Source organism: Brassica napus, chromosome C3, assembly GCF_020379485.1.
Source record: "Brassica napus cultivar Da-Ae chromosome C3, Da-Ae, whole genome shotgun sequence".
Classification (NCBI taxonomy): domain Eukaryota; kingdom Viridiplantae; phylum Streptophyta; class Magnoliopsida; order Brassicales; family Brassicaceae; genus Brassica; species Brassica napus.
The window spans coordinates 35402354-35468246 of NC_063446.1; the positions used below are offsets into that span (position 1 = coordinate 35402354).

The 65893-nt window shown below is 34.7% G+C and overlaps 5 protein-coding genes and 1 pseudogene across 6 annotated transcripts; 4 read left to right on the forward strand and 2 right to left on the reverse strand.

Annotated features, from left to right (window-relative positions):
- The first annotated feature begins 13234 nt into the window (after window positions 1-13234).
- LOC106404395 lies at window positions 13235-19637 on the forward strand (annotated as a pseudogene).
- A 5580-nt stretch (window positions 19638-25217) lies between these two features.
- On the reverse strand, window positions 25218-29710 carry LOC106404400 (protein Ycf2-like). 2 transcript variants are annotated; one of them, XM_048751162.1, is made up of 3 exons: window positions 28105-29710; window positions 27317-28015; window positions 25218-27242 (listed from the first exon to the last, which is right to left on the reverse strand). In XM_048751162.1, the coding sequence occupies exon 3, from the start codon at window positions 26951-26953 to the stop codon at window positions 25316-25318; it is 1638 nt and encodes a 545-aa protein (XP_048607119.1). In that variant the 5' UTR covers window positions 26954-27242; window positions 27317-28015; window positions 28105-29710; the 3' UTR covers window positions 25218-25315. The 2 variants fall into 2 exon arrangements, with proteins under 2 accessions (XP_048607119.1, XP_048607120.1); XM_048751163.1 differs by having other exon boundaries at window positions 25218-28015.
- Window positions 29711-29885: 175 nt separating this feature from the next.
- LOC106404402 (glutathione S-transferase T3-like) lies at window positions 29886-35312 on the forward strand. Its single transcript, XM_013845125.3, has 2 exons — window positions 29886-33704; window positions 33920-35312. Exon 1 carries the CDS (start codon window positions 32841-32843, stop codon window positions 33702-33704), a length of 864 nt encoding a protein of 287 aa, XP_013700579.1. The 5' UTR covers window positions 29886-32840; the 3' UTR covers window positions 33920-35312.
- A 7196-nt stretch (window positions 35313-42508) lies between these two features.
- On the forward strand, window positions 42509-47338 carry LOC106429628 (phosphatidylinositol/phosphatidylcholine transfer protein SFH7-like). Its single transcript, XM_013870379.3, has 13 exons — window positions 42509-42734; window positions 42955-42997; window positions 43090-43336; window positions 44073-44172; window positions 44273-44539; window positions 44644-44721; window positions 44789-44940; window positions 45035-45134; window positions 45218-45304; window positions 45400-45520; window positions 45612-45976; window positions 46852-46929; window positions 47035-47338. The coding sequence occupies exons 2-13, from the start codon at window positions 42979-42981 to the stop codon at window positions 47047-47049; spliced, it is 1629 nt and encodes a 542-aa protein (XP_013725833.2). The 5' UTR covers window positions 42509-42734; window positions 42955-42978; the 3' UTR covers window positions 47050-47338.
- A 7187-nt stretch (window positions 47339-54525) lies between these two features.
- Window positions 54526-58241, forward strand: LOC106429587 (protein CHROMATIN REMODELING 35). Its single transcript, XM_048751164.1, has 6 exons — window positions 54526-54707; window positions 54892-55445; window positions 55522-55761; window positions 55893-56045; window positions 56156-57909; window positions 58006-58241. Exons 1-6 carry the CDS (start codon window positions 54680-54682, stop codon window positions 58007-58009), a joined length of 2733 nt encoding a protein of 910 aa, XP_048607121.1. The 5' UTR covers window positions 54526-54679; the 3' UTR covers window positions 58010-58241.
- On the reverse strand, window positions 58186-60151 carry LOC106429607 (BEL1-like homeodomain protein 7). Its single transcript, XM_013870362.3, has 4 exons — window positions 59334-60151; window positions 58890-59269; window positions 58745-58805; window positions 58186-58670 (listed from the first exon to the last, which is right to left on the reverse strand). The coding sequence occupies exons 1-4, from the start codon at window positions 59877-59879 to the stop codon at window positions 58290-58292; spliced, it is 1368 nt and encodes a 455-aa protein (XP_013725816.1). The 5' UTR covers window positions 59880-60151; the 3' UTR covers window positions 58186-58289.
- Window positions 60152-65893: the final 5742 nt, after the last annotated feature.

The following is a 65893-nucleotide window of genomic DNA, read 5'->3' on the forward strand; positions in this document are numbered from 1 at the left end:
TTTTTCGCTGACGTGGACAGCTTAAGAGAGCTTCAAATTCTTCTTTTAATAGTGTAAGATATTTCCTTATTAATTAAATTTTAAAACATAAATTATACCAATCATAAATTGACACATTTGCAAAAATATCTTAACTAGGTTCTCAAATAAACAAACTTTTCTCTTCATTTGTCTGCATTTTCTTCCTTCTCTTCCTTTTTATCTTTTTCTAAAAAATTTATTGATTGTTCTCATGTTTTCATTGTTCTGAGTAGTTTTGGTATTTTGATTTCAAATTTTAAGTTTTTTATATTTTCTTTAAATTTTGGTTTACAAGAAAATTAATTAACGATTTAGTTTAGTTTTGAATTTATATAAATATATTTTACACTGACGTATAGTTACACATATCCATATTTGTCACAATAAACAAATCATAAAATTAAACTGATTTCGTCTAATTAAGAATCAAATTCACACAATTGATTATTTATGGATTAGTTCGATTTGAATAACAAATTCAATTAAATTGATTTGTGTTTTTTTGTTTGCATGTTTACTATTTATACAAGCTCAAAATAATCATTCTTTCATTTGTTTTCTCTAATAAATAGATAAAATTTGATTTCAATCCAACATTTTTATCGAACCAAACCATTTATTGTAACAAATATCTATATTTTATTAAATCACAATTGTAAAAATTACTAACCGAATATTTGCTCTTTTCAATTTTGGAATATGAAAATTTATATTAACTTTACATAATATTTCTAATATGTATGATAATCCCATTTAGTTAAAAAGAGCAACTTTAAATCTAACATTTGATCATGTGTTATATTTCATTTTTTACTTAATTCATCATAATTATGCAGATACCATATCAATATCGGACGTTAATTCTAGCTACATTTTAAGCTACTCAAAATCAAATAATTAATAGATATATTACTTATATCTATTATTGTTTTACTACTACCTAATTTACAAGCCATAATCCATTAAAATAATATTTGAACCAAAAATTAAATTACTTTATGTTATATATTTTCTATGCTATTATATATTAGATCATATATTAATTCATACAATCATGAATCAAACGTTTTATACATATACATATTCAAATTCTTTAAATATTAAACATTATATTTAAGATGTATATAACAAGATTTAGTTATCAATTTTATTAATATACATAAACATACTAATTGGTGTATTAATTACTAAATAAAAAATATATAGTTAATGTAGTTATAGATATTATTTGACGAATAAGTTATAACATATCAGTTTATTAGTTTAATATTCCACCATAATATGAGAAACTAACAAATTACTCACAATTAAAAACTATCAATTTATCATAAACTATCAATTTATCATAAGTGTTATATATTACAAATCGAACAACCGTCCATATGAACGACATTTGTGCAAACATTATGTTTTTATGTCGTAAGAAATTTCATATATCGATTTTATTAAAACAAATACCCGTGCGGATGAACGGATCAAGCTCTAGATTCATTTATCAACAAAGAAAAAAGGGTATGATGCCACGTTGCTCGTCTATATATATACGCTTTTGAAACAGTCTTGCTCTCTATCCCTCGCTCTTTCTCTCTCGCAGTCTATCTCATTGTTCGTCACTCTCTTCTCGAGATCACAAAGATGCCAGCATGTCAACCTTCGACCCATGGCAGCATCCTTCAACCCAGGTAAACTATGTTTTTCATAATCCAACTACAACTATGTTCGCGCAAGTCTCTAATATGGAATAACACAATCAAACTTCCACGCCAAGAAATAAAAAACTCTATTTGTTCTTGGTTTGGATATCATACATCTTCTTAATATCCACTTTTGTTCTTTTTTTCATCATCTGGATTATGTAGATTTTATACTGTACATATTATCTATACATAGAGTAGAGCCACACGTTGAGAAGAAATATAGACGTGTGATTATATTCGAAGTCGATAGTTAATGAGATGTAGATGGTTAAACAGCAAGGTCCATAGCTCGGTGGTAGAGCAATTGACTACAGATCAATAGATCATTAGGGAAATAAGTAGTAAAAGAAGTAAGGGAAACTGAATAAAAAGTAGAATTGTATAATAAAAATGCTTATGCTAGAAACTGAATAAAAGTATTACAGTTGTGGTATTCACTTAACAGCTAACCCTTTTTAAAAATTGTATTCCCAATTTTTTATGCTATCCTTAAAAGCATAGTTCACAGTAAAACTATTTTATATTAAAATATATTTTAGTTTTATAAACTTTTTGGAAATTTATTTCAAATTGACATAATAGATATAATATTTTTATTCTTAAATCATGTTGTCAATTTTATTAAATTTTTTTGGTTTGAGTTGAAAGGACCACTAATATTTTTTTGGTTAAAGAATACAAATTATGAAATTAAAAAGGTAAGATAAATGTAATGATTTATAGCCCTTCTTTTTCTATTTCTATTTCACTTTGATATAATTGAAGAAAATCTGAAATAAGAATAACTGAGATTTTTAATTTCTAAGAGTGCAGTTTTAATGCTATTACAATATTTAATTTTTCTCATGATAATAAATTAATCCACCTCCAAGCTAAATCAATTGAAATTATAATATAATGTGATAAAATTATATAATTTATATTTCAAAGTAATATATAAATAGTTTCAATAATTTCACAAATAATAATTTAATATATATTATTTAACAACAAATTATGTTTTATAATATATGTTTGTTTCAGTTTATATTATATTTTCAATCTATAATGAATTTTTATTTAATTTTTAGTGTTTTACTAATTATGTTTTGTAAATTATTTTAGCATTTGTTGAACTTTGCTTTATAACAAAATTACTAAATTATTTTTCTTTGGATTATAAACAAAATTTGTGAATCAGTATTTTAGAATTGGCTTACATTATTCTGTTACAAAGTCATTATATCGAAGAAGTGAACTCATTTAAAATTATATAATTTGTGAATTTGTTTATATAAGATTTTGTATGTACACTCTTATATAACTTTTTATAGTCTTAGATATTTTGCTGGATCCGAAAAACCAATCCAAAATCAACCAAGAAATATAGTTGTGGTTTGGGTTTGGATCTAGGGCAAAGTACATATTTGATTTTTTCGTCGACTTGCGGTCTCTGTTCGATTACGGGTCCTATCCGAGACCCAGTTGGGTATTCAAAGTATATTAAATGTTTTATGTATATTAGGTATATTTGAGTTTTTCAGATATGTATTTGCTATTTTGAATGTGTTTTCAGTATTATGAATATTATTTAAGTTTCGGATCCAGATTTCCGATTATAGTTTCGGGTAAAATTCAAATTTTAAAAAATATTTTGGGTATGAATAAATTTTTTTAGGTATTTTAGGTTCCTCATGTCATATTTATCATAAACTTTGGGTTTTTTTGGGAATTTAAATATTTTTCAGGTATTTATTTGTGTTTTCAGATATTTTTTGGGTTTCAGTATTTTTTAATTTTTGGGTACTTCGAATATTTTTTGAGTCCTAAAAACCCCAAACCAATTTGGACCATTACGTACCCAAAAGTTATAGGTATTTTGTAGGTATTTGAATTATGGACCTTGATCCCAAAGATATCGACCCGAATCCTAACCAGAAAATTTTAAATACCTAAATGTTTAGGATCCGGAAAACTTAGACCGAAAGGAACCGATCCGTACCAAACCAGGGTATGCCCATATCTACTCTCTCACATTATATTTTGTGTGTATTTTATAAGAGTTACATTTGTTGAACTTGCGAGACTTAAGATTTACTTGGTTGATTTTAGCTAATTTAGTAGTATAGATTTGTAATTTTTTTAAATAATTTTTAATCTGATATTAAATAACAAATTTTATTTTAAACTATAAAAAATAATTTAACGTAAAATATATAGTTTTTTTTTTACATATGGTTTGTTAAAGTGTTTGTATTAAATTTAATTTTGTATATATTTGGAACTATATAGATGTTTAGAAAAGAGTGTAATAAAGTATATAAACTATATTGTTTGTTTAGAAAAGAGTATAGTAAAGTATAAAAACTATATTGTGTATATCATTGTCGTGTGATATGGTCTAATAAATAAAATTTTATTTGTTGTAACTTTGTCATGTTCAAAAAGATGTGGTGTAATAAATTATTGTTAAAGAAATTTTAACTTACATCTTGTTAGTCAAATATTATGGTAAGACCAAATATATTACTAGTTAATGAAAGGGTCCAACAACCTTTCATAAGTAGATTTTTTAAAACTTCTTCCTTCTCTTTTAATAGTATAGATTTGTTGGAAATTTTGCTCATGCTATTTGAAAATACTTTACAGATTTATAGTGTTATAAATTAATAAAATATTACATTGGTTCATGTATCTTTTCAGCGAACAATTTATATAATTCCTATCTAATCAAATACCGCATTCTCAGTTTCCACATAGTAAAGTAACAACCATAACATCGTAGCGCATATACAATTACATAATTATATGGAACAAAACAATAAAAAAACATGCTAGCTTTATATTCCAGTTTAACAATTATGCGCCTTCCCCTCTTCACGCTTCGAGCATGTTGCAGATTTGAGATCCTGGCAGTGGAATCCATGAGTAATATGCACCAGACGAATATTATCCTTGAGTCTTCTTCCATCGAAGATAGAGAAACTTTGTTTCATCAAGAGTGTTTCACAGAACTGTATGATCTATTTCTAATATCACCATTCTCCTGCCAAAGCTGGGTTCTTGGTTCATTAATTATGTCACAGCTCCCTAGAAAAATTTAGCTTCTTCGGTGGAAGAAAGTGTCATCCTCTATCACCACACTTAATCCTACATCTCTTTTGGTGATCCGGTCTGGTTGCAGAGTCTCATCTCCGGTGAAGCCAGAAGCGAAGGTTGACATGTTTGCACCATATGTTTATATTTGCTTTTAAGTTTTAGTTATGTCATTTTTATTATTTTCTTAAAGCCATCAACATTTCCGTCGATATAGACTATGATAATTCTTACAGGAAACGGTTGTGTAATGTTAGATCTTATGTGTGTTGTTGATAATATTATTAATTTTTTCGTGCCTCCGTGCTTACATAAGGCCCTGTTTTGCTTTGCTTTGGTTAGTAATAGGTTGAGGAATTGTTTAACTATTTTTGAACACCATGTCTGTTTGCCTTTAAAATGAATCATGCATTTATTCCACAACTTGTTGATATAGCAAACATAAGTCGTAATTTATGTTCTTACGAAATCATTCAACAAAACTTTGATTAGAGTCACTAAGGGGCTGTTTGTTTCACCATTTGTCATCTCCATCTAGATGATTCATTTGTATGATCTATTCAGATGATCCATTCAGATTTTTGTGACTGTTTGTTTGTCCATCCAAATAACTCAACTAGATGAATCATCTAAATGAATCTTATGTTTTTTTTTTTTTCATTTCCATCTAAATGAGTTTAGTAAACAAATTACCAAAACACCATTGTGTTGATTTAATCATATATTTGATATTAATTTTAACTATATTATATTTAATTATTTAATCTAATATATTTACATTAGGATTATTTCAAAATTAACGAGTTTTTTGCGGTTTTTGGGGGGGAAAACAAGAATTTTTGTTTTTAGCGGAAAAACGCACTTTTCGATTTTGGCCAGAAAACGAGATTTACGATTTAGGCGGGAAAAAGCGTTTTGGCGGGAAAATGAGATTTTCGGTTTTGGCGGAAAAACGGGTTTTTTCGATTTTGGCCGAAAAACAAGATTTTGTGATTTTGGCTGTAAAACGCGTTTTTGCGGTTTTGGCGGGAAAACGAGATTTTTGGTTTTGGCGGAAAAAACGGGTTTTTTCGATTTTTGCCAGAAAACAAGATTTTGCAATTTTGGCGGTAAAACGCGTTTTTGCGGTTTTGGCGGGAAAACGAGATTTTTGGTTTTGGCGGGAAAACGAGATTTTCGGTTTTGGCAGAAAAACGAGTTTTTTTGATTTTGGCCGGAAAACGAGATTTTGCGATTTTGAGGGGAAAACACGTTTTTGCAGTTTTGGCGGGAAAATGAAATTTTTCGATTTTGGCCGGAAAACGAAATTTTGCGATTTTGTTGGGAAAACACATTTTGCAGTTTTTGCGGGAAAATGAGATTTTCGGTTTTGGTGGGAAAACACGTTTTTTTTTGCAGGTAAACGAAAAATTTCGGTTTTGGCGAGAAAAGAAGATTTTTCATTTTGACAGAAAAACGATATTTTGCAATTTTGACAGGAAAGCGCTTTTTGCGATTTTTGCGGAAAAACACGTTTTTGGGGTTTTGGCGTGAAAACACATTTTTGCAATTTTTGCGGGAAAATACGTTATGGCGGGAAAACAGGTTATGGCGGGAAAACAGGTTATCGCGGGAGAACACGTTTTTGCGATTTTGGCGGGAAAACGTGTTTTTGTTGTGGCGGGAAAACGTGTTTTTGTTTTAGCGGAAAATGCGTTTTGGGGTTTTGGCGTGAAAACATGTTTTTGTGATTTTCGCATGAAAACACGTTTTTGCAAATTTAGCGTAAAAACACATTTTTCCAATTTTGGCGGGAAAATGCGTTTTGGGATTTTGACATGAAAAATTAGTTTTTAGGTTTTCGCGGGAAAAAGCGTTTTGTGGTTTTGTTAGTTTTCGTGTGTGACAAAATGATATTATGTTTATGTTTGTAATTTGTGAATTACATTAAGGGCATAATAGGCATTATACCATTTTGAATAAACCATCTCCATTCAAATGATCCAAATTGGTTCAGGTGGATGGACTTTAAAATTAAGCCTAAATTTCTGAAAGTCATTCGGATGATCCATCTGGATGAGTTGCACTTTTAGTACCTAAACAAACAAAACTCTCATCTTCATCCAAATGGCTCATCCGGATGGAGAAACAAACATGGCCTAAATGTAAGTAGCATTCCAGTTGGTCAAGGTTTGAATAATTTATGAAAAGTAACGGTGATGGGATCAGAAGGCTCATTCTTCACTTCTTTATCGAGTCAAGAATTGTTATACATCTGCTTACAGCCAAGTGAACACCCGAGATTTATTATTGGTGATAGGCAAATATCTTGTAGACTAAGAACAGAAATGTGTTACAAAACGAAGCGCAAATACCACAGAGGACACCATACATTAAAGAAACTACGGGAGAGAGGTTCGAGGTTGTTCAAAAAAACAAAAAAAACGGGACAGAGGTTAGAGGAATTTCAGCTATTAACATTGTCACGGTGACCTTTAATATGAAATTTCAGCTATTAACATTGTCACGGTGACCTTTAATATGAGGGAGGCTTAATTGAGTAAAAGGTAAAAACAAAAGTCTTCATATAATGACGACAACGAAATAACAACAGCAACCATATCAGTTGTTTTTTGGAAAAAGTCATAGTGCCAGTAAATCTATACTAATAAGCTGTTGGTTGCTACCGAACCTGAACAACACCATTAGTATTGGGTTAACGGTGGCTTTGTTTGAACTAACTTTGTATGGTCGCTGAAGCAGATAGCAATGGTGGCCTAAAATGGTGCTTGATAGTATTGATTGAGAGTATGTCATTGTAGAGATGACCAAAACCAGTGTGAAGGGTTTGATTGTCTTCACCACAACAAAACTCACTTAATCAAACACCAGTTGTTTTTCATCAAACCAGTATGTTTCCAAGGAATAAGATTCCTCGTGTTCGTCATCCAAAGTTCCAAGAACTATGAGCTTCCATTGGATTTATGACTTCTCTCCATACATCACCTCACCTAAGACATAAATTCAAGGAAGACCATTCGATGTTAAAGACAGTTAACCGTAGACAAAATGAATCATTATAACACTTAACTCTGTTATTAGACTCTGTGTGGAGCATGCACAATGTACATTGACTTTTGTTAGGGATCTTTCAATTAAAATATTTTGTTACTTAAATCACAATCCTTGTCCTCAGCAATCCTCTCGTAAACCTCAGTGATCATAATCCTAGCTCTAATTCATCTTCATACATCGCACCTTCAATCAGTAGGTTGAGACGTTACGGAGAGGCGATCGTCGTCTTTAATCTCTGCAAATTTTCGTCGACTGAGGCTAAGAAGGACAAACGCAAGAAGACGCTAAATCTATTCTCATGGGCCTAAATATATACTTTCAAAGTCTGACAAAATTTTATAAAAAGAAAACTCAAGTCCAAACCGAAAATAAAGCCCAAATCAAAAATATCTTCAGCAAATGATAACATGATAAGTGTCAGTTTTTGACCCAAAGAAAAATCAATACGATTAAAACAGCAGCTCTTTTTTGACATCCCCTTGGACTTTATAAGTATTTACAGTAGACTGCCACGGCATATTTATTATTAATGATAATAAAGATATTAATTTATGTTACACGATTCATGGGATTCATGGGCCACAATAACAACCAAGTTTATATTCTGAAAGTATATTCTCCGAACAAAATTTCAACATATTGGCGGAATCAAATGATAATATATTTCGTATTATAACAAACCCTAATTCCCAAGGCGTGGATGTTTCCACTCCTTTCCTATATAAACTAATACTGGCCATAACCAACCTTACACTGTGCTAAACAACAAACCTTATGAAAATGAACGCTACACCAAAGCTCTCTTACTTGTACGATATCAGGCCGTACAAGCTTGAATGGTGGGTCCAAGTCAAGGTCCTTCATACCTGGAAACAACACAGTGAATACGGTGAAACCATGGAAATCATTTTTGCTGACAAGAAGGTAAATGATTTTGATCTGCTTTTGATAGAAGAATATATAATATTCCAGTTTGTTAACAAATTATGATAAAACAGTTTTACGTAATAAAACTCTGTTTTTCATTATTTTAGGGAAACAAAATTCAAGCGTCTTGCAAATTTCAGGAACCACCAAATTCATGCTTCTTGATTCCATTGCAAATGGAATTATAGCAGAAAGTGCTGAAAAAATCCTAAAAGGATCATTGAACGAGGTAAATTCGAACTCATAATTATGTTGTATATTTATGCTTTTCTCATATTTGACAGCACTAATTTCGTGATTGTTTCTCTAGATTGAAGATCCAGAGCTGTTGCCCCAGTCACTTAGAGATGTTATCGGAAAGACATATAAGTTTGGTGTTATCATTGAAAAGAACAATGTTGCTTATGGATTTAAGAGTTACAGAGTTGCAAAGGTTTGGTCTATCAGCAATATGCTAATGGTTGATTCACAGCCAGAGACTAAGTCTGCGCTTGATACCACCCTCCCTGTGGATGAGGTATTTTATTTTCTTTATTAAATTAGTAACCTATATGATTGATTGCTTATCAATTCTTAAATAACTATACTTATGATTTTTCTTAGATATCTCTCCTGACTGACGGTGAGGAAAGTTATGTGACTTTAAAAACACCAACTTCTAAGCGATCCCAAGCTATGAAAGATGATGTTCCTGAACTCACCTCGACATCGAAAAGGCAACGCACAAAAAATATCAAGATCGAGAAATAATCAATTGAGGAGATGAAGATCAAGAATTAAGTTCAATTTCCTTTGTGGTTTTTCTAGTTTAGAAAAATAAGTGTGATCTTTTGAATCAACACCTTATAAATGTTGCTTTGTTTATTTTTTTCATCATTTTAGAAATAATTGTGATCTTTTGAATCATAAACTTTTAATTTGTTCTCTTTTTTATAAAAATAAATTTTATATTATATGATCATGGCTTTACCATTAGTTGGTTTAATTTTTTTTTTAAAATATGCTTAGAAATATGTTTTTAACTTTCATGTGACCATGGTAGTAGAAACAAATCCTAAATAATTTCCCACATTCAATTTTTAAATAATAATATTTTAATATTAAACAGCTAAATTATAAATGATGCAAGCATATATCTATTAAAGTAAAACAGCAGCCGTTTTTCTCAAAGTAATAATAATATGGATTATATATTTATGAGATTGTTAACATATCTTCACACATACACACCAAATCGTCAATGCAACTATTTTTTTGATCTATTCTTTTTTTTTAAAACATATATATTTCACTTAGTCACAAATGTTAAAATAGATAACAATCTCTATATTGTTATATGTTTAAAACGTTTCGTATTGTACACCATATCTAAGGAACATTGGTATAAAATCCAAACTAAATTAAAATATATTATCTAAACTTAACAACTTTACAACGATAAACTAAGATAATATGTGGAGGTGGAGTGGTATCTAATCCAAACTAATTGAAATATCATATCTAAAGACGGTTAAACAACTTTATAAACGATTTTCTAGAATAATATATTTTAGTTGTAACTTAAATAGAACTCAGAATGTTTAATATCCCTAGAATATTCCAAACTGTTAACTAATTTAATATGGTTACGATTCTATTAATTTAGCTTCTTATTCAGCTAAATAAATATCACCTCAAAACACAACAAAATGTAACCATTCAAAATATCTGAGATTTCTAACGTGAAATACTCTTATGGATACCATTTTCAACATCAGCAGTTTAAGTGATGTTTCTCCCATCAAATTTGCATGGAGTATTTTGGTGAAAGTGCTTCATACGTAGATTTCAAGTTTTCACCAATTTGGTTCTTCTCTTGAGATGGTGTTAACAGACATAAATGTGAGAAAATATAGTCTCTCTATTATCTATATTGTTGTTTTTGCTATATTAATTATTAAATTTTATTTTTTGGTTACATGTTTTAGGGTGTCAAAATCCATGCCAGTTGCAAACAAGAACTACTTCAACGAGTCGAGAGACAATGTGGTGTTGGAGAATGGAAAGTTATTACTAACTTTACATTACGTCCAGCATGTGGTCTTAACCGACCCACCAACCATGTTTACAAAATGGAGTTCATGGAGCAAACTTCAATAACCGATGGTAATCTCACATGCAACAATATGTTCATCCATCTACATGATTTTGAAAACATTAAAAATGGTTCCTGTGATGAGCGTTTTCTTATTGGTAAGTTATATTTTGTTGTCGCACTTGATTTTTTGAATTTTGTTCATTTATATGAACTGCAAAATAACAAACCTTTTTACATAACAGATGTGATTGGCGAAGTCTTAGACTTCCGTGGTCAAAATATTGTTAAATTTGAAAAGAAAGAAGTGACCAAAGTGGAGTTTAATCTAAGAGATATCAATTAAGTTTAGTTACTTTAGTTTAAACAGTATGTTAACTATTATTGTTAAATCTAATTTATTTTATTAAACTAAAATTTTAGAAACCAACGCATCCAATGTTGCATTACCGGTAAATCAGCTGAGATATTTTCCCAAAAAGTCAAACAATCCAACAGTGGAGATATATGTTTAATCAGATTTGCTAGAGCCTTTAACTACCAAGGTATAATGATATTATTGATTTTTTTTTTACGTTCCTATATTTGACGTGTGGTTAGCTCTTTGTTAAAACGTTTTTATATCTGTTTTATATGACTTTCAGGAGAGTGGAAAGTAACCAATGCATTTGATTCTTCATTGGTGTTGATCAATCCTGATATCAAAGAAGCTAAAGCAGTAAACAAAAGTGAGTTAATCATATTATAAAATTCAGTATTTACTGCATTACACAATTTGATTGTTGCTGTATTTTCTTTTAGGTTTCATGGTGATGCTAACATCCTTGAAATGTCTCAACATATCAATGAGAAGATTGTGATCCATGAGAAGCGCCAGAAATGGTCGCAATATCCTTTCAGAACCATTCAAGAGATGAAATACTGTGATAAGGTTTGTTTAATTATAAAAATATCATTTATTATTTATTATCAATTTTATAACCTTATTTTGTGTTGTTTGTAGGGTGGAAATTATAGAGTTATTTGTTCGGTTTATGCTGTTGATACCATTAATGGATGGTATTATTATGCTTGTGTTGTCTGCCAAAATAAGGTTATCAAACCAACTATTTTATTTGCTGAACCAGAGGTGCCAAGCTGGTGGTGTGAATTTTGTCAGCGTAATGTTACAATGGTTACACCCAGGTTATATTTTTATTTTAAACCTTACATAACATATAATTAATTATAACGTATTGTCATTATATTAATATTCTGCTGATCCTTTATATCCAGGTGCAAGTTAGATTTGCTTGTGCAGGATCAGACTGGTGAGTCAAAATTCACTCTTCTAGACTCTGTTGCAGCATCTATTGTGAAAATTTCGGCACCAAAAGTCATGAAAGGCTTATTGGAGAAGGTGATATATTACTTTTTCAAGAAGCTACCTAATATGAATATTTATTTTTTACTATCTGGTAATAAAATTAGTGTAACTATATTTAAGAGGTTGAAATTCAAGCAATGTTACCACCTGAGATTGTGGGAATCGTTGGTAAATCTTATGGATTTGGCATTTCATTTGATGAAAACAACAATTCTTCTGGACTGGAAAAAATCGAAGCCATGAAAGTTTGGGGTCTCAAAGATATTTTGTGGAAAAGAACCAAGTCCCTGCACCAGAATTCAACTACTTCAAGGAAGAAACAATGCACAAATGTGTTTAAGATTAATGAAAGTGGCTGATTTGATTCTGAATTTTCATGTGTTTTCTAGGTTTTGGTTTTTGCGTTTTATTTCAGCTTATGTTTTTGCTTCTTTTATTTGTTTTTTTTTATTTCTTTTTTGTACCCTGATGTTTTATCTGGAATCTATGAAATGAATAAAAATTTTGATTTTTAAATATGTTAATTATAAAACAATTATTTAGATTTTGAGTGTGCCGAAGCCGTTTTTAGCAATCTTCAATCAGCATTCATTCCCCAATCTCTTAACTATCCATAATCAGTTCCATTCCTAATCAATTTCTAATAGTATAGTTTGATTTTGTTTCATACCTTTTTGTGTTCGTATCATGTATAGCTGATCCTCTTTTATATTGAAGTTGAGCCATACATCCTAACTGTAAAATCCAAATATGTGATTTCCAGATTATATTATATTCAATATTGTTATATGTAGATTACAGAAGAACGTAACATATAATCCTACATCTATGAATTGCCGAGCATATTATTGAATATTGATAATATTGTAATTTCCCATTGAATGGTAAATCTAAACAGCATCTACACAGAATCTAAACAAACAAAAAAACGCCATAGCTAACCTAATACTGTCGTGTTATTTTGTATTGTTCATTTTTCCATTTAACATGGAAGAAGAAATCACTCGAACACATATAACAATGGAAGGCAACAGTATTGATGATTCTGAAAATGCTAACGCAGTGATGCACACACCTACTGCTATGTCTAAACTTCAATCATCTTCAGGCAGGGTCTTAAGGGATTTGACTAACTTACCTATGAAAAAGGATTTGGACGGGTCTCTGAAACGCTCTACATCTATCCCTCCTCCAATAGATGTTCCCTGCAAAAGTAAGAACGATAGTCAGTATTCATATTGAAACATCATTTGAGCTCTGTTATATTTTTCTTATAGAGAAAACAAATACATCTAATTCGATTGGTACAAAGAGAATCAATCATTGCAACAAAGTGTTTAGTAAGAATAGTTATATCAGATCTACTAAATCCAACTTGTGATACACATTATATTTATATTAACAACATATGATTATTTATGATGTTTAGCAACCATCACACAAGCTGGAATCGAAGTGGTGTCTACTTCGGAGCGTGTCTCTAATAAAAGAAACAGAAATCTGAATGCTTATTCTGGAACTGTGAAAGTTAACACAAAGATGGACACATCTAGAACCACTATACCATTGACCTCAATATTTGGAAGGATCTTAGGAGATCTTCAAAACTTTTCTGGGAGTAAGGTTCAAAATGGATATCAGTCAGCAGCTGGTCATATGTCGGATCGAACATATATACACTGCGAAAGTAAGGTTTATGAAAAATTTATACTTTTGGTTCTGTATATATAATGACATTAAATTTTCTGGTATGTAAACGAATTGTCACTTTTTGGTATGCAGATCAGCTAAATACAACAAAATATCCACCTTCAAAGAGGAACAAATTTTACACAGATTTGAGAGGTATATGTTGCTACTTTCAGTTAATTTTTAGTTGGTTAACTTTTAGCAAATGATTGAATAATAAATATGTCTTGTGGAAACCAGTGAATGATCAAATAGCACAGAGAAAAAAAGTGTTAAAATCTGGTATTAAGCAGCGCAACAGTGTTTTAAGAAAAGATGATGCCAGGTCTACTCCTAAACTAATGCAGACGGTTGTAACTGGAACTAATAACACCAAAGTAACATATCCATCACAGGTTGGGTATGCTTCAAATGATAACAGCTTCCCTGAAGGTATATATCTCCACTCAATCATGTATTATATGAACAAACAATTATTATACTTTTTTTTTGATTGAAATTCTATGTTGCAGTTCCATCTGAAGGACGAGATGATCAATTTTACGACTTAAGCAGTCAAGAAAGTGATAAACTATCAAATAATTCTGATCATGTTAAATGTTTATATAGAGATGCTGTATCAGAGAAAGCAAACATTGAATCTATGATGTCAAGGATTAGAAAGATCTGTGAAAGCAAGGGGAAAACCAAAAAAACACCGAATCCACAGCCTATCACAAAAACAATTGGTGAGAGTTATAATATTATGATTAATAAGAATTTAGTATTACTGATATTGAACATCCATGTCTATATAATGTGTAGAATATGTTGACGAGGGTAATCCTACTTTCAAGTTTGACTATTGTAATGCCAAAATGTGGTACGATGAGCGCCTTGAAAGGAAGAAAAGAACAAAGAAGAAGCCAGTTTTCTCTCTTTGTTGTGGCCAGGGACAAGTTAAGTTGCCTCTTTTAAAAGAAAGCCCCTTGCTTATACAAAGACTATTGTTCGGGGATGATGACATGAGTAAGTATTACCAAGAAAATATAAGATCAATTAATATGCTTTTTGCTTTTACTTCTCTTGGTGGAAAAGTTGATCGCTCGATGCCAAAAGGACATGGACCTCAACCGTTTCAGCTACATGGGGAAAACATGCACTTGATGGGTAGTATGAAACCAGATGAAGGTGATTCTGCAAAGTTTTCACAATTGTACATTGTTGACAATGAAAGAGAGGTTGATGATAGAGATTCTGTTATGAGGTATAACCCCTATACCTTTATTGAAACATAATTCTTTTAATAAAAAGGTTTTATTTGGTGAATTAAATTGGAAATTTATGTTTACAGTAAGTACAAGAAAGCTGCAGACAATGCAAAAAAGCATAATTTGAGGAAGAAAATTATCGAGCTTATTATAAATATGCTGGACGATGTTAATCCCTATGTGAAGCAATTTCGGTCTGCAAGGGAACGTTTTGGAAGTTCAGGAGCTGAAAAGTTCCATATGAGGATTGTGAGCAATCGTGAAAAATATGGAAGGACATATGATATTCCAACTGCGTCAGAGGTAGCTGGTTTGATCCCTGGTGACTTTAATATAGAGATGGACAACCGTGATATTGTTTTGCAAGAGAAACAAACTGGTTGGCTAAAGAGAATAAGTGAGATACATCCGTCTTATCTCGCACTTCAGTATCCGCTCATTTTTACTTATGGCGAAGATGGTTTCAGACTGGGAATAAAAAAGAGAGCCACACCAGCTACAGAGAAGCTAAAGAGGGATCACATTAGTATGAGACAGTGGTTTTCATATCGACTGTTTGAAAGAGATGGAGAGTGTCAAACGCTGCTGCATTCAAAAAGATTGTTCCAGCAATTTTTGGTTGATGCATTCACTACCATTGAGACTAACAGATTAAGTTATTTGAGGCAAAATCAAGTATGTTTGAGGTCTGAAGGTTATGACTCAATCAAGCAGGGTGAGAACCAAGGCAGTACATATATGAGTCAGCAAGGACAGCGATTTATTATGCCAGCTTCCTTTACAGGAGGACCAAGGTACATGAAAAATAACTATCTGGATGCAATGGCCATTTGCAGACATTTTGGTTTTCCAGATCTTTTCATCACATTTATATGCAATCCAAAATGGCCGGAGGTTACTAGATATTTGTCTGAACGGAAATTGCAGACAGAGGATAGGCCAGAAATTGCTTGCCGAATATTCAAAATGAAGTTAGATTCTCTAATGGAGGATTTAACCGATAATGAGATCATGGGAAAAACTGTTGCATGTAAGTTTTTTTACATCAGGCATGTTTCATTTTAACACTTTTAAGTAATATATACATCCTAATTTTATTTATCTTATTATGCAGCTATGTATACTGTTGAGTTCCAAAAGCGTGGTCTACCACATTCTCATATATTGTTATTCATGCATCCAAGTTCTAAATTCCTTACGACTGACCACATTGACAAGATAATTTCAGCAGAGATTCCAGACAAATCCAAAGAGCCAGCGCTTTATGAAGTGGTGAAAGACACGATGATTCATGGCCCTTGTGGAATTGTTAATCCAAATTCACCGTGTATGGAGAATGGCAAGTCTTCTAAGCTGTTTCCGAAATCGCATGTAGACAGAACGACAATAAACAAAGAAGGGTTCCCAGTTTATATGAGACGGGATAATGATCGTTTTGTTGATAAAAATGGTTTCAAGTGCGACAACAGATATGTGATACCCTATAACAAGGAGCTATCTCTTCGGTACAGAGCTCATATTAATGTGGAGTGGTGCAATCAATCAGGGTCTATCAAATACTTATTCAAGTATATCAATAAGGGTCAGGACAAGATGACTATCACTGTTGAGCCGCCAACAAAAGGAGCATTGGAGAACAACGTGAACAACCAGAAAGCAAAGGAAGAGAATAAAAATGAAATTAAAGACTTTTTCAAGGGCAGGTATATTGATATCTCGCATTTGATACATTTATATACTTAGTTTTTTAATTTTGTTTTCTGTTTATGGATCATTCTTTTTTTTTTCAGATATGTATCTGCGTGTGAAGGTTCATGGAGAATTTTGAAGTTTCCAATTCATTACAGATCAATACCAGTGGAGAAGATTTCATTCCATTTGCCAGGGAAGCAAATAATTGTATTCAAGGATGATGACACTTTTGAGAAAGTAACAAGTCGTGTGTTGATTCAAAACACAATGTTCTTGGGCTGGTTTGAGCTGAACAAGGTTAGTGCTATCGCTAGGAAGCTTACTTTAGCAGAAATTCCTACGAGATTTATTTGGGACAAAAAGAAGAGGAAGTGGAAAGACAGAAAAAGAGGTTTCAGTATTGGGAGAATTAATTATGCACCGATTAGTATAGAAGAAGCTTATTATCTGCGTGTCCTGCTTAATATTGTTCGAGGACCAACCTGCTTCGATGACATCAAAACATATAAAAATGTCCTTTACCCTTCTTACAAAGAGGCATGTTTTGCACGGGGTTTATTAGCAGATGATCAAGAATATATAGATGATCTAATCAGGTCAAGCTTCTCAAGTTCTGCTTACTCTATGCGACATGCTTTTACTGTCATGCTTATGTCCAATAGTTTATCAAAACCAGAAAGAGTTTGGGAGGAGACATGGGAGATTCTTTCCGAAGATGTTCAGTATAATCAAAGAAACCAGTTTAACAGACCAGGTAACCTAAAACAATACGATTATACTTAATTTTTAACACTATATATATATATATATATATATATATATATATATATATATATTGTTCTTATTTGTTTTGCTATTTTCAAAAACAGGATTGTGTCTGACTGATGCTGAAAAAAAAGAAGGTGCCCTTATTGAGATTGAGAAGATTCTGAGAAGTAATGGAACTTCGTTATGTAACTGGAAGTCAATGCCAAAACCCTCCCGCGATGTTAATGCTTCTCAAAACGTTTTGATAATGGATGAGCTGAGATATGACCGACAAGTGTTAAGAAATGCACACGATACAGACTTTTTAAAGTTAACGGACGAGCAAAAGAAGATATATGAAGAGATCATGGATGCTGTTTTACAAAAAAAAGGAGGAGTTTTCTTTGTCTATGGATTTGGTGGAACAGGAAAAACGTTTCTATGGAGGTTATTATCTGCTGCTATTAGATCCAGAGGAGAGATTGTTTTGAATGTTGCTTCAAGTGGTATTGCTTCACTTCTGTTACAAGGAGGAAGAACTGCACATTCAAGATTCGGTATACCCATCAATCCTGATGAGTTTTCTCTGTGCAATCTTACACCAGGGACAGATGCTGCTGATTTGGTAAAAGAAGCATCTCTAATCATTTGGGACGAAGCACCAATGATGAGTAGACACTGTTTTGAGTCATTGGATAGGAGTTTAGCAGACATTATGAGAAGTGCAGAGAAGAAGCCATTTGCAGGAAAAGTTGTTGTTTTTGGTGGGGATTTTAGATATATTGCCTGTTATTCACAGTGCATCGAGGGCTGAAATAGTTTTAGAGTCTCTAAATTCATCATACCTCTGGAAACACTGCAAGGTGCTCAAACTAACAAAGAATATAAGGCTGCTATCCACTGATATGACTCCCGAAGAGTTAAGAGAATTGGAACTGTTTTCTCAATGGATATTGGATGTGGGAGATGGATTAGCTGGTGAACCTAACGATGGTGATGCACTAATCACTATTCCAGATGAATTTCTTATGAAAGATTCAGATGATCCAATAGCATCAATAAGCAAAGAAATATATGGAGATGCAACAACTCTACAACAGAACAAAGACCCTAAATTTTTTCAAGAAAGAGCGATTCTATGCCCTACAAATGAGGATGTGAACCAGATTAACCAGCATATGTTAGATGAACTTGAAGGTACCTAAATTATTCTATTTGTTAAATTGAGAGATTTTGTAGGTTGTTTGTTATGATTAACTAAATTTTTCTCTGTATTGCAGGAGATGAAAGAATTTATTTAAGCTCGGACAGCATTGATCCATCTGATACAGGATCTGTTAATGATCAGGCTCTCACTCCAGAATTTCTCAACACTATCAAAGCATCAGGTTTACCAAATCATAATCTCCGATTGAAGATTGGATGCCCTGTGATGTTGTTGAGAAATATTGATCATGATGGAGGACTGATGGATGGGACAAGGTTGCAGATTATAGATATGTATGAATTTTGTGTGAAGGCCAGAGTTATTACAGGAACTCAAGTTGGGAAAATTATACTGCTTCCTAGATTGTCCATTACACCTTCAGACAAGAAGTTGCCATTCAAGATGAGAAGAAGGCAACTGCCAATTGCTGTGGCTTTTGCTATTACCATTAATAAAAGTCAAGGACAGTCTCTCTCAGAAGTTGGAATATTTCTACCTAGACCAGTTTTTTCTCACGGGCAACTCTATGTTGCTATATCTAGAGTCACATCCAAAAAAGGTTTGAAAATCTTGATTGTTGACGAGGATGGAAAGCCTCAGAAACAAACCAAAAATATTGTTTTTAAAGAGATTTTCCAAAATCTCTAATTTTAGAAGTTTAAAGACTATTATATACTGATGTTTTAATGAAGAGACTTGCTTTTATTTCACAACTTTACGTGTTTGATTGTGCTACAAAATAAATGCTCTGGACCTTTAGGAAAAGTTTTGAGCATAGAATAACAATTTACGTTTTACAGAGTGACCATCTATAGTTGTTTATTCTTCTATCAAAAGCAGCATAGAAACAATATAATTATATTATAATGTCTATATCAATATCTAGCAATAGCAGCATAGAGTACTAATACGTATCATATATAACATCTAAGCGTCAGAGGTGTTACTTACTTTGTGTTTTATCCTCTGTGAACGATCTGATTCCAATGTCCATCACTACATACTTTGTGTCATATCATCCCAACAAAGAAGTTGTATTTGTAGCATAGTGTGTGATAATTCCTGTATATAGCAAAGAGGAACATCTAAGTTGAAAGTACTTATCTATAAGTATTTATCTATAAGTCTTTTACATACGGTTTATGAACATCGAGTGTTTAAGATACTTGAACAAAACAATAACTTATCTTCATCATTAAAAAAAGGTGAACTCTGGAAACGCTTTCCACCATACTGGATTACTGAATGCAGAGTATTATGTGTAAAAAATACACTGATCTTCATCCTTTAGCACACCATGCCAACTCCTGATCATTCAACCAACAAATAACCTCATTTCAGTATCACTTTTACATCTTTATCGATTTGAAAAGCAACAGAGATGCTTCTTTACCTGACATAGAAAGGGAATAGCAGTGTCGTATTTTGTCACTGAACCATAGGTTAATCTATGGACGGTAGCTAGAATTCTCTCAAATTAGACTCTTTGTAATAGTATAGATTTATCTCCTTTGTAATTGTAGTGTCGATCTATAACCAACGAGTGAAATAGTATTGTTAAAAGTATCAAAAACAAATTATAAGAAAATACTTTGAAATCTTGATCATCCTTTTACCTGTGATAAAGTAGTCAGATGCTTTATGAGACCATAAACGAACCCAACTATCTTTTACCCGGAAAGCTGATTCAAAGAACCCTAATAACTTTGATCCGCAAAACTGATTCAAGAGAAAATATATTTGGTAGTATTAGTCTTTATCTTAACAACTTTTTTCCTACCAAAAAATATAGTTAGTCGTCGTATGGGCAAAAAGATATTTGCTTGAAAGCCCACTTTATAAAATATTTATGTGACAGAGATTTAAACTCCAAACTGTTAACAAAAAAAAAAACTCCAAACTAAAATAATATGAATTAGAATCGTAGTAATTTTAAAATAAACAAAAAAAAAAGACAGTGATTACCGATGTTCCTGGATCTCCAATCTACAATTGTTGTCCTACAATCCAAAATTGCCAGCTTCAATCACAAAGGAGAGACATAAAAAAAAAACTGATCATATTAGAACTCTATAATCTGACAAAAAAACTTACCGATTGTCAAGAGGAGGTATGTTTGGGACTAACTCCAAATGCTCTTATGGAAAAAAATTCATTCTTCTTGTCCCTTTTCTTTTCCCATTACCCCTTTGTCTTTGAATTCCCTATACTAACCTTTCTTTCTTTAATATATTTCTTCTCCACCTCATTAATTCATTTAATTTTTCAATTAAATACACTCAACCAAACACAACAACCAAATGGGATCCACAAACAACCTTAACCAATCAGATTTACCTTGGCCCACATGTCTTCATGTTTCCTCTCCTCTCTCCTCTCTCCTCTGTCAGCGTGAAGAGCTCTTCTTCCTCATCCTTCATTGACGATTTTGAAGCTTTAACATCGGGTAATTCTTGTCCGTTTTTCATGAAATTTTGTGTGAAATATCTTTTAAATGTTTGTGTAAACCATGGGTAACCTAAAAAAGTAAGAATTGATGAAAATTTGGAAGAGAAAAAATGAATTTAAAAACTGTGTATATGAATTTCGGGTTTAATTTATGTCCGTTTTTGATTAAATTTTTGCTGGAATACTTATAAAAATAAGTGTATATATCGGCTAGTGTAACAAAAGAAAGGTTGAATGCAAATTTTAAGAGATTTAAAAGGATTTTGTAAACTGTATTTATTGGTTTTAGGGTATATTTTATGTACGTTTTGAGCCCGTTTTGATGATTTCTTCGGTGTAATTTCATTAACATGAATTATATAACATGGGTAATGCAAAATACGAATAAAATCGGACTAAAAACTTGATTAATTAGTGCAAGGATAATTTCTGGGTATTACTAAGATAACCCGTTTTACTAAGGCAACGTGGTATTACTGATACTACTGGTATTACTATGTTTACAAATATTACTAGTATTACTGGTGTTACTATATATATATAGTATTGAAAAAAATTAGTATTAGTAAGAATGCTAACAGTAAAATATTACGTGAAAATTAAATTTAAACTTCTTAATAATGCTAATTCTAATTATAATTTATTTTATTTCAGGAAAATGAAAAATCCGCATTGTACAATCATTTGTTTTGATTATGGAGGATATTATATTAAAAATGGGGTTGAAATGAAATGGGTTTCGGGAGATGGTGACGGGAAAGATGAAATTCACACTATTGTGTTGAAGAAATCAGTGGATGAGATCACACGCTCTGTTTTGGTTGAGCGTATTTGCAGAAAGATAAAGGTAGATGACTATAAGATGGAAGCGAAGATTAGTTACTTTCCAATGGTAATGTATTCGAACAAGCCATCATATATCTGGGAAGATGAAGACGTTTTTTGTTATCTAATGCAAGTAAATCAAGAGAATTGTAGAAGTGTTCTACATGTGGAGTTCAACAAAAGGGATGATGACACTGATTTCTATGGCAGTCTATCGGATAGAGAGGCTACTGAAAGAGGGGCTACTGATAGAGAGGCCACTGATAGAGAGGCTACTGAAAGAGGGGCTACTGATAGAGAGGCTACTGATACAGAAGCTATTGATACAAGGCTATTGAGACAGAGGGTGGTGATGAAGAAGGTACTGAGAAGGATGCAACTGATAATGAAGGTACTGGTGGTGTGCTTACACTTTACGAAGACATTGAGATGCATGAGAATGCCACCGAAAGAGAAGCAGGACCCTCAGTTGAAGTCACACCAGTTGTCTATAAAGTGGGATGATGGTATGGATTTGGTTTTAGATCAAGAATTTAGAACCAAGGAGGAAGCGCAAACTCATATTCAGGCGGCGTCACATGTGAAGTGTTTTGAGTATGAGGTAATTAAGTCGGATACTAAGAGATATGTGATAAAATGCCGAGGAGCCAAAGAAGGCTGCAAGTGGTTTGTGCGTGTTGCAAAGTTAACGAATTCAGATCTTTGGTCAGTTAGAAGTTACATCAAGCAGCATAGATGTTCTGTTGTTACCACAAGAACACTGCCTAATAGAAGGAGAGGCACACAACAAATCGTTGCATCTATCCTGGCCCAAGATTATCCTGGAAGTTTTGACACACCACGTCCCAATGCTCTGATCGATTTGGTTCATCAGAGAGTTGCTGTGGAAGTATCATACACAACGGCATATAGAGGAAGAAGACTAGCTGCTAATAAAGTGCGCGAAACTCCTGAAGAGAGTTATTCTTTATTATATTGTTATATGCACATGCTGGAGCAGGTGAATCCTGACACAATAACTCGTGTGGTTGTGGATGAGGGCAAAAAATTTAAGTATCTGTTTTGGGCTTTGGGAGCTAGCATAGAAGGATTCCGCGCGATGAGAAAAGTCCTTGTTGTGGATGCAACACACCTGAAGACTGTTTATGGTGGAGTGTTATTTGTTGCGACTGCTCAGGATCCCAATCATCACCACTACCCAATTGCGTTTGGTGTTGCTGATGGTGAGAAATATGAGAGTTGGCTATGGTTTATGGAACAGTTGAAATCAGTGATATCGGATCTCCCTGGATTGGTGTTTCTTTCGGACAGAAACAAAGGCTTGATCAAGGCAGTACATCAAGTGTTCCCTCAGGCCGCTCATGGTTATTGTATATGGCATCTGTCTCAAAATGTTAAAGGCTACGTCCGTAACAACAGAGAAACATGTGCATTTAAGTTTATGGAGTGCGCACACGCTTATACAGAGGCGGAGTTCTTGGTCCTTTATGACGCTTTTGGCAGGAAATATCCTAGTGCAGCGGAGTATCTTGACAGAAGTTGTGAACAAAAGAAATGGGCTAGATGTTACTTTGAAGGAGTTAGGTACAATGTTGACACCACCAATTCAGCAGAATCTTTTAACGGTGTTATTAAGGACGCAAGAAAGTTCACCTTACTTCCAATGTTTGATTTTATCATTGGAAAAATTGCTGAATGGTTTAACAAGCACAGGAAAGAGGCAGCTGAAATGCCACCCGCACTGAAGCTTGTGCCTATAGTGGAGGAGGAAATGACTAAAAGATGTGTTGATGCAGGGTTTCTTCGGGTTGATGAGTTAAACAGCTTCCATCTCGAGTACAGTGTGCATGGTAGTGACGGGAAGCGTTATACCGTGGACATGGCTATGAACACGTGCACCTGTGGGCAATTTGATAAAGACAAATATCCATGTGTTCATGCAGTAGCTGCTGCCACATTCATGACTGAGAAAGCGGGAAAGGAACTCCATCTATCTGAGTATTGTTCTAAGTACTATTTGGTAGAGCAATGGGCTTTGGCTTATCACCGGACAATATATCATGTTCCTCATATGTCTGATTGGGTTATACCAGAAGAAATTAGAGCAAAGAAAGTACTTCCTCCAGAATTTGAAGTCAAGAAAGGAAAACCACAACAAACAAGGAAACCATCAGCAGGAGAAGCGCGTGGAAGAGGAAAAAGAGGCAGAGGGAGTGGAAGAGGGAGAGCCACAAGCACAGACACAGGGAGAGCCAGAGGAAGAGGTATGGCAACGTATTTTGAATGTGGAAGTGGTTCAGGTTCAGGTGTTTGATTGTTGAAATTTGTTTCATTGTGCTATTCCGACTACTAGGACTACTGGAATTACTATATGTTATTTGGACTACTAGAACTACTGGAATTACTATGTGTTATTTGAACTACTAGGAATACTGGGTTTACTATGTGTTATTTGGACCACATATATATTAGTATGAGTATTTATGTTTAGTATGTAGAATCGATATATATTTTATGATTATTATCAATTTGTAGACTAGTTACTTACTAAATATATATTAAGACTATTTTTTATGATTATTTCAGCAGTTTAAGAAAAATCTTTTCATTTTTTCAAAAAACTCTCTTAACTTTCATTGTTATTGTATGAATGGTTAGACCATAGTAAGGAAAATCTAAAAAAATACGTATTCCTGACAAATGCTTCTTGAAAATGTCTTCTTTAATAATTATTATAGTGTAAAAGCATCAGTTTTACTACAAAAAAGCTCATTTTTTCAGGGTTTTACTAGATAAACCTAAAAATTGCCAAAAGATTACTATGTATAAGGTAGTATTACTAAGTCCTTGAAACTTACCAAGAATTACTAAGTGTAATCAAAATATAATATCAAAATATATGACGGCTGCACGTTTTACATGTGCATTTTTTTTCCATGCACGTTTTACATGTGGTTTGCATTTTACATGTAAACTGTTTTTAATTATTTTATAAAATGGAGTATTTTTCAAAAATTTAAAAAGTAATTTTTTTCAAAATTATGAAGTATTTTTCCAAAATTTTGACCAGAGTTTCCCATGTAATTTTGAGTTACCACACCTGTTTAAAAAGCATAAAACATCCAGAAACTTAACATAACATCCAGAAGCAGAAACATAACATCCTAACAAGTTCAAGAGAAGCATTTTAGGCAGAAACATAACATCCTAACTTGAATAATACATATACATAACATAAGCATTTTAGGTTTTTGTTTTAAGCTTCTTCTTTGGCACTTCTAGCTCATCAGTCTTTCCCTCAATGAAAGGAGACTGCACCCACCGTGATGGTTCACTTTTTCTCTTCTCCGGCAGCGGCGTACATGGCTTCAATGTAGCCTCAGTCTTCTTCGGCCTGTCTTTCTTCTTAGGTGCACCATCAGCTTTAGCTTTCTTTTTTTCAGCTCTAGCTTTCTTTTTTTCAGCTTCAGCTCTCATTTTTGCTAGTCTCTCAGCTCTGGGAATGCCATACGGCACTGCTATGACCTTGACCTTAGGCTTGCGCTTAGTCTTTAACTCTACCTCAACTGACTTCTCAGCTAGCTCAGTCTGTTTCTTAGCGGGACTCTCCACAGAATTATCTTCACTTTCCTCTGCTTTTTCCTCCTCTTCATCCACATCTTGATCCTCTTTCTCAGCTAACTCAGCATCTTTCTCAGTAACCTCAGCCTCTTTCTCAACAATCTCAGTCTGAATAGCTTCTTGCTCTGTCTGAGTAGCTTCTACCTCAACCTCTTTCTCAGCTAGCTCAGCAATCCCTGTTACCACAACAATCTCTGGTGATATAGAGATTGCTTTCCTCGCAGCTGCTGCCTTAGTTCTACCACGTGGTGTAATGACTATTACTCCGGTAGAGGTAGGAGTTCCCTTGGATTCTACTTTCTCAGCCTCTTTCTCTTCTTGAACCTCTTTCTCAGCCTCTTTCTCAGCCTCTTTCTCACCCTCTTCCTCACCCTCTTTCTCTTCTTGAACCTCTTTCTCAGCCTCTTTCTCACCCTCTTTCTCTTCTTGAACCTCTTTCTCTTCTTGAACCTCTTTCTCAGCCTCTTCCTCACCCTCTTTCTCAACCTCTTCCTCAGCCTCAGACTCATCATCAATTGTCCTCCAAAATTCTTCTGCTTGCACTCTCACTCTTTCCTGAAGCCTTAACAGAGAACTTTCTCCATCTGATTCCTCCACGTATTCTTCGCCTTTCTCAACAGAGTCACTGTTTTCTTTGTCTTTTTCAGGTTCTTGGTCTTTCTCTTCTTCACCCTTCTCATTGTTTTCTTTCTCACCATCCTTACTGTTTTCCCCACCCGAGACCACATCCTTTTCCTCGCCAGACTCACTGTTTTCCTTGTCTTCCTTAGCCTTCTCACTATTTTCCTTCCCTTCAGCTCTACCATAATCTCTATCATCCCATCCAAAATCCATATCTTCACCATAGTTCCTCTCCTCATTTTTGTTGCTCTCAATAGAAGTCAGCTTTTCTTCTATTTTCTTAGCCCTTCTTCTAAGTTGGCGCTGGTTCTTTTCAAATTTACTCATCCTCACATCCATATCACCCAGCTTTGCCTCCACCACTGATTTAAGACCAGAAAACCCTTCACTCATGGCCCCCAAAATCTTTTCTTCCAGAGCTTTCAAGCTCTCCAACCCAGATTTAGAAGACGAATCTTCTAAAAACGTCACCTTTTCTTTGTCCTTCTTCTTTTTAAACACTTGTGCAGCAACATCTAAGTCGTTTAGCTCTTTCCAAAATATCTTCTTCTGCTTCACATTAAGCCAGTGGTTCCAAGTATCACTTGTGCTTCCCTCACAATGATACTCTCGCTCCTCATCAATTATACAAGCCAGCATGATTTCCTCACCCACAGTTGGCACCAACACACTGTTAATAACCTGAAAAAAAAAAACAGAAAAGGAAAATCAGTTTAAATTTTATTATATTCTTCTAGTTTCTACTACAAAGTATATATACATATACCTTTGTGTGTCCAAGTGCAGCATATATATCTTCCAAAGGATAGCCCTTCATGCTACTCTTTGTAAAGCGGCTCTTGCACATCCTAGGACAATCTTCAGAAGGTGTGTCTGCAGATAGTCGAAATGTTTTCCCCAGCTTAGGAATACACTCAAAAGCCAAAATCTACACAAATATTGTAGCGCTGTCAGATTTACGGTTATAAAACAACTCATATTTGACTAGATTGTATGCTTTACCTCTAATGGAATTATGAATCCAGGAAAGCCGCATGCCGGGTGCACTTCACCCTTCAGAAGCTCCATCATATGCTTAATGTTCTTTATTGCATCTTCAAATGTCAAACGACCCCATGGAAATGTTCTGCAAACATCCAAATCTTCCACGATCCTTAAGATGAACGGGTCTACTGGTCCGGAATCCTTTGCCTGTCCTCTGATAACCCGACCAAGGAAGAACAAGACAGCCATCTTCAATCTATCATTGCATGGCATCTTCATAGACAACAGCTTCTGCTCCACATCTGTTATGGTGATCTTCTTTAGTCCACCGAAGTAATAATCCACAAACTTCGTACTCCCGAGCTTCAAATATTTCCTTGGATACTCATGGCAGTCTAAGCCTGAGATGAGGGCATGCTCCCTCATAGAATAGCGGATGGGAACACCATTCAGACTAAACCATGCAACATCTTCTTCTTCAGTCGAAATGGTGCGCAAGAGTAACATCCACATTCCTTGGAGCTTCAGGTATTGTTCATCAGGCATGTGGAAGAAGTGACGAAATTGAGGATGGGTTGTGAACCATTTAACCTCCTCCTTAAGCTTCTTAATCACGTCCACTGTATTCTTCACAAAGCACTTGGTTTGAATCTTGCAAGTCTTCGTGAACTCTGTGCTCTTGAAGTATAATTCAAGGGGCTGTGGTGGTTGCCTTGCCTGCAATCATAATATATATGTATTAGTCATTTGTTACTACTAAAACTAGTATACTTTCACACTGACAATGAAACGAGTGCAAAAACTACCTTAGATGATACATCAGACATGTCATCACTTTCTGAATCAACAGAGAGAGAAACTACAGTCGTTTCTCTTGCCGGCTCATTCCCAGCTGAGACCGCCTTTCTAGCTCTAGTTCTACTGGAGACTCCAACGCACGTAGTAGATGAATTCTTTCTTTTTCGGCCCTTCATTTCCTGTACAAGAAGTTAGAAACGCTGTTAAGAACACAACAAGTCACCGTCAATTACTCCAAATGCAAACCGCATAGCAAACATCAATTATTACATCCCAACAATGCAATACTTAGAGGAAACTACTCACTTATGAAAGGAACGAAGATGGAGACTAGAATTTCGTCGGAGAAAGAAGAAGAAACGAAGCGGTTCTCGATTCTAGAGAGTTGAGACCCGAGAAATAAGAGGGAGAGAGGACGTCTACGGAGAGATTAATGGATTCTTGATTTAGACGAAGGAGGACGACGAAGAAAGCCACAACGCACGGAGGCTAGGGTTTCGTCGCAATCGCAAGAGAGAAGCCGGAGAGGAACGAGACGGGATTTAGATTTAGGTGGAGAGGGAGAGAGACAAAACGCTTCGTTTAGAGAATAGGATCCGGTTCAGTTTGGTTGGGTCGGGTAGAGCAGGTCGGGTTGGTAATAAGTTGGTTTCATTAAGGTCCCTAGCGTCTTTAACCACGTTTTACTCGATTTTATATTTAAAAAAAAAATAAAAAATATATTTTTTTTTATTACGGGGTGAATTCAGCATTTCTAATGGAAAGGGAGGGGCATTTCGTGTTAAAGTCCGGTATGTTTGAAAGATCTCTTTCTGGAAAGCTTTGATCATTTATCTTCTCAATCCATCCTTAACCGTTTGTGTTCCTTTATACGATCTGAAAGACGGATAATTTTCTTCGGTGTTTCCAGAATCGTCGATTTGGACGAAGAGACCTTTTGTTTTTTTTTAATAAAGACATGACTTTCTGTCTTTTCTTTCTCGATAACTTAATTATGCAGAACACAATTTTAAAATCAATTGTAAACATTGGATATATTCGGGCTTAGCTAAAATGTTTGTCTGAAGCCCACTTCATGTTTTACAAATGAGAAAAAGACAATGGTCAATAAATTTAAACTATATGAATTATAAGCCCAATATTAATTAATGAGATGGAATTTTCGTTTTGAATCCATTAGAAAGTATATAATAAATTTAATATGATATCAAACCAAATAAATATATATTTGTATGGCTGAGTATGATTAGTATTTCTGTTATAATTATTTTCATTTAGTTATTGTTCCAAATGAAAAACACATGTATAAAATTGATTCACCAAAATTAAATTTTTAAGGAGTGCAGTAATAAACAAATTAAAATAATCAACATAAAATACAAATATTTTCATCCAAACATAAAAATATATATTCATTTTTGTATAACATTACAAATTAGAATAAATTAAAAATTTACCAAGAACCAATACAGCATACAAAATATCCAAAATTAATCAGATAAAAGCATATAAGCTCCAATCCATATATATATCTTTAAACTTAAAACACAAAAACACAACCGAATTAAAACAAATAATCCCGCGCTTTCCAAAGCGCGGGTCAAAATCTAGTGTATCTTTATAGTATTAGTTTTTTAACGAGTAAAATATATCAAAATAATAACCTTAAATTTTACTACCTTATGTCAACAAGATAAATGAAAAGATGTATAATTTACGAAAACAAAATACGATGATTGTACATGAGCAATCCGTGTAATAAGCATATTCCCTTCTTTATTACGTGTGCATGGTACCTGAGTGATTTATAAGACGTTGGAATACTCCTTACATTTTCAGTGCGGACTGAAAAAACATTCTACTATAATCTTCATTTCTGAGCAATATATTAAAACTACTTCTTTTTAATACTGATTCATTCAAACGAGGCAAATTGATTGGTGCTTACGGAAACTTAAAACAGAACCAAGAAATTAAAAATAAGATATGTCAAAGTGGCTACTGAGCACCATAAGGCATCAGCCAAAACAAAGGACGAATATGACATCTAACCATAATAAGGCAAAGGTCAGAGAAAGGATTTCCATAAGTTAAAACCGGCGCTAAATCTGTTGTGTTCTTCTTTATTATAGAGGAGAGCATATCAAATGGGACCAGACCTTTACATATAATTGGTATATGATGTCCTTAGTGACACTATTTGTTATTTAAGAAGCTACAAAGTTCTCTGTCGGCTCCACGAAAACGCAAACACCAAGAATCTATGAGTTGCAGTAGGCTGTAGATGTCACTGAAGAGAACATGATACATCGGCTAGTTATCTAGGGAGCGTAGAGCGTTTCGGATCTCTAGAGAGGAGAATTATATGATCACCCTTTTCAGGTGTAGAATTTTCATAATTTTGATGGCCCAATGTAACAATCTGTGTGTCATATGGTAACAATCTGTATCTCATGGTGGATTGACGAAATAACTGATGTTAATTCAAAACAATTTTCTTGATTTTTATTATTTGTAAATTTAGACCATTTCCAATGGTTCACCGTATTTTTCAGTCTAAAATATAGTAACTTTATAATAGAGTTGTGATATAATACAATGGTACTTTTTTTAGAGTGAAAAATAAAATGATGAACAAAAAAAACAACTTACACTATATATAGAATAAACCAATTTTTTACTCTTTTATAAAATGAAAAATAAAGTATTATTGAAATATTTTTACTATAAACTTTATTTTAAAATGGAAAATAGAGTGTGGTTGGAGATGCTCTAAACAACATGTGTGTTATGTGGTTATGTGCGTTGATTAGAGTGATTTTCTTTTGTTTATTTTGATTACGTTGGATAAATTTAGAAACGTTTCCGGATATCTTTTTAGAAATTGAGGATGAAGTCATCAATCTCTATTGAATTATGCGAGGAAGCGGCTAAAGAGGCATGCATGCATATGTCCTATTTTTTTTTTTATTTTTTTTTTGTGAGGAAGCGGCTAAAGAGGCATGCTATGTTCTATCTTTTTTTCCACTAAAATGTTATATTCTATCTTATTGGAAAGCCGGTTGATCTTACGAAATATATAAAACCTCAAAGCAATGATATAATTATGTAAATGCATATGTAATATGTTCTATCTTACGAGCAAGCCGGCCCAACATGTTTCACAAATTCGGTAAGAACACATTTATCGCGGTTTTCAAATCCGCGTTTTTAGGTGTTTTTTATTTAAAAAAAAAAAACAAAATTAGCTAATTAAGGTGAAAACGTCTCTTAATCAAAAGCGCTACTGACGGGGTTTCACGGGGCACGTGTCATTCTTGCACCATCTCTCTCTTTCTCTCTCAACCGTCTCGTCTTCTCTCTTTCTCTCGAAGCGAAACCGAAGGCGAAACCGAAGGCGAAATGGTGATCTCTCCGCCACGATGATATCTCCTTGTCGACGGCATCAGTCGGAGTCTCTATCGGTGGAATCGTCGCCTCTCTCTCTCTGGTCGACGAATCCGCGTCTCCCTCGCTCTCTTCGACGATTCCACCTCTCTCTCTCTTTCTCTCTCTCGATCTCGTCGATGAATCCACGTCTTTGTCGCTCTCTTCGACGAATCCGCCTCTCTCTCTCTCGATCTCGTCGATGAATCCGCGTCTCCGTCGCTCTCTTCGACGATTCCACCTCCCTCTCGATCTCCTCGACGCCTCCGCGTATCTCTCGCTCTCCACGATGGTTCACCGAGATCAAGCTTCACTCCCCCTCTCTCTCTCCGGCCCGTGGCTATCCTCGACGAAATCAAACCAAAAGTAAAAGCTAAGTGTTTTCCTTCTCTGTCTGAATCATTCGTTGTTATATAGATTCGTTTGTTGTGTTGCATGCGTCTCATGATTCAACTCGGTTATGTCTCTGTCTCTGCTTGTTAATCATTCTTGTGATAGCTTATGTCTTTGTGTTTGTTTATATCGATCACTTTATAGTTCTTCATGCGTCTCATGCGTTGTTTGTGTTTGTTTGTGTCTCGTGATTCAAGAGATGATTAATCAAAGTGTCTCAATATATCAATCGGTTGTGTTGGATAGTTTATGTCTCTGTCTTTGTTTAAGTCGATCAGTGCTTGTGTTTGTTTGTGTCTCGTGATTCAAGAGATGATTAATCAAGGTGTCTCAATATATCAATCGGTTGTGTTGGATAGTTTATGTCTATGTCGATCAGTTCTTGTGTTTGTTTATGTCTACTGATTCAAGAGATGATGTCTCAATATTTGTTTCTTCACCTGTCTTCTGTCTGAATCGTTCTAGTGTTGATTATGTTTCTTGTGTTTCTTTTTTAGATGGACGGATAAAGAGAGTTGGAGTTTCTTCAAAGAAGAGGTCTGTGGTTTGGACGGATGAAGAGGTAAGCAATTTCAGGTTAGATAAATTTCAACTGTGAATTGATTGTGAATGTGAACTGAAGGTTCTTTGATTGCCAATCTGGTTAGATAGAAATTAGGTAGATAGCAATTAGGTAGAATTGAAATGAGTTAGATAAATGTCAACCGAAAGTTAAAAGTTGAAGTGTGGTTAATGAATTAGATAGAAATGAATGTTAGATAAATGAGTTAGCTAAATGTCAAGTCCATGTGGTTGTGGAACTGATCAAAGCGTTAAACGCTTTCTATCTTCTATTAAACAGATTCCTTCTTCTCTCTTTCTCTATCAACCTCGTTTTCCTTCTTCTCTCTCTCTCTTTCTCTCTTCTTCTTAGACAAATTCAGATATGGATTTCAATCCATATATGAATTTAAATTTTCTTGATCTTCTTCAAAGTCAACAAGATACTAGCATCAATTTAGAATCCTCCCATGTTCCTTTATTTGGGTCCCAAGAAACTGAAGCTTCAAATTTCAAACCAGACAGTCATGCGGAGAGTAGAGGACGCCGCACGTGGACTCCAACAGATGAAAATGTCCTCATTAGCGCCTGGTTAAACACCAGTAAAGACCATGTCGTAGGGAATGAGCAACGGTCGGTTGCTTTCTGTAAAAGGATAGCAACCTACTACTCGGCTAGTCCCAAGATCGCTGAGTGTGACAGAAGAGAGTCATCACAGTGTAAGCAAAGGTGGCACAAGATCAACGACTTGGTGGGCAAGTTTTGTGGAGCTTTTGAAGCAGCAACTCGTGAGAAAATCAGTGGGCAAAACAAGAATGATGTTCTCAAACATGCCCACGAAATCTTCTTCAACAACTACAAAAAGAAGTTCACAATAGAACATGCTTGGAAAGAGCTTAGACATGACCAGAAGTGGTCTGATCTTTCTTCGGCTTGCTCTCAAGGAAATTCCAAAAGGCAGAAGTTAGATAACGGTTTGCACTCAGCCTGCTCTCTAGCTGATGATGGAACGACTCAACCCCCTAGTGTTAAGGCTGCAAAAGCTCGTGGGAAGAAACAAGTAGGCGATGGGAAAGAACTTGATGAGTTTCAGAAAATGTGGAGAATCAAGCAAGAGGATTTGGTTATTAAGGAAAAGCTGTCGAAGATGAAGCTTCTGGACAGAATCATGGCAAAACAAGAACCTCTAGATGCTGATGAAGAAGCTCTGAAGAAGAAGTTAATTAATGAGTTGTTGCTGTGTAATTAGGTCTTGTTCCCCGTTTGGTCCTTAAGTTTTATTATTCTTGTTCATCGTCTATTTCTTAAGTTTAAGTCTCGGTCTAGTTCTTGTAATGGTCTGGTTAGTGATGATATAAAATGTTTTAAGTTAATGTCAATGTTTGTCTTTCTCTTTCGGATTTTATTGTTCTTGTCTCTTTATCTTATCATGCTAATGTGAATATTTGTCTTTGTCTTGGTCAGGATGCTTGCGGGACAGAGTTTTGGCTTTGGAGTCTTGCCTTCGACTGAAGAGAGTCACGGAGTCGACACAGAGATGTCTGGTAGTGTCAAGTGGAGTAAATTGTATGTGTCTTTATGTGTATGTGTCTATTAGTGTCAAGTGGAGCATGTGTCTTTATGTGTCTGTTAGTGTCAAGTGGAGATGTTTGGTAGTGTCAAGTGGATTAAACTGTATGTGTCTTTATGTGTATGTGTCTGTTAGTGTCACGGACTTTGTGTGTCTATATGCATTCTATTTTTATGTCACGGACTTTGTGTGTCTATGTGTGTCTAAATGCATCTTCTCTATTTATAACAACAACAAACTCATCTTCTCTCTATATCCAACGCAAAAACTATAAGTCATCTCCTCTCGTCAAACAAAACAACGACAAACTCATCTTCTGTCCATCAAACAACAAAGCATCAAACCATCTATCGTAATTCCAAAGAACCAAGATACGCTTCTCTCGTAAACACCAAAGCCATCACTTATCTTTTTAAACCCCAAAACCATCTTTATCTTTCAAACACCAAAACCATCTTATCTTTTTTTCTCTTAAAGCCATCTCTTTAATCACCATATATGGCTTATTCTTCTCAAAATACTTTAGATGAATCTTTTGATGATGCATTTGATGAGCTCTTTCATCAACATTTTTATCAAGCCTTTGAGAATTTAACCATTCATCGTGATCAAGAAGAACGAAGAAAGAAAAGAAAAAAACAAGCGTATATCGAAAGAAATCGTGAGGAAGGGAATGATTATTTCAGTGATACTCCAACGTATCCTGAAAATTTCTTCCGTCGACGTTTTAGAATGAACAAACCATTGTTTATGCGCATTTTTGATCATCTCTCCAATGAAGTTCAATACTTTAAGGAAAAGCAAGATGGTCTCGGAAGGATTAGTATATATCCCCTTCAAAAGTGTACTGCAGCCATTCGTGTGTTGGCATATGGTTATGCGGCTGATGCGGTCGACGAATAACTCCGGCTCGGTGAAACAACAACTCGGTTATGCGTGGAAAATTTCGTGGAAGGAATTATATATTTGTTTGGCGATGAGTACCTAAGAAGACCAATACCGGCTGATCTTCAACGTCTACTTGATGTTGGAGAGTATCGTGGATTTCCCGGAATGATAGGAAGCATCGATTGTATGCATTGGGAGTGGAAGAATTGTTCCACCGCTTGGAAAGGGCAATATTCTCGTGGTTCGGGTAAACCAACAATCGTTTTAGAGGCGGTTGCTTCATACGATCTCTGGATATGACACACGTTTTTTGGACCGCCATGTACCTTAAACGATATCAATGTTCTTGATCGCTCACCTGTTTTTGATGACATAATAAAAGGTCATACTCCGGAAGTCACTTACTATGTCAATGGAAGAGAGTATTATTTGACTTACTATCTCACCGATGGTATTTATCCGAAATGGACAACTTTTATCCAATCTATTCAACTACCACAAGGGCCGAAAGCAGTTTTATTTGCTCAACGTCAAGAAGCTGTCCGAAAGGATGTCGAGCGTGCTTTTGGAGTCTTGCAAGCTCGCTTTGCCAATGTTTAAAATCCGGTACTTTTTTGGGATAAAGTCAAAATAGGGAAGATTATGCGAGCATGTATTATACTCCATAATATGATAGTAGAAGACGAATGAGATGGATACATTCAGTTTGATCCTTCGGAGTTCCAACAAGCAAAAGACAACGGAAGTTCACAGTCGATCTCGATTTCTCCACAGATATGCCTACAAATATCGCCAATATGATGGGTGTTCGAACTAGAATTTGTGATAGACAGATGCATCAACAACTGAAAGATGATTTAGTTGAACATGTATGGTTTAAATTTGGCCGTGATGAAGACAACAACTGAGCTCAGACTCTTCTTTCAAATTTTCTCGTTTGTTAAACTAATCTTTGTTTTCATGTTTTAATTTCAAAATCTATGTCTACAATGTAATATTTTATTATGTTTTATGTAAGAAAAAAATTTAAATTTCAATAAAAAAGTTTGATATTTTTTTTTTAAGAAACCTAAAATAAGAAACTTGCAGTGGAGGGGAAAATAATCTCAAGGTTCTTAATCAATTTTCTTACCAAAATTAACTCTTTAAATACTATTAAAAATAAATTAAGAGACCTATTAGGGTATTTAGGATAAAGATGGTCTAAGTATTGATTAAAACTATGCCTTCCATGAAAATAATATAAACGTGTTATAAATTAAGCATTGAAATGATCATCCACTTCTTTACCAAACTCAAGCACTATGATCATCCACTCCTTTACCAACTCAAGCACTATGATCATCTACTCATCAAGCACTATGATCACCCACTCATTTACCAAATTAAGCATCATCTTTGTTATTTTATGTATTGTTGTTCACTATAAATACCATCACTCATCTCACTCTTTTGTACACCATAAACAAGAACAAAAGTTTATAATCAAAGAACCATTACATCTTCTTCTTCTTCCTTATAATAAACTCTCTCCCTTATACTAGTGTTATTTGCTTCCTACGGGTATTAAATTCTACTCTTATTTAAATTTCTCGATACTATAAATTATAAGTTATTTCATAACACGTTATCAGCACGATCACTCTGCGATTCGGTAAAATTTATTTGTATCATTTATACCCTGTTATAATGGTCGGTATACCGCCTCTACTATTATTTATATCATGTTATAATGGCCGGAATACCGCCTATATTATTTACTAGTAATTTAATTTATTTATTGGTCGGCCGAGCCGCCTTATATCCTGTTTATTATTTATTGGTCGGCCGAGCCGCCTTATATTCTGTTTATTATTAATTGGTCGGCCGAGCCGCCGTATAATTTATTTATTATTCTGCATTGATCGGCTGAGCCGTCGCATGATTTGTTGTCATATAACATAAATATTTCATTGTCATAATTTTTCACTTTTATGAAATTTTATAGATTTGATTGACCGTTTAATACGATGTTTTCAGACTAATTTTTGGTGCACTCGATTTAACCCCAACGGTCACAAAGAAAATTTTTCAAAAATTTCCCCTTTCTCCAACGGTCATGAACAGTAATTTTCATCTATAAATACAACTCATTTTCACTCCATTTCATCATCCAAAACATTTCATCTTCTCTCAAAAATTTCAAATCGCTCTCCTCCGATTTTTCATTTCAAGAAAGATGATTCGCGCACTTTTGTTTTTATGTGCCATTTTTATTTGTGTTTCTATTTATGGTTTATTCGTTGGAGAATTTACTCCGAGTGAATTTAAGATGAATATCGGTTTAATTTTATTTACATCGCTTCTCCTTGTAATTTCTTGTATGATTAATGTAAACGGTTTTTAAATTATGAAGTTCATAATAAATGATTCATTTTAAAATTGCGAAATTCTAAAAAAAAAAAACAAAATATATATATATATATAGTCATTTTAGACGATGATATATATATATATATATCAACGCTTGTCTATATGTAAGAATAATAGTTATTTATGAATTAAATTTTGCTTATTATACTTTAATATGCTTCATGATTTAATGGTATTAAGGAAACATACTTTATGATTCATGGTCTAACATCATAAAAGAAATTATTTGTAATCGGTTAGTTTTGTTGTCGATTAGTCTTTGGTCTAATATCATGAAATATATTTGGATTATATGTTGATATTTACTAATGTAATGGCCATGTTTATATGAGCAAAAATTTAAAGTTTTCAGGATTGTGTATTCTCTCGGAAAGATATGTACAAGTTATCAGCCAATTCAGAAACGTGAACAGCTGAAACTTTCATCGCCGATATACTTCTGTTTATAAGATAAGTATTTTATGCTTTATATACAAGTTTAACAAACTTGATTAGATAAATCAATTTGCATGAAGTTGGCAGTGATATAAATTTGTTCATTAAATTGATTGATAGGTTAAACTTTGTTAAAAAGCATGAGAGTAATAATATAGTCTATATAATAATTACTATGAAAGTTTTATTTATTTTCTGATATAATAAGACACCTTTGTTAATACATATTTATATATATGAAATATTTTGATTTTATTACCATTTATATTGAGGATTTTAAGTTTAAAGCTTGACTCTAAAAGATCCATAAGTTTTGGAAGATAATATATATAAAAAAGGTATTATCACCTGAAGTGATTACCTAAAGCTCATTTTGTATTTTGCATTTAAAGATTACAAGACCTGAAGTCGGTAAATAAAGCCAACTATGTTGGATGTTAAGTTTAAAAGTAAAATTTCTTCAAGAAATTGTTTTATGATGCATATATATTGAAAAAATATCTATTGATAAATCACGTCTAGTTGATTATGATTCATTCTCCTGAAGAGAATATGACATTTAAAAACTCATAAATTGTGGTTTTAGACGTGAGCATAAATGAGGTCAAGGTCCAAAGAGTTTCTTTATAGAACTCATACTCTCACTTAAAGTTGAGAAAATAAACATGGTAATAAAGAAAAGAAATTATGAATTCATTTGAAGATGAAAGAAAATTTATTGTGTGTACAATACAAGGTAGTAAAACTTATAGAATGCTTAAAAAGAGGATATATATGATGCTCCAGAAGTATACATAGTGTTACTGCACATAAAAATTTAATTTAAAGTTCTTAAGAATGCAATTTAAAGTTCTTAAGGTATTGTATTTTTATAAGTATCAAAAGTTAAAAGAATCTACGAAAAATACATAACCCATGTAGGATATGTTGTTGATTAAGAAAATGAGATACATTCGAGATTGATAAACCTGTAGTATTATACTCTCGAGGGGAAGAGTTAAAGAATCTCACTTTTTATGATAAGTCAAACATCCAGAAGATTATGTTTACACTAAAACTAAGATTAATGAATTTTTCTCAAAGTAAATCCGTAAGATTTTGAGACACTTATGTTGAGACAATAAGCAAACGAAATGATATATACATTTCAATCAGAAATAATTCTCAAAGCAGTATAAGTATTTTAGAGAAAATATCTACAGCCTCTTATATATTGTACTACACAAAGATTAGTATAATGAAGATAAATGTATAATAAACTAGAAGTTTACATTTGGCATGAATCAGTTAGACCATTTTGGTTCATTAATAATGCGAATATATACTTAAAGGTCATATGCATAGTCATATAAAAACCAGAAGATTCTTCCGAATGATTTGACATATGTTGCTTACCCATAAGATAAAAGGGTAATATGGTTTTCACCAGCCAAAATAAGATATTGGCATAAATAACGAAGATGTTAGTGGACTGATCACCCACTATGCATTTTTATAATATTGGTGAATTCACTTCTTAAAGTCTTTAACGACTATAGCACATTCACTGAGATAAGTGCTAAACATTTTGAGCAACATTAGATCGCATCAAGCCAATAAATATTCACTAGTTCTCCCCATCATTGGTATAGAATCAGAAACCAATCATTTTCATCTAAGAATGTTGGATGTTGCTCCGCCACAGAGCTTCAAATGAAGATGTGTTTTCAAATGAGGTTGGAAATATATGTTGGATATAAATCTCTATTGACACTTAAGAATCCAGAGCCATCCCCGAAAACTATAAGTAAGGCTATACATGAATTCTAAAAGTGAGTTAGTACTTCCAACATAAGGGGGAGAAAATAAACAGCTGGAAAAGAAAATAAGTTGAAATGAATTATCATTGATCCTCGGGCTAAACACAATGTGAAATAGAAGTCCAAAAGATAATTCATTTCAAAACTTACTAAAGCAGTTGCCAGACACGACCCATATAAATATAGTGATCAAGTCACATATACCAGCTGTAAATGCTCCAATAAGAATAAATGTTCTACAAGAACAATATCAAACTGCTAGTCACGCCTGCAGCGTGGTAGACAGATTGGTTCCAAAGATAAATCCTCGTAAATGAAAAAGGAGCATATATTGATAATGGTCAAAACGAGGCAATATAGTTTTGTATGATCTCCAGAAGAGAAATTAAACATGACTGACGAAAATTCAGGTACCTGAGACAAATGAAGAGATCTCAATAAGTTATGTCATGTATGAAACAAAATGGAACCGATAAGAAAATTGACGTCGATGATATTATATATGCAAAGTAGCAGTTGATATAATAAATGAGAAAGAGGATCATGAAAGAAAGTCTATTGAAAAGTGTACACAAAAAAAAAATGATTGGCCAAATCAGAAAGATGCAATAGACAAAGATATAAACTTCTTGTGAAATAGAGAAGTATTTGGACCAGTAGTCCATACACTAAAAGGTGTAAAACAAGTGAGATGTAAATGAACCGTTGCACACAAAGAAGGATCAATATGAAATTGATTGTGAAGAGACATAATTTCATATGGTAGATGCAACTAGTTTCAAGTTCCTTATAGTCTGGTAATAAAGGAAGAACTTGAATAAAACAATCCACTTGAAAAATGTTAATCCCTGAAAGTATAATCCATGAAGGATTGATGATATCAAAATCATGTTCCCGGGAACTCTGCATATTCGATCGAATTGAAACAAACTATTTTATGGAATATATGAAATATTATAAGGTTAACAAATGTATCCATTTGTATTTATCAAGAGATTATAAATCAATAGAATCATGATTTGAATATAATCAAAACTCCTGAAGAGTTATAGAAAAATTATATTTTGGAAGAAAACTCTTGACAATATTATATTGTTTTATGTATTCTAAACTTGAGATCTAAAACTGAGATGTTATCATAAAGATCCTTAAAGTATTTTATTTAAGACGCTCGTATATGTTTGGTCCTGAAATACCATACGTAAGAGTGTTATTTAAGAAAATTATTAATCTTTTTCATTACTGAAAGATGTAATTTCATATGAAAAGAAAAAAAAAATCATAATAGTAACTTCTATAGTTACAAATGAATAATTCGTATGTACGAGACGAATTTCTATACGATTATATGTAAGAAATTTGGTTTGAAATCCAAATAGACCAATAAACTATTGTCTAAGTCAAAAGAGAATTATGGACAAGAAGTCTAAAGGACCTAGATATCATAATAGAAATGAATAGAGTTTATTCTCTTAAGCTTAATTCTCTGAAGAGAGTTGATTGGAATGCATATCCTGAAGATATTGTTTCCAGGGAAAGAAATATAGTAAGTGTGGTTGTACTCTTTTTCCTTATCATGGTTTTTTTTTATCCCATTGGGTTTTTCCATGACAAGGTTTTAACGAGGCAACAAAGAACATACAAAAGATAGACAACCAAAGAGAATGTTACAATTTGAGAGATGAAAATCTATCATTGTTCTAAAGGTTTTATGACTACTCATTCGAGGGGGAGCTTACGTAGTTGTACTCTTTTTACTTTTACTACGGTTTTTCCCATTGGGTTTTCCATGACTAGGTTTTTAACGAGGCACCACGTAATACAAGATGGATGATCAAGGGGGAGTGTTATAAATTAAGCATTGAAATGATCATCCACTTCTTTACCAAACTCAAGCACTATGATCATCCACTCCTTTACCAACTCAAGCACTATGATCATCTACTCATCAAGCACTATGATCACCCACTCATTTACCAAATTAAGCACCATCTTTGTTATTTTATGTATTGTTGTTCACTATAAATACCATCACTCATCTCACTCTTTTGTACACCATAAACAAGAACAAAAATTTATAATCAAAGAACCATTACATCTTTTTCTTCTTCCTTATAATAAACTCTCTCCCTTATACTAGTGTTATTTGCTTCCTACGGGTATTAAATTCTACTCTTATTTAAATTTCTCGATATTATAAATTATAAGTTATTTCATAACAAAACGTATATAGATTGTCTGTATATAGATAGTCTAGTGATAGTGATAGACGAATTTTGGGAGGCTAAACAACTTGAATTTGAAGCAACTTTCGTAACAATAAATTTGTATGGCCATATGGATATAAAAAATGTTTTGTGGACTTTATGTAAATATCTGGAAAGACGATTCATTCATAGACTGCGATTTCACTCAGAAATTAGTCTAAATTTTTTCATAGATTTGGAATATATCCTAAATTAATAAAAACAATTAAATAACATAAACTGTCGTGGAAAAGCATCCCAACACAGATAAAATCCAACGTGTTTAACCCCAATTTAAAATGATATTGTCATATATGTATGCTTTAATTAATCGGTGTATCCAAAATCCAATGTAATATGTGTGGTTGTGCTTTTGAAAAAGTGATTTGTAATTTATTACTCCGAAATCCTGTCGACAAAAAAAAAAAAAAAAAACTCCGAAATCCATTAGTTTTGTGACTTTTGTCTCAGCAAATCCCACTACTAAAAACAATTGAGTGTACCACCGTGCTACGAGTCTATGCTTTTTATTTTATTTTACTTGATGGTTAGCATGGTTGATGTAAAATATGTTCAATCTCCGAGTAGTGGGCGGAACAGCCTGAACTCAGTCAACATAGGCGTCACTCTCTCTTCTATTATATAGGTTTATTGTACATATATGATTGCTTGCTCATAGATTTTAATATATCACACATGTCTATTTCCATATTTAAGACAAACAAGTTGCAGAAAAAAACAAGTTGCAAAAAAAAAGAAGGGAATAATCTTTGGACCTTATCAATGGCTTGTGAGATTGCAAATTAAGTATTTTTCTCCAAGTTTTAGTTTCAAATCATCTTCTCCATTACCATCTTCAACCCTTTCCCCTCTTAATCATTCTTTTTTTTTTTTGTCACAACCCCTCTTAATCATTCATCTCCGAAAAGGTTAAGACTAAAACAAATATTTCTCATCTTATCTTTCTCAATCTTGATTATTCTATATCTTGAATTATCTTTTGCTTGATCCTTCACCATCTACCCTTCTCTGAAATTGCGCCAGCGCGTTTAATTCATCAATTCGTATTTCATATTAATTATATAAATAATCCGGCCATCCGGCCATCCGGCCAATACTTATTTCTGAATCATCTTAATTGTCTTGTAGGTGCTCAATTAAGTTCATCCAAGCATGGCTGACACCAAACAAGGTATATAAGTCAATGCATTTGTCTACGCCGTAATTACAATTTTTTTCTCTTTTCTAATGTTAATTTAAACTAATGAGTCATGGGTGGTTTAGATATTGAAACTTCGGAGGATGAGAGGAAGATAGTGAAGATAAGCTCCTTTAGAAAGAAAGCAATAAGCGCATCAAACAGATTTAAGAAGTCGTTCAGGAGGAAGAGTCGGAGGACCAGCAGAAGAATCGTGTCAGAACCAGGTGGCATCAATGCCGATGATCTTAGGTCTATTGATGCATTCCGTCAACTCCTTCTCCAAGACGACCTTTTACCTACCCAACACGATGATCCTCACATGATGCTCAGGTTTTTTTTCAACTCATGAAAGAAAACAAAATTTGCACTTAGGTACAACTTAAAATAGATTATTGCATTTGGAAAATGAATCTATAATTGTTTGCCAAATCCAAGGTCAACAGCGAAGCCAACTACCCAAATATCCAAAAATAAAAGATATATAAACTAGTGTTTTTTTTTTTAACTTTAGTAGGTGGCATGATGAAAACTAACTGTTGTGGAACATTAGTTTTTGGACGTGGAAATATTTTAGACTTTTTTTTTTTTTTTTTGCAAAATTGAAATATTTTAGACTTCAACAACTTTGAGTTGATCTATTAATTAAAACTCATAGCTTACTTAATATTAATTTTGAATATAATGAATTCAAGTCATATTGGAAGAAGTCCACTCTCCAAATAAAAGTTATATTACTTGGTATGGGTCTCGTATTTCTTACAAATTTACGGACCCACATACTCATGACTGACCAAGTCATTCAAAAAACTTATTTAGATTTATTATAGTGAGAGTATGTCAAATAATGTGGATGATATCAATATATTAGATGACAAAAATTATGATATGTTTACGTAACATAAAATTTCGTATCAGATCCGAAAATGTCCAAATCTGACTTGAGAATCAAGAACTTTTTATACATATACATAATTGTCTTTATATGCCAATAAATTTCCTATAATTATTGCGAATTTAATATTATAACATTAAAGTTACAATCTCTGATGTTTTTTTATCTGCGAAGATTCTTAAGGGCGAGAAAACTTGACACTGAGAAAGCGAAGCAAATGTGGAGTGACATGCTCCAATGGAGGAAAGATTTCGGAGCCGATACAATCATCGAGGTTCACATTTTGTCCATAGTTCGTGGAACATCTCTCTCATGCCGAGTAAATATATAATATTTGACAAGTTCTTCAAATTTTTTTTTTCCCGATGCTGAAGGATTTTGAGTTTGAAGAGATCGATGAAGTTGTCAAGCATTATCCTCAAGGCTATCATGGAGTGGACAAAGAAGGAAGGCCGGTTTACATTGAGAGATTAGGCCAAATCGATGCTAATAAGCTGTTACAAGTGACTACAATGGACCGGTACGAGAAATACCATGTAAAAGAGTTCGAGAAAATGTTCAATATCAAGTTCCCTTCTTGCTCAGCGGCAGCCAAGAAGCACATCGATCAAAGCACGACCATTTTTGATGTGCAAGGCGTGGTACTTTACCTTTTTGTATCTCCATTCTTCTTTCAAAAATGTATAAATTAAATGCAAAAAATGAGCTTAGATATTTAAAATATGTGGCATCTTTCGAATACTAGGGGCTTAAGAACTTCAACAAATGTGCAAGGGAACTTCTACAACGCCTTCTCAAGATCGACAACGACAATTACCCTGAGGTATTCAGTCTCAAACAGCTTTTCATTATAAATGGTAACAAATTTGTGAAAAGGTTTTTCTTTGTAGACTCTAAACAGAATGTTCATCATCAATGCGGGTCCTGGATTCCGGCTCTTATGGGGCCCCGTTAAATCTTTCCTTGATCCAAAGACGACATCAAAGATTCATGTTCTTGGGAACAAATACCAGAGCAAATTGCTCGAAGCCATTGACGCTAGGTAAGATTACTAGTCGTTAATCATCCTATGCTGCTTTGTGTTATATATATACAATTATTTGTAATTTTCTAGAAAATCCGGTTTCTTGTACTAGTGAGTTGCCACATTTCTTTGGCGGCCGTTGCACTTGTGAAGACAAAGGAGGCTGCATGCGATCTGATAAAGGCCCATGGAACGATCCTGAGATTCTTAAGGTCAACTTTGGAGCTTAAAACTTGTTTTTACGTTTTTTTTTAGTCTCTTACCAAACATATAAGTGTGTTATTATGGAAAGCAGATGGTGAAGAACCCTGAGGCCAAGTTCTCGACTATTTCAGAGGACGAACGCATACTTGTAGAAGATGAAAGATTGATGGTCTTTGAAGTATGCTGAGAACTTTGACAACAACCAAAACACATTAACTTATAATTCTCATCAGTTATACCTAATTAACAATATTTTATGCATTAACTTTGTAGCCTCTAGAGAGAAAGAAGAAGAGAACCATCAAAGTCAATGTGTCTGAGAAACACATTGCAACTGTTGACAAGTTCATGGCTTTGTCTTTACCTGAAAAGCCTCCAAAAACCGTCAAAAGAGGTAATATAGCTATTGACATTATAGCTCAAGTCTGAAGACTATTTCTCGCTCTACAATCCAATTTGTCTAATCGTCATAGACTGTTACGTAGGGAATGGGCTACCAAAGAAAGATGATGGTTTTCTTGTGGGAGGGGTTATCGCCTTTGTGATGGGAATTCTAGCAATGGTCCGGCTATCTAAACACGTTCCACGCAAGCTCACGGAGGCTGCATTATTTGGCAACTCAGTTTACAATGACGAATCAAAAATTACTAAACCCTACCAAGATCAGCTTTCAACACCAGTATCAAGCTCCGAGTATGTATTAATGGCAAAGAGAATGTCCGATCTTGAAGAGAAGTACATGTCCCTTGATTCGAAACCAGCGGATGATGGTTTAGAGAAAGAAGATAAACTTCAGGCCGCGCTAAACCGGGTCCAAGTGCTTGAGCAGGAGTTATCTGAGACCAAAAGGGTAAGATCTAACCTCAGTCAAACTAGACTCAGTTAAATAAACGACAAAACAAATATTAAATTAACTAATTAACCACGCTTGTGTGGTCGGGTGGTCAAGGCGTTCCGTGTTCTGTGGATCCTTAAAGGGACCCGAGTTCGAATCCGCACCACACTAGATTTCCACGCGCGTGACCACCGTGACTTTCACATTAATGGTTTACCCTCTTTTTTTTTTTAATTAACAAATGGTAAAGAAAATAGCAAAATGGTACAGGTACAAAGCTAGTGGAAATCAACGCGTTTTTTAAGAAAAAGAAATACATATTAGTAGGTTAGAATTAGGATCCGAGATCAAATCCAGATCCGCTCCAAAAATCCGGATATTCAGAGGGGCCATGGATATCTTGACTTTTTAGTCTAGATATCTGGATCTGTAATTTTTATTGATAATAATTTCAAAAATAGTAATATCTATATATATATAAATTAATTTTATTTATTATATTTTCATTTTATAATAGTATATATAAAAAATTTAATAGTATATATATAAATAATTAAAAACATAATATACATTTTTATTTTTAAATTGTTTTTAATATTTTAATATATTTTAACATTATTTTTATTTATTTTAAGGATCCAAATCCGGATCAGGTTATCCGCCGGATATTACAATTTTTAGAAAAATATCTGACGCCTGAATCTGAGAGCTCCAAATCCCGATAAAGATAAAAAAAATATGGATCTACCGGATAATGATCCGGATGATACCTTAAAATTCCCCGAATACCCGATCCGTCCCACCTTACATATGACTACATTTTCTTTTATAATAGAGTGGCCTATAGTAATGTAATATAGTTGATTATTTTGCTTCTTTTTCCGGTTTAGGCTTTGGATGAAACGATCACCAAGCAGAATGGGATTCTTGAATATATTGAGAAGAAAAAGAAGAAGAAGAAGAGACTGGTGAGATAAATCCTTTAGAGAACTTTTATGATTAATACTATATGCTTAATTAATTTCTAGTATTCTTTGTCAACGTCCCTAAAGTTTTTTTGTTGTATTTTTCAGTGTTTCAGGTTCTAAATCAACGAACCACTTTGACCCCAAAAAAAGAAAAGAATTCCAGTCTGAAAATAAGATGAGATGAAAAGCACATGAGGAATATATGCATATATGGTTTTTCTATATATAACTTTGTTGTTAAGCAAAAAGTGGGGTTTGCCACTAGAGGCGTGCTTTGGGTTCTCTCTTGTTGAACAAAAAAGGTTTATCTCTTGTAATTTCGAGTGTATATTTTGGTATTCGCTTGCAACTTTTCGTACTTATACGTAAATTAACTCGTGCGAGTAAATGATAACCAATGTATTAACTATCACTAGTGTGCAGAGAGAATATATTTGATGTCATTCCATTTAATTATTTCATTGGATGGCAACTGAAATTGGTGGCCATCTGTGGCTGACCCTCCAGCAAAGATGCTCTTTAGGGAAACAGAATGATGTGCACAAATAAAAAAGGGAAACAGATTGATGAAAATCAAACAAATTATATATTTTACTATTTGCTATCAATAAAGATTTTAAGATTTTTCTGAATCTTTATGTAGCAGTAGGCAGTGGCGGAACTAGCGTGTAGATAGGGTGGTTACTTGACCCATATGAAAAAAAAATCTTGTAATTTCTTTCTAAAATTTTGATGAAATGCTGAGAAATTAATTTATTGACCCTTGTGAGTTGTAATTGTTATTAAATTGATCCTGGTAAACATAAATCATGCCTCCGCCACTGGCAATAGGGACTCCTTCACTAACTGCTTGATCTTTCTGAGTTTGAGATTTTTTTTTGTATCTATTAGGTTGTATAAATATTTTTGATCCCTTTTTTGTCAGTCATTGGTATCATTGGAGAATATTTAAAAAAAATATTTGGATCATATCTTTCGGAATATATTTAGCATTGTGAATATTATGTAATTTTCTTATTGGTTTTAATATAACTGCTTAACCTAGAGTCACAACCGACTCTCGACATGTATAAGTTATTTGAGTAACTGATGTGTATCAATGGAACAAAGCAAGTCCAGTTTATTCTTATTAGTTAGTTTGTCTTTTGCCGTTCATCAAGCGACAACCAACAATTTGATAACTGTTATGATTTATAGTATCGAGAAATTTAAATAAGAGTAGAATTTAATAACCGTAGGAAGCAAATAACATTAATATAAGGGAGAGAGTTTATTATAAGGAGGAGAAAAAAAAAATGTAATGATTCTTTGATTATAAACTCTTGTTCTTGTTTTTTAGTGTACAAAAGAGTGAGATGAGTGATGGTATTTATAGTGAACAACAATACATAAAATAACAAAGATGGTGCTTAATTTGGTAAATGAGTGGGTGATCATAGTGTTTGATGAGTAGATGATCATAGTGCTTGAGTTGGTAAAGGATTGGATGATCATAGTGCTTGAGTGTGGTAAAAAAGTGGATGATCATTTCAATGCTTATCTTATAACACTTCCCCTTGATCATCCATCTTGTATTACGTGGTGCCTCGTTAAAAACCTAGTCATGGAAAACCCAATGGGAAAAACCGTAGTAAAAGTAAAAAGAGTACAACTACGTAAGCTCCCCCTCGAATGAGTAGTCATAGAACCTTTAGAACAATGATAGATTTTCATCTCTCAAATTGTAACATTCTCTTTGGGTGTCTATCTTTTGTATGTTCTTTGTTGCCTCGTTAAAACCTTGTCATGGAAAAACCCAATGGGATAAAAAAAACCATGATAAGGAAAAAGAGTACAACCACACTTACTATCATATTTCTTTCCCTGGAAACAATATCTTCAGGATATGCATTCCAATCAACTCTCTTCAGAGAATTAAGCTTAAGAGAATAAACTCTATTCATTTCTATTATGATATCTAGGGCCTTTAGACTTCTTGTCCATAATTCTCTTTTGACTTAGACAATAGTTTATTGGTCTATTTGGATTTCAAACCAAATTTCTTACATATAATCGTATAGAAATTCGTCTCGTACATACGAATTATTCATTTGTAACTATAGAAGTTACTATTATGATTTTCTTTCTTTTCATATGAAATTACATCTTTCAGTAATGAAAAAGATTAATAATTTTCTTAAATAACACTCTTACGTATGGTATTTCAGGACCAAACATATACGAGCGTCTTAAATAAAATACTTTAAGGATCTTTATGATAACATCTCAGTTTTAGATCTCCAGTTTAGAATACATAAAAACAATATAGTATTGTCAAGAGTTTTCTTTCAAAATATAATTTTTCTATAACTCTTCAGGAGTTTTGATTATATTCAAATCATGATTCTATTGATTTATAATCTCTTGATAAATACAAATGGATACATTTGTTAACCTTATAATATTTCATATATCCCATAAAATAGTTTGTTTCAATTCGATCGAATATGCAGAGTTCCCGGGAACATGATTTTGATATCATCAATCCTTCATGGATTATACTTTCAGGGATTAACATTTTTCAAGTGGATTGTTTTATTCAAGTTCTTCCTTTATTACCAGACTATAAGGAACTTGAAACTAGTTGCATCTACCATATGAAATTATGTCTCTTCACAATCAATTTCATATTGATCCTTCTTTGTGTGCAACGGTTCATTTACATCTCACTTGTTTTACACCTTTTAGTGTATGGACTACTGGTCCAAATACTTCTCTATTTCACAAGAAGTTTATATCTTTGTCTATTGCATCTTTCTGATTTGGCCAATCATTTCTTTGTGTACACTTTTCAATAGACTTTCTTTCATGATCCTCTTTCTCATTTATTATATCAACTGCTACTTTGCATGTATAATATCATCGACGTCAATTTTCTTATCGGTTCCATTTTGTTTCATACATGACATAACTTATTGAGATCTCTTCATTTGTCTCAGGTACCTGAATTTTCGTCAGTCATGTTTAATTTCTCTTCTGGAGATCATACAAAACTATATTGCCTCGTTTTGACCATTATCAATATATGCTCCTTTTTCATTTACGAGGATTTATCTTTGGAACCAATCTGTCTACCACGCTGCAGGCGTGACTAGCAGTTTGATATTGTTCTTGTAGAACATTTATTCTTATTGGAGCATTTACAGCTGGTATATGTGACTTGATCACTATATTTATATGGGTCGTGTCTGGCAACTGCTTTAGTAAGTTTTGAAATGAATTATCTTTTGGACTTCTATTTCACATTGTGTTTAGCCCGAGGATCAATGATAATTCATTTCAACTTTTTTTTTTTCTAGCTGTTTATTTTCTCCCCCTTATGTTGGAAGTACTAACTCATTTTTAGAATTCATGTATAGCCTTACTTATATTTTTCGGGGATGGCTCTGGATTCTTAAGTGTCAATAGAGATTTATATCCAACATATATTTCCAACCTCATTTGAAAACACATCTTCATTTGAAGCTCTGTGGCGGGGCAATATCCAACATTCTTAGATGAAAATGATTGGTTTCTGATCCTATACCAATGATGGGGAGAACTAGTGAATATTTATTGGCTTGATGCGAACCAGTGTTGCTCAAAATGTTTAGCACTTATCTCAGTGAATGTGCTATAGTCGTTAAAGACTTTAAGAAGTGAATTCACCAATATTATAAAAATGCATAGTGGGTGATCAGTCCACTAACATCTTCGTTATTTATGCCAATATCTTATTTTGGCTGGTGAAAACCATATTACCCTTTTATCTTATGGGTAAGCAACATATGTCAAATCATTCGGAAGAATCTTTGGGTTCTTATATGACTATGCATATGACCTATATATTCGCATTATTAATGAACCAAAATGGTCTAACTGATTCATGCCAAATGTAAACTTCTAGTTTACTATACATTTATCTTCATTATACTAATCTTTGTGTAGTACAATATATAAGAGGCTGTAGATATTTTCTCTAAAATACTTATACTGCTTTGAGAATTATTTCTGATTGAAATGTATATATCATTTCGTTTGCTTATTGTCTCAACATAAGTGTCTCAAAATCTCATGGATTTACTTTGAGAAAAATTCATCAATCTTAGTTTTAGTGTAAACATAATCTTCTGGATGTTTGACTTATCATAAAAAGTGAGATTCTTTAACTCTTTCCCTCGAGATGATAATACTACAGGTTTATCAATCTCGAATGTATCTCATTTTCTTAATCAACACATATCCTACATGGGTTATGTATTTTTCGTAGATCCTTTTAACTTTTGATACTTATAAAAATACAATACCTTAAGAACTTTAAATTGCATTCTTAAGAACTTTAAATTGAATTTTTATGTGCAGTAATACTATGTACACTTCTGGAGCATCATATAAATCCTCTTTTTAAGCATTCTATAAGTTTTTACTACCTTGTATTGTACACACAATAAATTTTCTTTCATCTTCAGATGAATTCATAATTTCTTTTCTTTATTACCATGTTTATTTTCTCAACTTTAAGTGAGAGTATGAGTTCTATAAAGAAACTCTTTGGACCTTGACCTCATTTATGCTTACGTCTAAAACCACTTTTATGTTCATTTTCTTGACCATGCTCACGTCTAAAGGGTATAAATGTCATATTCTCTTCAGGAGAATGAATCATAATCAACTAGACGTGATTTATCAATAGATATTTTTCATATATATGCATCATAAAAAATTTATTGAAGAAATTTTACATTTAAACTTAACATCCAACATAGTTGGCTTTATTTACAGACTTCAGGTCTTGTAATCTTTAAATGCAAAATACAAAATGAGCTTTAGGTAATCACTTCAGGTGATAATACTTTTTTTTATATATATTATTCTCCAAAACTTATGGATCTTTTAGAGTGAAGCTTTAAACTTAAAATCCTCAATATAAATGGTAATAAAATCAAAATATTTCAAATATATATAAATATGTATTAACAAAGGTGTCTTATTATATCAGAAAATAAATAAAACTTTCATAGTAATTATTATATAGACTATATTATTACTCTCATGCTTTTTAACAAAGTTTAACCTATCAATCAATTTAATGAACAAATTTATATCACTGCCAACTTCATGCAAATTGATTTATCTAATCAAGTTTGTTAAACTTGTATATAAAGCATAAAATACTTATCTTATAAACAGAAGTATATCGGCGATGAAAGTTTCAGCTGTTCACGTTTCTGAATTGGCTGATAACTTGTACATATCTTTCCGAGAGAATACACAATCCTGAAAACTTTAAATTTTGCTCATATAAACATGGCCATTACATTAGTAAATATCAACATATAATCCAAATTCTTTTATGATATTAGACCAAAGACTAATCGACTACAAAACTAACCGATTACAAATAATTTCTTTTATGATGTTAGACCATGAATCATAAAGTATGTTTCCTTAATACCATTAAACCATGAAGCATATTAAAGTATAATAAGCAAAATTTAATTCATCAAATAACTATTATTCTTACATATAGACAAGCGTTGATATATATATATATATCATCGTCTAAAATGACTATATATATATATATATATATATATATATATATTTTTAGAATTTCGCAATTTTAAAATGAACCATTTATTATGAACTTCATAATTTAAAAACCGTTTACATTAATCATACAAGCAATAACAAGTAAATATAATGTAAACAAACATAAGGCGATGTTAATGCCAAAATATTCATCAGTGGTTCCTCCAACAAAAATAAAATACATAGCCGAAAAAATATAAATCGCACATAAAATTAAAGCTAAGCGACTCATCTTCATTGCGATTGAAAAAACGAAATATGGCGATTTAAAAATTTTGAGAGGAGATGAAATGTTTTGGATGAGTGATGAAGTGAAGAATGAGTTGTATTTATAAATGAAAATACTGTTCATAGCCGTTTGAAAAAGAGAAAAATTTTGAAAATTTTTCTTTGTGACCGTTGGGGTTAAATCGAGTGCACTAAAAATCAGTCTGAAAATATCGTATTAAACGATCAATCAAATCTATTAAATTTCATAAAATTTTGATAAAAATAAAAATTATGGTGAATAAATATTTTTTGTTATGATAATAAATTATGCGACGGCTCAGCCGGTCAATGCAGAATAATAAATAAATTATACGGCGGCTCGACCGACCAATTAGCAATAAACAAAATATAAGGTGGCTTAGCCGACCAGTTAACAACAAACAGAAAATAAAGGCGGCTCGGCCGTCCAGTTAACAACAAACAGAAAATAAAGGCGGCTCGGCCGTCCAGTTAACAATAAATAGAATATAAGGCGGCTCGGCCGACCAATAATTAATTAAAATATTAATAAATAATATAGGCGGTATTCCGGCCATTATAACATAATATAAATAATAGTACATGCGGTATACCGACCATTATAGCAGAGTATATATGATACAATAAATTTTACCGAATTGCAGAACGATCGTGCTGATAACGTGTTATGAAATAACTTATAATTTATAGTATCGAGAAATTTAAATAAGAGTAGAATTTAATATCCGTAGGAAGCAAGTAACACTAATATAATGGAGAGAGTTTATTATAAAGAGGAAGAAGAAAATGTAATGATTCTTTGATTATAAACTCTTGTTCTTGTTTTTTGGTGTACAAAAGAGTGAGATGAGTGATGGTATTTATAGTGAACAACAATACATAAAATAACAAAGATGGTGCTTAATTTGGTAAATGAGTGGGTGATCATAGTGCTTGATGAGTAGATGATCATAGTGCTTGAGTTGGTAAAGGAGTGGATGATCATAGTGCTTGAGTTTGGTAAAAAAGTGGATGATCATTTCAGTGTTTATCTTATAACAATAACCAATTAGTTATATAACCATCTAAATGTATGTGAATATAAATCTTTGGATATCTAAGTTTACCAACTCGAAATACATTGAAATAATAATATTAATAAATACACTTGATCATTACATAAGTGATATTTTTTTAAGGGAAATTCTCATACAATTTTCAAGTCTTGGTAAAAAAATAGACCATAAAGAGGGAAAATAACCAAAATATTTCATTTAATAGGTAAAATGACATTAATACACTAGATATAAAAAAAATACCCTAGATATAAAAAAATAAAAGAATTTTAAAAAAAGTTTTAGATTATATGTTTTCAAATTCGAACTTTTTAATAAAAAAATAATTTTTTTTGAAATTTGTTTTTCGAAATTTTTTTTTTTGTAATTCGAAAATACTTTTTGAAAACTATTTTTAAAATTTTTATTTTCAAATTTTTAATATTTATTTTTTATTTTATAAAATTTTAAACCTCAATCCCAAATCTCCACCATTTACTCTAAACCCTAATGTTTGGATTAGTTAACCCTAGAAATATATTTACCTCTTTAATATAACATTTTTGTCATTTTCTTGCCGTCTATTTTTAATGCTATCCTATAGTATTTTTCTTTTTTTAATTAAATATATATTAAAATTTTGAAAATATAATTTTTTTGCAAAATAAGCAAGATGACTCAAATAAGAACAATTTAACCTTTTCCACGTCATCAGGCAGTTGGAAATAAGCAAGATGACTCGATTAATATGGTGAAAAAGTAGAATAAAATCGCCAGAAAGTTTCTCGGAGAGTAAAGAAGAGGCGACGGGGGAAAAAGTTCAGTCTGGGTTGCTTGTTGCTTCCTTGATCCTTCTCATGGAGATTCTCCAACCTACCTCTAACGGTATAACGTCTCCTCAATCCTCAATCCCCTCTCACTTTTCAATTTCGCTACTCAAATGTGGCGATGAGCTCTCTGTAACAACAATTTAGGTTTCCAATTTCACTGAATGCATGTCTGATTCAGTTCCCTCATCTTCGAATGGTCTATTGTAAATTTAGGGTTTCTCATTTTTGATCGATGACAGGTTACCGCAAAAGGAAGCCTGACGATGCACTCTCTCTCAATTCCGAAGCAAAGCGGCTTAGGAACTCGTCCAAAGTCACCGACTTTTCTCAACCCTTTGCCGTCAGCAACATGCTTGAAGCTTTAGACGGTGGCAAGTTCGGTAGTGTTACCAAAGAGTTGGAAGAGGTGGCTAACCTGAGGATGGAGCTTGTGAAGCGCTGCGTCTGGCTATATCCGTCCCTGGCCCATACTGTGTTTGGAGCAGACGACGGTCAAGAGCTTATGAGCTTGGAGAATCAGCTGGCTTTGGATTCTGTCATCGACTTGGATGGTGGTGATGATGCTTCGAAGAAAGCTCTCTGTGTGGTTCCTTCGACTGAGATTGTTATTCTTGATTCTGATGATGATGAGGATGATGTTGCGAGTGAGAAGCCTAAGTACCCGTTTCAGTCAAGTCTTGTGCAGCATCAGAAGAGTCAAGGTGATGTGCTACCTGTGACGCCGCAGTTCGCTTTTGAGGAGGTTGTTTTGGGGAAGGGGAAAGAGATGTCTTCTGCCATTACGGCTTTGGTGGTGAGTTCCATTAAGGGACATGTCTAGTTAAATGTCGCCTCTGTATTGAACTTTTCTTGTTTTGTAATTTTTGCAGGAGGGGCAAAGTAGCAGAGGCAACCTCCTTGCTATAGAAAACGGTATGGCTATTGACAAAGATGTCTACGTGGGAGAAAGGAAGAGAGAAAAGGTCCTTGCCATAGAAAATGGTGTGGTCAACGATAAGGGTGTCTATGTGGGCGTTGAGGATGATGAAAGTGGTGATGAGTCTGAAGCAGCAGATGAGGATCTTGGTAATATCTGGAGTGAAATGGCTATGTCAATAGTGTGTTCCAAGGTATGTCATTGCAGTGTTTCTAGTGCTCTTTTTGATATAATTAGTAGTTGTGAAGTCTCCTTTCGTTTTATTCTTTATGTTATGGTTTTCTTCTGCTACTTTTGTTCATTGAGATCACAATAAACGTGTAGGATGTAGAGACTTCACGTAATGAATCAAAGACTGATGAAGTGGAAGACTGTGAGCACTCCTTTATACTAAAGGACGACATGGGTTATGTTTGCCGTGTCTGCGGAGTTATTGACAAAAGCATCTTAGACATCATTGATGTGAACTTCAGTAAAGTAAGTATCTTCCTTCTTATGCTATGCCATTCTCTGCTTTGATGGAAAAGTATGTATGTTCTCAATTGTGCTCTATTTCTGTTACCTCTAACAACTTTTTTTTGTTGCAGGCGAAAAGAAGCACGAGAACATATGCTTCTGAAGCTCGGATGAAAAAGTTCGGCGAATCAGATTTTGAGATCAAGCTATCTGAAGAAGGGCTGATGATAGGTGGTCTTTCTGCTCATCCAACGCATGCAAACAAGATGAAGCCTCACCAGATTGAAGGGTTCCAATTCCTTTGCAGCAACTTAGTAGCAGATGAGCCTGGTGGCTGTATCATGGCTCATGCTCCAGGTTCTGGAAAAACCTTCATGATCATCAGTTTCATGCAGAGCTTCCTTGCCAAGTATCCACAGGCCAAGCCACTGGTTGTGCTTCCAAAGGGGATTTTGTCTACATGGAAAAGAGAGTTTGTCAGATGGCAAGTCGAAGACATTCCACTGCTTGACTTCTACAGTGCTAAAGCAGAGAACCGTGCACAGCAGCTGAGTATATTGAAACAGTGGATGGAGAAGAAGAGTATCTTGTTTCTGGGCTACAAGCAGTTCTCAACCATTGTCTGTGATGATACAAGTGTCGACTCACGTTCTTGCCAAGAGATACTGCTGAAAGTACCATCGATCCTCATCTTGGATGAAGGACACACTCCAAGAAACGAGGACACGAATGTACTGCAGTCCCTTGCTCAAGTCCAAACACCAAGGAAAGTTGTCCTCTCAGGAACGCTTTATCAGAACCACGTAAAGGAGGTTTTCAACATTCTGAACCTGGTTCGACCCAAGTTCCTCAAGTTGGATACCTCCAAGTCTATCGTTAAAAGGATCTTGAGTCGTGCTCCTATATCCGATGTCAGGTCTCATCTGGGAGGCAGTTCAGATGTGTCTGCGGCTTTCAACGAAATCGTGGAGCACACGCTGCAGAAGTGCCAGGATTTCAAGATGAAAATTAACATGATCCAAGATTTGAGGGAGATGACAAAGAAGGTGCTTCACTACTACAAAGGAGACTTCTTAGATGAGCTTCCTGGGCTTGATGATTTCACTGTGGTTCTCAATCTGTCTCCAAGGCAGTTGACCGAAGTGAAGAAGTTGAGGCGCGAGAAGAGGAAATTCAAGGTTTCGGCTGTGGGGAGTGCGATTTACCTTCATCCGAAGCTAAACGCTTTCTCTGAAAAGACTGATAACGTCTCTGATACAACCATGGACGAAATGCTTGAGAAGCTAGATGTGAATGAAGGGGTCAAAGCAAAGTTCTTCCTTAACTTGATAGACCTGTGTGACTCAGCAGGTGAGAAGCTCTTGGTGTTCAGCCAGTATCTCGTGCCTCTGAAGTTTCTTGAGAGACTAGCTGCTCTAGCTAAGGGATGGAAGCTAGGGAAAGAAGTGTTTGTTCTTACAGGAGAATCCAGCTCTGAGCAGCGTGAGTTGTCTATGGAGAGGTTCAACAATTCGCCAGACGCCAAAGTGTTCTTCGGTTCGATAAGAGCTTGTGGAGAAGGTATCTCTCTAGTTGGAGCATCTCGGATACTGATTCTGGATGTGCCTCTTAACCCTTCTGTGACACGGCAAGCGATAGGGAGAGCTTTTAGACCAGGACAGACGAAGAAAGTGCATGCGTACAGATTGATAGCTGGGTCATCACCTGAGGAAGAGGATCACAACACCTGCTTCAAAAAGGAAGTCATCTCGAAGATGTGGTTCGAGTGGAATGAGTACTGTGGATTCAGGAACTTTGAGGTAGAGACAATCGATGTGGATGATGCTGGTGATATGTTCCTTGAAAGTCCTGCCTTACGTGAAGACATAAGAGTTCTCTACAAAAGGTAACATCAGATTTAAACATAAGTCATCAACTCATCATCATCTCTCTCTCTCTCTCGCTGTTAATATATAACTTGCTCAATGCTCCTTTTATTTAGGTAAACCGAAGCAATTGCTGCCGGAAACTTGTTCTTGTGGCTTTGGACATGCTTTAGGTTTTAGAAACCTGTCAATAAGATTAACTTCGGGTAGTTCCTTTTGCTCTTTTATGAAAGATTGTTGAATCTTTTGGACATGCTTGTGGTTTTGTTTCATAAAGTAGAGAGCTTCTAGTGGTCTTTTGATGTTAAACCCTTTGGCCTTATTTTCCTTTAATTCATCTGATGGTTTTACTTTCACAAAAAGAATATAATTACTACTACACCTCTATTGTATTCTTCATTCAAGCTACAAAATCCTGCAACAACTGAGAAGAGCCAAGCCGGTGCTGGCCGTTGCCAGAGTTTAAATACTGGAAACTATTCTCGTAGTTGTCCGGAATGCCTAATGTTAAAGACATCCCACCACTGCCATTTCTTGTCATCTCGGTGACCATCATTAGCTGGTCTTCACCACCACGTGCCACCGCGCTAGTGCTTGCCCCACCATTGTTGGAACTAGACACGAGTTGCTGTTCTTGGGACTCGGTGGTTTCTGGTCTGTTGTTTCCGGAATACAAGTTGGTAACATTCTCCTCCAATGCATCTGTGAACTCTTCCTTGTACATCTCCTCCACCATCGGTTTCCAGAGACGCACACGCGCGTTTATAAACCAGTTCGACACCTTTCAACAATCATCCAAACAAAGAATGAACACAAAAAAGCATGTGAATGAGAGAAAAAGACACTATACAATACCTGGCCTCTGCTTAACCCTGTTTGTCTAGCTAGCATGATCTTGTCCGAATCCTTTGGATAACTAAGTTAACAGTTTACAAAAACAAAAAAAAAAACTCATTCAGACAATGAATCAACAACTCACAAGTGTAGTAAAGAGACTTACGGGTGGAGAAAATGCTCAAATAGCCAAGCACGGAGTATCAAAACAGAGGAATCAGGTAGACCGCGTTGAGGCCGCCAAGCGTGAGGTTGCATCACGCCTAACCTCTGCAACGCTCTCTGCTGCCTTACCTTTTGATCAACGTTCCTTAACCTGCTTATACCAACTCCTCTCCCATCTAATCCATCATGTTCTCCTCCTAAACTTCTCCTTATCACCAAGATTTGTCCTGATATTGCATCCCTCAAGCAACGGAAGTGCCTTGAGATTGTCTGAAGCGCAAGAGCCGTGTATGGTTTAGCTGCTCCGCATCCGGCTATTACATCGAAAGATGATACAACTATCTGCATCTGATGGTAATACTGCTTGTATCTTCTGTCCACCTTTTAGACAAACACACATTATAAAGAGAGCTAATCACCATGAGCAAAGAGCATGGGTTATTACCTCGTCTAATATCGATAACAGTTTAGACAACTTGTTCTGCAGTTCTTGTCTCTCTGCTTGAGGTAAATCAGGGTTCGTGATTGATTCTTGAAGATTCTTCTCTTTGTCTTCTTCAGTCTTGTCTCCCTCTGGCTGAAACTGCTTCAAAGCTTTCTTAACATTAACAGCTTCATCCAGAAGCTCTTGAGCAGCCTCGAGATACTTTGAGTTGTGAAAGCCTGAAACAACTTGTGTCTCAATCTGCGAGCTGATGCCAAGGGACAGTCCCTGTCCCGTGGTGGGACGCATCATCACCGGGAAGCAGGTCCTGTCTTCTTGATCTCTCCAAGAACCAGAATCTTGAATCTCCACCGCTTGTGAAGCTACTCCACCGAAACTAGACAGTTCTTGAATCTCTTTTGAAGCTGAGACATTGTTAGCTTCTCCCGGAAAGTAAGAAACCGCAGGATTCGTGTAGATCATTGCGTTTTCAGGGACAAACTCGGATGCATTTGGTCTGGAATAAATGTCACTTGAGCCACTACTACTTTTGTAATAAGTTGACATACTCTCCTCCTCCTTCTTCTTGTGATCAAGATCAAACTTATCTGAAACAGAATTGATCTGTTGCAAGAATCAAACACAATCAACGCTCAACTCTTGGACAAAGATGAAAGTAAACGAAAAAGAAAAGGATGCTTTAAAGCCGGTTGGTGCTTGAACTTGCTTCTTTGATTCTTCTTCTTAGTTTATTATTTGGTGAAGATAAGAAATAAAAATGTTTTCAACTACAAATATGTTTAAGGGCATCTGAGGTATGATCTAAAACCCTCTATTAAACCCTAATGTTCTCTCTTGTCTCACTTTTTGGCATTATGTTTTGTTTGTTGCATAAATTGATTGGAGCAATAGCAACCATACAATCATGCTCCTTTTTTTAATTAATTTATATATGTTGAAAATACAAAATATATATATTCCTAATTCTTCGTAGCTGATGTGTTCATCAGTATAGTTTTGGAGAAAAGGACACAAAATAATGGACATTTTCATATCTAATTTTAGAACAATACGACTAGTTGTTTTATAAGTCTGCACTTTAACAGCACCTCTATTGGTAGTTTTTAGTATGGATATTTCACCAAAAATAATAAAAATAGAGAAAGAAAGAGATAATGAAATACCTTTCATTTGAAAATTTGTCAGAAACTCTAAACATACATATCTTAATAGTGGCTACATTTTTTAAGTTTTAATTTTATAATTTGAATATATTAAAAGATCAAAATATACCGATGAGATGATGCTATAAAGATATTTTTTGTGTAGGGTATTTATCTTTTATAAGATTAGGTGGGAATAATTTGATTAGACGTGTCAAAGTTTACACACGGATGCTCACTACTTTTTCAAGTGGTAAGCTTTTACAGTTTCTTCTTCTCTGTCTTTAAAGTAAATTTCACAACATTTTTGTTCTTTTTCAAATATTATCTTGTATGATGGTCCACACATGCTACTAACTAGTTGCCTTTGCATAGAACCAATTTTGTAAGGAACGAAAACAATGAAAACACTTTTCCTTATTTTTTTCTCATAAACAGTGAATAAGTGCCATTTTCACCACTCAGCTTTGTCTTCTTGTGTTAATCGTTCCAAAGATATTTACGGGTTTAAACCATTTCTTTCCAAAATGTTTATGTACAACTTTTACTTTCTCCCTCATGAGTGTAGGTCCATATCTTAACATGGTGGTTGGTGGGGCTGTTTATAGCTTTAATAATTAAGTAGCTGCGAAATTTTTCGAGTAAAAGTCGAACTCAAGACAGTACAAAATGATGAAATATCTAGAATTAATGTCAGAATGTATACACAGTTAAACATTTTAATCGAAATCTTTGAAAGAAAAAAAAATCGAAACATTTGAAATTAAAAACGACAAAAAATTGCATCCTCTATATAGTTTTGGGGTAGACAAGCGAAAAAACTTGAATTGATGGGTGGCCAAGGAAAGGGAAAAGATGTCTGAATTGGGTCAGAGATGGCAGAATGAGAGAGAGAGACTTGGTCAGAGTCAGCCTCAGGGATAGGGAAGAGTGACACTTATATACGACCAACCATCACTGCTTAACAATAATGATAAGATCATAAGAACAAATAATGTAGACGATAGAGGGAGGAGAGACAGAGAGAGAATACAATTAAAGAAATGAAATGGCAGTTTTGTTTGGGCAAGAAAAGAATTGTGATGTTCTAATAAATTTTTTTTTAAACACACGTGATGTTCTAATACATAAACATTCATTTCCGTTGATGTATTTGTTGATGTCAATAGACTTGCAGTCGACACTAATCTAGTTAGCTAAAAGAAATTGAACTATAGGTTTAGTCATGACTCATTTAATCAGATATCAGCATTAGGCCTCTCGCAATGTGTTTTTTGTTTTTGTTTTGGCTGTGTTTAGTCTACTAGAAATTAATGGGCTGCCTGCCTCGCTGAGTTCATATTTTCTCATTTTGGTTCGTAAAAAACATGTGATAGATATATTATGGGCAAGATTCGGAATGCGCTAGGTTAATATTTATACATTGTTTTGATTCGTTATTAAGATATTTTTGAAGTATCCCCTGTTGGACCCAATTAGCCAAACGACGGGCCGGAGCCAGTTTGGGCCGTGCGACGTTAAGCAACTAAGAGGCCCAATACGAGTAAGAAGAAATTGATTCGGAAGAGCCGGAGATTGCGGAACAGTTCTGGAGATCGCAGAACGGTTGCGAGCATCACGGGAGCAGCCCGTTATAAGAAGAGATCGACGCATAAGGAAGGGGGACGTGAAAAACCCTAGAGAGAGCTACACTCATACTTCGACCTTGTTTTCATCCGTCTTTAGATCTTTTCACTTAAGGACCTCGTTGTAACGTGCAATCTGGTTTTACTCATTGTATTCGATCTTATTCATCAATAAAAGTCCATTTTGCCTACCGGAAACTGATTACATCCTTGTGTCTAAAGATATTGTTGCCTACATCATTTACCTTCCTTTGATTAAACTCCCGATCACTATCAAATTCGTAGTAGATTTTAGGATTTACATTTTGGCACCGACTGTGGGGAAGATAAACGAAAAACATCTTTGCTAAGAAACCGATCTAAGTTTCCTAAGCGCGACTATGGATCCTAATCACGCACGCTCCGACTGCATCGAATCGATCAATCTCGACCTCTCTAGATCTGGAAAACCGAAGTCGTCGAAAATCGATCACAACACGAAGGGTCGAAGCATCCCTCTCCAAAGACAAGATTGTCTCCCTAGTGATAAACAATCCAACACACCTCGCGACAAGCAACTAAGAGTCTGACGTCGCGCCTTCCGAAGAGATAATGCGCGAAGTCGAGACTATAAATTTCCACGAACATGAAGTCGCTAAGCTCGACATGCCCCACGACGCTGCCTTAGTCATCACGTTGGAGCTTGTGGGCACCGTCTTCTCGAAGATTCTCGTCGACTCCGGAAGCACCGTCAACGTCGTTTCACAAAAGACACTGCGATCAATCAGCCAACCGACCCCATCAATCGATCACGAAACGACTCCCCTCAATAGTTTCGAAGGAAAGTCGGTCCGATCCCTCGGGATCGTGCCACTAACCACCAGAACTCATGACGTCGAGCTGCAGACCCGGTTCACCGTAGTTGATCATTTCATGCCCTTCGACGCTATTATAGGACGTCCCTGGCTACACCAGATGAGGGCGGTCCCTTCGGTTTACCACCAATGCTTGAAGTTTTTATTACCAACCGGCGAAAAAACCATACGTGGGAGCGAGAAACAGTCCCGAGCCTGTTATATGACCGGATTCCGGAAGATACCCCCACGAGGAGAGAACGCCTCACTCGTCCGCGATCTCACGGTAAAAAACCCCGCCAAAGACCTACCGAGCGTCGTCGCTCTAGACGAAAACTCCCCAGAAAAAGGCGTCAACATCGGAAACGATCTCCCTCCTAAAGTCAGGAACGACCTCTTGTCTTTCCTCAAGCAAAATATCAAAACGTTCGCATGGTCCGCAGCAGACATGCCCGGAATCGACATCAGCATCACCTCCCACGACCTAAACGTCGACCCTACGTTTAAGCCTGTCAAACAGAAATGAAGAAAGCTAGGACCCGAATGAGCCAAGGCAGTAAACGACGAAGCGGACAAGCTCCTAAAAACTGGTTCCATTCGCGAAGTCCAATACCCTGACTGGATCGCAAACTTAGTCATAGTAAAAAAAGAAAAATGGAAAATGGAGAGTGTGCATTGATTTCACTGATCTCAACAAAGCATGCCCAAAAGATAGCTTCCCATTACCACACATCGACCGGCTAGTAGAAGCCCCAGCTGGACACGAACTACTTTCCTTCATGGATGCATTTTCCGGCTATAATCAGATCCTCATGAACCCCGACGACCACGAAAAAACGAGCTTCATCACCGAGCGGGGCACCTACTGCTACAAAGTGATGCCATTCGGATTAAAGAACGCCGGACCTACTTACCAAAGACTAGTAAATAAGATGTTCTCCACGTAACTCTGAAGAACGATGGAAGTTTACATAGACGACATGCTAGTAAAGTCATCAAGAGCCAGCGACCACGTTCTACAGCTCCAAGAGTGTTTTAACATTTTTAACAAGTTCGGAATGAAACTAAACCCTACAAAATGCACTTTCAGAGTAGCCTCTGGAGAGTTCCTCGGATACCCCGTGACCGAAAGGGGAATCAAAGCCAACCCGAAACAGATCGCAACGCTCTTCGATACCCTACTCCTAAGGTCGATCTGAGAGGTACATCGCCTCACCGGCAAAATAGCTGCATTAAACCGTTTCATCTCCAGGTCAACTGACAGATGCCTTCCTTTCTACAAGCTATTGAAAGGAAATAAGAAGTTTGAATGGAACGCCGAATGTGACTCCGCCCTAAAAGAACTTAAGTCATATATCAACGAGCCGCCTGTACTGTCAAAACCGATCATAGGAGAGACCCTCTTTTTATACGTCGCAACCTCCGAACACGCAGTAAGCGGAGTGCTAATCAGCGAAGAAAGCGGAAAATAAAAACCGATATACTTTGTAAGTAGATCATTAGTCGACGCTGAAACCAGGTACCCTATAATGGAAAAACTAGCGATAGCGGTGGTAACAGCAGCTCGAAAATTAAGACCTTACTTCCAGTCGCATTCGATCACAGTCATGACATCGCAACCCCTACAGACAGTACTTCACAGTCCAAGCCAATCTGGAAGATTGGTAAAATGGGCGATCGAGCTCAGCGAATACGACATCGAGTACAAACCATGAACGATCTCGAAAGCGCAGGTATTAGCTGATTTCGTCATCGAACTCGTCCCGAAGGAGGATAACGCGAGATCGAATACCTAGACATGGAAATTACGCGTCGATGGGGCCTCGTGGGACAAGGGTCCGGGATCGGAATATAACTCGAATCCTCAACAGGAGAAACGATCGAGCAATCATTTCGCCTGAGATTCAGCGCATCAAACAACGAAGCCGAATACAAATTTTTTATCACCGGTTTATGACTCGCACGAATGGCGCTCGGGAAATTAGCGCCTTCAGCGACTCGCAGTTAGTCACGAGCCAATTCCAAGGAGAATATGAAGCAAAAAACGAAAGAATGGAAGCATATCTTGCAATTCTGTGAGAGATCACTCAGTAGTTCAACAAATTCGAGCTCACAAAAATCCCAAGAGGAGATAACACGTCTGCCGACGCTCTAGCTGCCTTAGATTCGACTTCCAATCTGGCAATAAGGAGAGTAATACCAGTATAAGGAATAGAGAAGCCCAGCATAGATCTTCCATGCAAAGCAATCGACCCTCGAGGAGATAATCCTCCCCGCATTGGCGCAATCATGACACGAAGCAAAGCCCAGAGAGCAAACCAGAATCTCAACGACGAAACCAACAGTGAGCTCGATGGGCGACCATCCCCCAGCGAGCCACCCGTCAGGACTAGGAAGACCGGGACCTCAACAACTATCCCCTTAGAGGCCGATCATGAAACTAACAGCGAAGCGCACGAAGCCTTCCGAAAAGAACTTGAGGCCAGACCAGACTAGAGACTCCCAATATTTAACTATATAAAAAACGGCGAGCTCCCCGGAGAGAGATGAGAAGCCCAAAAAATAAAAGTTCAAAGCTCGCGTTATTGTACTATGGAAGAAAAACTATACAAACTAACGAGCCTTATTTTCTAGGCGTATCGCCCAAAGATGCGTTAACAATCTTGAAACAATACGATATGGGGTCGTGTGGGAGCCACTTTGGTGGACGGTCTTTAGTAATTAGGATAAAAAAACTAGGCTATTTCTGGCCAACGATCGCCGATGACATCGAGCAGTTCGTACTACAATGCGATAAATGCCAAAGACATGCACCGATGATACATCAACAGACACAAAATTATCTACGATATCGTCGCCGAACCCTTCCATGAAATGGTCCATGGATATAGTAGGTCCTCTGATATCATCAGAACTGGCCTAGTTGTGATTCCTTTTGGTATTAACAGACTATTTCACCA

Bases quoted from the DNA above. Each gene is read 5' to 3' on its own strand.
- LOC106404400 (XM_048751162.1), bottom strand. From the start codon at position 26,953: ATGCTGGCTTGTATAATTGATGAGGAGCGAGAGTATCATTGTGAGGGA.
- LOC106404402 (XM_013845125.3), top strand. From the start codon at position 32,841: ATGGATTTCAATCCATATATGAATTTAAATTTTCTTGATCTTCTTCAA.
- LOC106429628 (XM_013870379.3), top strand. The intron at 43,337-44,072 runs GTTTTTTTTCAA...TTATCTGCGAAG, and splicing joins GATCCTCACATGATGCTCAG to ATTCTTAAGGGCGAGAAAAC. The intron at 45,521-45,611 runs GTAATATAGCTA...ACTGTTACGTAG, and splicing joins TCCAAAAACCGTCAAAAGAG to GGAATGGGCTACCAAAGAAA.
- LOC106429587 (XM_048751164.1), top strand. From the start codon at position 54,680: ATGGAGATTCTCCAACCTACCTCTAACG. The intron at 54,708-54,891 runs GTATAACGTCTC...GATCGATGACAG, and splicing joins TCTCCAACCTACCTCTAACG to GTTACCGCAAAAGGAAGCCT. The intron at 56,046-56,155 runs GTAAGTATCTTC...TTTTTGTTGCAG, and splicing joins TTGATGTGAACTTCAGTAAA to GCGAAAAGAAGCACGAGAAC.
- LOC106429607 (XM_013870362.3), bottom strand. From the start codon at position 59,879: ATGTCAACTTATTACAAAAGTAGTAGTGGCTCAAGTGACATTTATTCC. The intron at 58,806-58,889 runs GTAAGTCTCTTT...CTGTTAACTTAG, and splicing joins TTTGAGCATTTTCTCCACCC to TTATCCAAAGGATTCGGACA. The intron at 58,671-58,744 runs GTATTGTATAGT...GATTGTTGAAAG, and splicing joins CAGGGTTAAGCAGAGGCCAG to GTGTCGAACTGGTTTATAAA.